A 72,089-nucleotide genomic window follows, 5' to 3' on the forward strand; every position below is an offset into this window, starting at 1 on the left:
TTGTGTCGCGAACGGTTTGGTGTGTCGCGTGTCGCTGATCTCGGGGCCGTGCGGATGTTAGGATACATGGAGCCGGAAGTCGCAGGGCGACACAGCAAACAGATATTAATTTATCGAAACTCAATATGCAAAACTCAAAATGCAAAACTCAAAACTCAATTGGCAAAAAATAAAACTCCACACTTTTATAGCTTAAATATGTCGTTATCCTCGCCAACGTTCGTCCTTAGCGGTTCCTAGGCGAAAGTCAGGCAACCCTAACCTATGGCTGCGCAAGAACGCTCCTTCAATGAAGGAGCGTCCTTGCAGCTTCTTCTCGTCGCCTGTATCCTCTGAGTCCGATGCTTGTCAGATCTGCCTAATCGCCGGGGCCGTAGACGTCGCTGCCTTGATGTCGGCCAGTCCACCTGTCCATCTTTTGATGCCGGTGTCCCGAACCCTGTCGGTGACGTGGCACAACAGCCTCTCTGGCTAGGTCTCACGCTGGGTTCCGCCGCTACGCGAAGTGCTGGCTAGACGCCCCGGGGACTATCGCACATGCTGGTCTGCCTCTGAAAAGGGATCCTTCCTTGAGTGCCCGGCACTGCCGTGAGAGGTATGCAGCAGGTGCAAGGAGCCTCGCTCGAACGTCGCCGAGGTCGACGGCCACACGCTGGATCGCCAGCGACATGGGCTTGACCAAACCTCCATGGCTCCCGTCGCCAGTGCGATGCTGATGCTCCAACGTTCTTGGCCCAGAGCCACGTCAATAATGCGAGCTCAGTGCCGCTTCTCTCCCGATCACAGCTCGGGTCAAGGGCCTCGAGGGCTCGTGCCGTTCGGACGGATCCGAGGGCACGGTCCTCTTCCTTTCTTTTTTCGCTGCATGGCTCTTACATATGACACGCACTGCCTCGACTCCGCAACGCTAAACACTTCCCTTCGATGGATCACAAGTCTGGCTACTAGCAAATAGAAGTCGGCGAGAGAGATCGCAAAAAGACCGCCTTCATCACGCTAGACGGCCTCTTTGAGTTCAAGGTTATAGCATTTGGGCTCTGCTCGGCACCTGTAACATACCAACGCGTTGATGGACCCGGCTTAAGCAGGATTGAGGTGGCAGACCTATCTTGTTTCCTTGGACGACGTCGTCGTCTTCGCCGCTAATTTCGACGATCACCTTAGGCGGCTCGCGACAGTACTAGAGGCCATCAAATCATTGCTGGGACCCTTCCCAAAGTCAATATCCGGAAATAAGCGGATCGTCGGGGCGACGGACTACCTGACCCGCTTCGCTGAAACGAAAGCTGTGCCGAAAGGTAGCGCAGCCGAAATGGCGAAATTCTTCGTCGAGAACATCCTGCTGCGACATGGCGCTCCAGGAATCATCATCCTCAACAGAGGAACTACATTTACAGCGGCGCTTACCCGAGCCATACTGCAGTATGGCCAGACAGGCCACCAACTGCCTACCGACCTCAGACGAATGATCTTGCGGAGCACTTGAATAAGACCCTCGCCGACCTGCTAGCAATGTACGTCGACGTCGAACACAAGACCTAGGATGCCGTTCTGCCATGCGTAACGTTTGCTTACAACACGGTGGTGCAAGGAACAACACAGATCCCTCCGTTCAAGCTGGTTTACGGCAAGAACCCGATGATGACTCTCGACGCCATACTGTCGCATGTCACTGACGAAGAGCTCGCCACCTATCTCCAGCACGCTGAAGAAGCTCGACCGCTCGCTCACCTGTGGATCAAGAATCAGCAGAGGACCGACAGCCGACAATGCAACCTTTGACGACGCTACGTCGAGTACTAGCCCGGCAACCGTGTTTGGGTTTGGACCCCAATACGCCGACGAGGACTTAGCGAGAAGCTTTTACGCCGATGTTTCGGACCGTAAACGATCATCCAACGCATACGCGCACTCAACTGTGAGGTCGTGCAAGACGAAATTGCGAAATCACAGGGGCACCGCTCACTACCTGAAATGGCCCACAATGTGCGAGTTAGGCCGTTCTACCAGCGCTAACGAACCTTGGGAATTTACATAGCTGAGTATCGGGCTTTATATTTTTTTTTGGGGGGGGGGGGACTTTGTTACTTACGACTTTTGTTTTTATTTTCTTACTTTTGTTTAATAGGTATCCTTTGTTTTTCGAACTCCTGTTATGGAAGTGCTTCTTGAGAGCGGGAATTGACAAGTGTACTTGTTTATCTGTTTCAGGTGACTCATTTTCACCGTCTAAAAAATATTATCGCTCAGCACGGGACGAGCCCGAAAGTATCGGAAGTTTCTCGAACGTTATCGATGGTTCTATCTGTTGCATGTTGTTACCGAAGCTTCTGTAATCTGATTGCATGTGCGACGAGAATTGTGTAGAACTTTATGGAAGACACGCGGGCGCGAGTGATTACTCTGGAACCTCCGATGGTTCATGTATAAAAGCGGACGCGTTTGACCGGCAGATCAGATTTCTAGGATCGCCGGCCGTGTTCGCCGCTATCACTGTGCTGTGAGTGTAGCCTGTTTTTGTAGGCAGACGTTCGCCCAATAAAAGTTAGTTTCCTCACTCAGGGCCGGTATTTTGTAGCGCTGCCTTTTCCGATTCTATGCTTTTTCAGGCTTTTCGCGCTTGGCCAGTGGTCAGAGCGACGGTCTGCCAACATTATCAACGGGATCAGGCGGCCGTGTGTGATGGATGATAAGAATAGCATAAAATAAGGCATAAGGCATCGCTACAAAATAGCAGCCCAGAGATCGGCCGCTGTGTGATTCACCGTCACCACTGCGTGGCAATATGCTTATTCAACTCTCTGACGAATAACTCGCAAATTCACAAGATTACTCACCCTCCACATCCTTTTCTGTACCGCGTGCGCTCAAACTGGTCCAGACTGACGGAATTGTTTTTTTTTCTTCTTTGCAATGAGTTCTTAGGTGAAAATGGCTACTGCGTCATAAGTTTTTTGTGGGAGTCCCGTTTTTGGGCTGCTTACTGTTTTATGTTGTTATACCAATAAGCCAGCGAAACCCAATTTTACGAATTTTACCTCTGAAGCAAAACTATTTGGGTCTCGAACTTGAGACTGCGGCTTGCGCTTACTTCTGTCGAGTGGCTTGCTGAAAACTTGACTTTCGCATTGTTCTGGTGAAAGCGCGCTGCTATCACATTCTCTCTATTTTCATAAGCGGATTTGAGGTGTTTTGTTCTGTCTCAGAGTGATGTTTAGAGGACAAAGGCCAGTTCGCATTGCTTAGATATATTTTTATTTATTTATTTATTTATCTATTTATTTATAGATACTCCGAGCTTTTACAAGATATTAGCAGGGTTGGAACATACAAGTCCATTCATACAAACATACAGTTCAAGGAATCATGCCGATGGTTGAATTCAACATGGCAAAAGGACAAAATGCATACTTTCAATATATATATGGACAATATATGCAAACTTTCAGAATGTGTTTTCTTTTTACGACTTGCCTTTTTGTGTTGCACTGTTTCAGGTCACCTTGAACTCGTGCTCAAGCAAAATTTTATTCAGGGTTGAAGGAAAATGCGAGATCCGGGAAAACTGCCAGCTTACCGAGAACTGCCAAGTGGTGATCTTCCAAGGAACTGACAACCCGGTCCATTCGTCCATTATGTTTATGCCTTACCTCCATAATGCAAGTATTTCTGTAATATGGGCCTCTTCTAGTACGCATGTCGTTCATATCTACCACAGATTCATTATGCATTTGAGTGCCTGCAGAGAATGCGGCTTTGTGGAAGAAGTCTTTTAAGCTTATTTTATGAGATCAGAATTTTTGTTTGCTCTGCTGAGTTTTTATTTTGCTACCAGTGGATCGCGCGGTGAAATGGTCCCCTCACAATTATGCTTCTTTTACCTTAGCAGTTGAACTAGTCTCAGAATATTGAAGTAACATTGCGAAGAAAAAGGCTATTTGCCTGAAATACAATCAAATTCGTTCCCGCTCAGTACATGAATAAACTATGCGAAAATGGGCAATATTGCGGGACCATGTTTTGTGACAACCTGAACAACATTGTTTTGCGCTGTGCAAATCTAATAAATGCTACAATTTATATTTATTCGCTTTTCAAATAAATATTTATTGAAGTTTATAGAAACTGAAAGAAATCTGCAGAATGTCGAAGACCACTTGCGTTGCAAAGCGTCGGAAACATCTTGGACGCTTTAATTTGTATACTGCAATTATTCACTGGACTAGCGTTTTCAAGTATACATTATAATGCAAAAACACGGTTGCAGTGTAGCGTGTTTCACATATATTCTTACACTAATGATGAGCACCAAGCAGAACTTCCATAGAAGCCCTGCTTAAAGATGATATACCGGTTCTGGCAAAAGCTATAGTCTCACTGTGTTGATATAATAAATATGCTAAATCAAATGATCAGTCAATCAGTAACTATTATACCTTACGCACGAGCAAACCTGATGCTAGAATGTTAGCGCACGCATTAGGTAAAAAGTTTTTTTAAATATGAAAAGATGAAGAAAAGGACGGAACAACTGGACATAATGTGCATGACTAAACACATTAAATATGTAGAAATAAACCGACAACAAAAATTTATGTTCAGTAGAAAATCGAGGAGAAAATGACGAATAATATAATGAACCATAGTACAAAAGCGCAAAGCTCACAAGAAACAATGCGTACTTTAAGCGAACTGGCCGCATAACTACATTGTATTGTGTGGACAGCTGAGCGTTGACTAAGGCAGGCAGGAACATGGAAAGGTCTAAAGGCCTGGTGATTTTGCGTGGCAATTAAAATGCGATACAACTGAATAGTTAAGGTTGGGCAAGGATAGCGCAAAGGCGATGAAAATAGAAAATTAAGGTAATCCCAGTATCATTGGCAATGAAGTGATGGCGGTGAAAATAATCCAACAGTGATAACAATATTGGCACGTGTACTTATGCAATCCGTTGCTCGGGGACTGCATTTCACCCACTAAGAACTTAAACTCATCGCTCAGCACAATTCCTGCAGAGCAGCCGACGCTCTTGACCGGCAGTTCAGATTTTCAACGGTGGTCGACTGTGCTCGCCGCTAGCCTTGAACTTTGAGTGTAACTTGCTTCTGCAAATGCGCACTAGGCAATATTACCGCCAAGTGCACACGCAGCAGTGCGCCATCCAAACACTAGGCTCCGACGACTTCCAAAAGACCATCAGGGCCATAGTGTGCGAAGAACTGCGCAAGATCTCATCACAACCTCAGGTGGCCTCGGTCTCTCACATGGTCTAGAAGCAACTACAGCGATCACTTGGAGTTCCTCAGGTGCTACCGCCATCGCCGCGACCCCAGCCAGAAACGATCACATACACCGCCATAAAGAGCGTTCATCGTCTACTGCTCGATCACGAAATTTGCGTCGCAAGAGGGATCACATGACGGTATGGAGGAAAAGCGAAAGTGATGCTGACCAACTCCAGCCAGGAGTTCAAGCACGTCAAAAAGGACACGACAATCGCATACCTCGAGGAAATTGTGGAAACCAGCAATGCGTTTCCCCTCTCCAATTCTGACACATCCACCTCGACGAGCATAGTTCCTGAAACAGCCTTCGAAATAAATCCAAGCCTCCCCGTGACGTAAGCAACAATAGCTCGAAAGTATTCTCCGACAATACAATGACTGCTTTTCCTCGTCATCAAAGACTCTGCAAATGCGCCTTGCAAAGCATCGCATAATAACCGAAGAATCTACTCGACCACTCCACCAGAGCTGTTGCCGACTGTCGTCGCGAGAATGAAAAGCTATAAGGCAGCAAGTCAACGAAATGCTGCGCGACATCATCTAGCCTTCGAAAAGCCACTGGGCGTCTCTGGCGGTATTGTTGGAAATATGGATGTAACTCTGCCCTTCTGCGTCGATTATCGCCGCTTGGACAAGATCACCAAGAAAGATGTATACCCCGTTACACGCATAGATGACCCATTAGACCGACTCTGCAGAACGGCTCTGTATGCTAAGTACTTTTCGTGAATGGACCTCGAGCCTGGTTACTCACAAATTGAAGTCGACGAAAGGGATCGAGAAAAGACCGCGTTTATCACGCCAGGCAGTATATTCAAGTTTAAGGTGATGCCATTCGGACTTTGCGCCTGCAACGTTCCATCGCGTGATGGGCACAGTCTTGGCAGGACTGAAGTGGCAGACTTGTCTTGTCTCCTTGCATGACGTTGTAGTCTCTGCCACTAATTTCGAAGATCACCTGAGGCGGCATCAGATAGTAGTGGAGGCTATCAAGTCTTCTGGACTCACCCAGAAGCCGGAAAAGTGCCTATTCGCTTGAGATAACCTTCCCATCCATTATTCGATGAACGCCTTCCCAGGAACAATAACTGCTGACGACTTCGCTGAACAGCAACGAGTGGATCCGGAGTTCGAAGCCTTGTGGAGTACTCAGATTGCAATACCGACGTTGTCCTTAGTGTTCTATTCTAAGCAGAAGACAGACGCTTCGGTGGCAGCAACGCAAAAAGCCCTTTATTCAAAGCAGCAGCGCACTTTTATAGATAACACTGCATGCCGGTCCGGCACACGTCACTCACGGTACAATCTTATCATACCGCCTGGCCGATACAGTACACGTAGGGCATTTCAGCGTGGACTGTCTTCATTTTCCTTGCGCAACGACGTCCTCGTAAAAAAGAACGCCCCAGTCCGCGCAAGCCACCTTCTCCTTGTTCCAGCAGCACTTTGGCTTCAGCAGCACGCCCTGCATGACGATCAGATTGCCGGGCACATTGGGTTATCCCGTAGGCTTGCAAGAATACAAGAGAAGTACTTCTCGCCCCTTTTGACCGCCGACGTCGCCCATTACGTCAAGACATGCTGAGACTCTCAGCTATTTAAGGCACTACTAAAAAGTCCAGCTAGTTTACTACAGCCGATCGAGCCTCCTTACCTTCCGTTTGAGAAGGTGAGGATGAATTTGTTGGGTCCCATTCCGACGTCAACCTCTGGAAACAAGTGTATCGTCGTGGCTACCGACTACCTTACCGGCTACGCCGAAACGAAATCCCTGCCCAAAGGTAGTGCACGGAATTAGCCAACTTTTTCATCGAAAACCTCCCGACGAGGCATGGTGCGCCAGGAGTTCTGATTACTGACAGAGGAACGGCTTTCACAGCTGAGCTGACTCAAGCCATACTGCAGTATAGTCAGACAAGTCACCGGATTAGCACTGCCTACCACCCGCAACCGAAGAGCCTAATGGAACATCTCAACAACACGCTCACCAACATATTAGCGATGTACGTCGACGTTGTGCACAGATCATGAAATGTCGCCCTGCCGTACGCAACCTTCGCTCACGACACGGCGCTGAACGAAAATAGCGCAGATCGCGCCGTTCAAGTTGGTTTACGGCAAAAACTCTTCGAAGACTCTCGACGCCATGCTGCCATACGTTACAGACGAAGAGAATCTCGACGTCGCCGCCTATTTCCTGCTCGCCGAAGGAGCGCGACAGATCGCCCGCCTGCAAATCAAAACCGACGCTACCATCTTGGACGACGCTACGTCGAGTACTTAGCGAGAAGCTTTCGCGACGGTACTTCGGACCCCGCAAGGTCATCCGACATATTGCCGCACTGGCGCTTCTAGTCGTGCAAGACGGCATTTCGCAATCGCAGCGGCGCCTCTTTCGGCCTGAAATAGTCCATGTTCTGCACGTTGAGCCCTTCTACCAACGCTAACTAGGGACTTCGTTTCTTTATTTCGCTTCACTGTATGTACTTTAGTTTCTTGTGCTTTGTAGCATCGGAATCATGATTTTTAAGAGGAAGGCGTTGACACGTGTGGTTATTTATCCTTTTTCTCGGGGACTGTATTTCACTCAATAACAACTCGCTAACGCTCGTTACCGCTCAGTGCAAGACACGCCTGCATGATTGGAGCTTGCTGGAATGCCATCGATGGTTCTATGCCTTGTAGGTTGTCGCCAGGGTTTTTGTAATCTGATTGTAGGAGCGAAGCGAATGGCGTGGTACTTGCTGCAAAACACGTGGGCACCGGCTGTGACTGCAAACTTCGATGACTTATGTATAAAAGCCGACGCGCTTGACCGGCAGTTCAGATTCTCGACGATCGCCAGCTGTGTTCGCGGTCATCGTTGCGGTTTGAGTGCAATTTGCCTTTGTGGGCACACGTTCGCCCAATAAAAAGATAAGTCAAACTATTGACAGTTCTGCTGCTGTGTTTCTTGACCGTCATTATTACCACGTGCCAATATTGTTACGACGCAGCCAAGAGTGGCGCCAGTCAGAAGAACACGATTTAACATGTGTAGGCGGAATCGGCCTCGACAGCCATCATATTTATTCATCGTTGTCTCGCTTGTAAATGCTGTAAATATATCTTGATTATGTGTGACTTAGGCAACGTAACAATATGTTGCAGGGTTGGTGTTAGGAAAGCAAAATGCTATGTGCCAATTTTATTCTGGACCCACTTTGCAATGTCACAGTGGTATTTAAAGCTGTCATTCCGTAGTCCACACAATTCAATTCAATTCAAAAATCAGTTTATTCAAACGACTAATAAGAAATACATGTGAACCATCTGGGCCCTTAGCCTTCTCGGCTAGACTTGGGCCCATGCAGGAAGTGCGAAAAAGAAAAAATCGTTATAGCGAGACAACTCAGTATTTTACACAGGATTCATGTAACGGCAGTTATACTGCAGTTATACACAAGGCAGGGGAAATGCTCAAGAGATTATACAATAATTCGGAGGACAACATAGAAAAAAAAATAGAGAAAAATAAAAAAATAAAATGAAGAATGCATCAAAGAAAAAAAAAACACAGACTTATAGTGGAGTCGAATATTGCTGGCTTCGGAAAAATTTTTTTATATCGGCGATTGAGAATTGACCTACTTTTAAGTTAGCAGGCAGTTGGTTCCAAATTTTAGCAGTGGCATAGGCGATAGTTCTTTTTCCGTACACATTATTAACAGCTGGAAGGTTAAAACGACAACTGAAGAAATTTCTAGTTGGACGAGATGGATATACAAAAACAGATGATGATAGTGGGATGTTATGGTTTAGTATATGTATAACCACACAAGCTAGTTTGAAATCCCGGATAGCAAAGAAAGGTGTAATGTCTAAGTGACGAAAGAGCGGAGCGGATCTATCTGTGTGTTTACTATGTGTTATTATTCGAAGTGCTCTTTTTTGCAAGATTACTATTTGATTTAAGTACGTGTTATACGTAAGTCCCCAGGACTCCACGCAGTAAGTCATATTGCTTTGAAAAAGGCAATAATACAAAATTTTTAATGTGCGAAGCGAGAAGAACTTTCTAGCTTTTATTAGGATAAAGCAAGCCCGTCTCAATTTGCTGCTTACTCGAATTATGTGAGGATTAAAATTGAAGGCTGAATCTAGAGTTATACCAAGATATACCTGTTGATCGACTCGTTCGAGGGGGTTTGCGCCTATTCGTAACTCATTTAAGCTATATGAATTTTTATATGGACTAGAGAACACAATGTATTTAGTCTTTGAGGTGTGTATTGTTAATATATTTTGTAAAAACCACTGGCGCATCTGAGAAAGATCACTATTAGCGTGCCTTTCAAGCATATTAGGGTCATGACTAGAGAAGAGAAGGGCTGTGTCATCAGCATACATAATAGTTTGGGCATAATTCAAAGCATCTGGCAGATCATTTATGTACAAGGAAAAGAGTAATGGTCCCAATACCGAGCCCTGAGGCACGCCACAAAGGATGGAATGAACGCTTGATACGGATTTGTCGATTTTAACACATTGCTTGCGACCAGAAAGATAGCTTTCGAAAAACTGCTTCGCTTGACCTCTGAATCCATACCGATGCAGTTTTGATAGTAGTATATCATGGTTCACAGTGTCAAACGCTTTTTTAATATCAACAAAAATGCCAACTACATACTCTTTGTTATTTAATGCTTTGTTAATAAATTCACTTAAACATTGTACAGCCGTGGAAGTAGATCTGTTTTTCCTAAAACCGTGCTGGTTATCTACTAGTACGTTATATTTATCTAGAAAATGGGTAAAACGTTTCATCAATAACTTCTCAAATACTGTGTTAAGGGCACTAAGTATTGATATTGGTCGGTAGTTCTGGATGTCATCCTTACTACCGGACTTGTATATTGGTGTGGCGCGCTATTTTGAATGCGTCTGGATATGTGGTCATGTAGAAGGATGCATTAAATAATTAAATAAAATAAAATTAAATTAAATAAATAACCAACGCTTATTGAAGTTAAGCATAACACATTGTTGCGTACAATTGGTGAAGAATTGTATTTTTGTATAGTCTGCAAGCAGAAGCTACATAGCGTTTAGTCCGAGCAGAAAAGTGAACGTTGCAGCAAGGAGTGCGCGAATATTTTTGAACACAATGGCCTCACACAGCGGCACAGAATCTGCAGAATAAGGAAACGTGATACTTCCTGTTTCACGAGAAAAAGTCACAGCTCTGCACTAAACAACGGTGAGCACGAGGTTAATGATATTAGACCATTCAGAAAAATAAAACTCCAACTGCACGGCACGAGTCACTAACAACGTAAATTTTCATGAGAATCGGCCTATAAGAGACGAGAAGAAATCCAAGTGGAAGAGACATTATTTAAGAAGTTAACAGGTGATTTAACAAGGGCCCCGTTGCAGTCATTGACTTTGGGACCCTCCTCCGCGTACTATCTGTTATATATTCATTGCTACTGAATTGAGAATAAACTCAAACAAACTGAACTGAATCCTAGTACTGAAGCATGACGCACGCCGCTAGCTGCCTCATACAAAGACGTTTCGCAAGTTATTCTAAGATAACATAACCTGTCAATAAGATAGCACCGTAAAAGTATGGCAGCTGGAAATTTTATAGCATAATGCGTTAACTTGAGCAGAAGCATGAACTGAGAATGTCAAAAGCTTACACTGAATCACAGTGAAAGATACCAACTTGCGTTGTTTTATGTACCGGCGGGTCTTGAAACTTGCGAGAGGTTTCGTAAACTGTGAGTGAAATGGGAAAATAAAGGAAGTGTATAATTTTCCTTTGTTCCTCTTTATTGGTAACCTTCGCGTTGATAATCCTTCCTCGGTCAGATCTTAGTCATGTATTCCAAACAGAGCCAACGTTTTCTTTCAGACGCCACACAAACTTGAGAGCTATTTAATATTCGTGAATTTTTAGAGGTATTATTACACGCGCTAATAAGGCGTCTGTTGTTATATTACAGATAAGTCATTTTTGTGAAGGCGAGAATGGAAGCCACCCGCACAACCGTTTTGCACCGAACCTGCATAACAAGATGTGCGATGGTGCTTCAACTTGGGAGGTCATCAGCAAGAATGATGACTTCAAAGAGTACGTGGAACCTTTTTTTTTTTTTGATGAACTGACAGCTTTCTGCTTGTACACCCCTTTCGCCATTTTAAGGCGATCGACGGATGTTTGCTCCCAGTGAGCTCACCCTGAAATGCATGAGTGCTAGTTGTTGAATTGGCAGAGCAGGTAACATAATTGAGTTATTTGGGCTTGAAGGCTGCTTCAGGTGATGTGATGAATGATCGAAAACTAACATCGCACTGTGGAAGAAAAATGCCAGTGGTGTATGCTTTTATAGAGTCCTGTTCGTGTTGGTATGAAATAAAAAATTAAAATGTATGAATGCCTCTGCCGAGCCATAAAGCGCCTTTTTGGAATAATTTAGATTTTTTAATGTACGGAGATTATAGTGATTTATGTCAAAGTGTAAAACAGTGTTGCACTCTGCCAGCACAAGAATACGCGAAGCAGTTCTGATTGCAAATCAACGCCTGTCTTTTATGTTTGGCGCTATGTACACTTTCGGTAAAGGCTGCGCAGCATGAAGTGTGACATAACTTTTGATTCTTTTCTAAGCTCAGGAAAAAGTTGTTGTTACGATGTATAAAGCTGCCATAAATAATTAAAACATAGTCTGACGCTTCTCGTTGCAAATTTAGGAGGCGATAGTTTCACAAGAGCTATTTATTCTAGCAGATTCTGGCGACCTTGAGCACTATCATCTACAGAATATTTTTAGTGCCATTGAACTACTACACAGCATAAAACACAATCGTTTTTTGTTGGCTGATGAGAATAATATTTACAATAAGTATAACCAATTCGCAGATGTTCATTTATAAGCACGAATTCGTTAGCCATGAATATACAGTTCTGGCTTATACCGGGTGCTCGTTTTGCAGTACATCAGTTACATATTATTTATATTATTAGTTTATGTGCCCTAATACCCATAAACAGAAACCACATGCAGCATATTTCCGACACCTTTCTAGCGACCGAACTTCGTATGTCGTTGCGTAATTTTAGCGCCATACCAATGGTAAAACGAACTTGGCCATTATGACTCCCATTGAACTGCTAACAGTTGATGTGAACAGCATGGGTTCATGTGGCTAAAACAAAAACAAGCAAAAAACCGCCACCTGCGCAGAAAAGACGACAGCCTGTGAAGATAGTTCTCATACCCTTTAAAATATTTATACTAAAGAAATTAATGGGAAAATACACAAATCACAGAAGCCTTCTTACAAAGAAATGTAATTCAATGGAAGACCGATATTTCATTTTTTAAGGAATCACTTCTTCCTCTGTAAGGTCCAAGACAGAATTTTGCTTCATTTTAAGAAAATTGGTGTCAAAAGTGAACGTGAAAATTTGGTCCTCGCTACTTAGAGCGAAATTAGAGTTTTTTCCTTTCTTTAGTGTCTTCAGTGAAAATTTGTGTGCAGCTTAACCAGTCAGGCAAGTCTCGGCGAACATATCTCGCATAACTTGAGGCAGAGCGCAAGAAAGCACGAAGACAACAGAAGGGAACGAAGGCACAGTGCTCGTATGCCCGAATAAATTGGTCTCAGTTTCAAAACAAGATACGGTTGCAATTGTGCTGAGTCATGCGGCCCAGAGCATGCCTATATGAGCTCTAACAGAGTGGATATTTGGAGCTTTCGCGTAACGCGGCCGAAGAGTGGCTGCTTTGGGCTGGTTGATGAAACATTATTTAGTCAAGAAAAACTGTTTTATTGAGCAAAATTCAGGCAGAATATGATAAGGCGACATGAGTACGTTCTGTCCTGTCGCCTTCTTCTTTCCGTTCTGCATTTTGCGCAATAAAAAATTTTTCTTTCAAAGGAGCGTAGTGCGCTTATCTTGGTGCAAGCTGTCTGGTCAGGCGGTCGCACCTCATAATGTCCTGTAGCGTTCTTAGCTGTCCATGTATAATGTAATAGTTCTGCGGAAACACGCAAGGTGGAGAGAAGTAGTAAATAAAGGGAAAATGAGACATACACCCCAATGTAGCCAAGTGCTACAAATGAAACCCATACGGGTTCCTCGAAGCACTTGGCTCGCTACTCCTTGTCTTAGTTTCTCCTTTGTAGCACTTAGCTACGTTTGGATGGATATCTCATTTTCGCTTTATTAATTACTTCTCTCCATCTTGCGGGTTTCCGCAGAACCAATACGTCAAATTTTTGTCTTTGCTTCTGAGTTCTTGATAAGTTCGGCTTCACTTGCCACCTGCTAGCCGCCTGGTTCGGACAGATAGCAAGGCGGCTGCTCGGAAAGGCGGTGGTCCCGGGTTCGAGTACCGGACTGGGGCGTATTTTTCCTCAACTGCGCTGCTTTTCTTCCGAGGAACCCGTACGGGTTTACTTTGTAGTACTTAGCTACGTTTGGGTGGCTGTCTCATTTTCCCTTTATTAATGTACATGAATAATCTGTTATAGCCACATTCATTTCTGACATTCCCCTCAAAATTTTGGAACTACTTAAACCCCCAAAACGTTTGGGTGGCTGTCTCATTTTCCCTTTATTAATGTACATGAATAATCTGTTATAGCCACATTCATTTCTGACATTCCCCTCAAAATTTTGGAACTACTTAAACCCCCAAAAATGATTCCACCAGCACACTAACACCGGAAGAAAGCAAAGACAGAGAAAACTCATTAAACTCGTATTTTAAATCAGTCTTCACTACCGATGACCAAAGTACACCAGATCTTTCGACAGCCTGCAGCAGTATAATTGAGCCAATCACAACAGATGAGGCAGGAGTACTTACTCTACTGCTAAACTTAGATCTAAAAAAGGAACTGGACCCGACAATATCCAAAATTTCATAACGCAATACGCAGAATAGGTGTCTAAATACTTGTGTCTCATCTTCAATAAATCTTTATTAACCTGCTCCCTTCCTAATGAAAAGAAAAAAGCTAATTCCTTTGTATAACTCGGGTAACAACGCTGTTACCTGTAACTACCCAGATTACCTGATACATCCATCAGATGTGGTACACCTTGGAGATTCAGGATGTCCATTAGATATCCAGATATATCCCGAAAGCGTTGCATAGATGTACTATGGATCATCGCAAATGCATCCGGAACGTGTAAGTAGTACGTTGTGGGGATGTCAGCGCTGGATATATGTAACATCTAACGGATATCCATATTAACCACACTTACGTCCATAGGACATTCATTGTCCTATTTTGGGCTGCTTCTTTTATTCGTCATGCATGCATGCACTGGGCATCTTCAATTTGTTGTCCCAGACTGCCCCAGACTGCTTGAGAGGCTACTATAGCCAGTGGTTATTTGCGTACGCAGCTTCTCAGACAGTCCTGGACTGTTTGGGACAACAAATCAAAGTATTACTCTTACTAAGCGAAGAAAAACTCCGTTGTCACGACCAGCATTTTTATTGGGAAACTTCTTATTGGTATCGACCGTTTGACAAGTGCATAATGATGTACACAATATTAGCAGTTATGTACAATGGCAGACTGCAGCTGTCACATGACAATAAAGTAAACGCTAAAAATTCAGCACAATGCCATCTCTTGGTTTCTGGAAGGCACAAGGGCACAAGGAGCACAACGAGCACGAACCAGTACAGAAATATCACACACACATAACAGCTAAGCATAAAAACACAAAAAAATAAATGGAATAACACAGTAAAAGCAACGATTGAAAAGGAACACTTCTCTCATAAAAGACGATACAAGTTCTTCTTAGGTGAGCAACAGCGCAGTGGTAGCTGCACTCTCTCCAGTAAAATAAAACACAAAGGGCCCATTATGAGACTTATTTCTCACGAAAAAAAAGCAGAATTTACACATAGAAATATCAAAGCACTATTTCACTAGCCTTATATCCAGCAAACAAAGAATAATAGAAATAACGTAGTGAAACATACAAGAGAGCAGCAGCTGAAGGCCAAGAACAGCAATATTCTAGAGGAAAATCAATCTGAAAACCACCAATACGTTATCACAATAATAAATTCTGTAATAGAAGCAGGCAACCCTCGGCAGCAGAAGAGTGCCAAATTAGCTTCTCCATAAAGGGGGAGAATTAGGAACACAGCTGCTGCATAAAAAATTGCTTTAACATATTGTTCTCAATCGACGAAGAAGTCATTTTCCTAGAATAAGTGAGCATGCAGTAAACGTAAAGAAATCGTATGCTCTATAAGTTATTCAATAGAATAACTATACCATATTTCCACGCGAGTGAGACTACAGCCAATTCGTGTGTAGATGCATGGATCATAAGGAATTTCAATGTAATGGCAGTTAGTGGTTACCTGGTACCACAGCACACTTGGCATGCACTAGTCAATCAAGTGCAGTGGCACCAGGCCACATCATGGTGCTGTGAGTGCGGAGACGCCCTCGTAGCAGTATCAATCAGCCCGTTCCTTTTAAAAAGTCTCAATGCTTTTCATGCACTCAGCCTGACACCAGGCAACAGGATTCTACATTTGTCACAATTTTGAAAACACACAGCACTCCTTTTCATGCGATCAGGTGCCACGAAAGGTCAAATCATTGATTCAGCTGATGCTGATAACAAGTTGCTACATCTATATCTCCGTAGAGTTATCATGTTGGTGTTCATACACTGGGCTCAACATGGCAGCAGTGGTTAATTGCATTAGCCCCCGCAGCTGTACTACAAAGGAAACATTTTGCAGTGTGTTGCCACTTCAAAGGGACTTTTATTGTGCTGCGCTGAGCATAGTGAGGTTTAGCCTTCTAGCCATTACTCCTAGAGGTACATGGTACGATGCTTTGTGGGCCTGGAGGGCAAATCTTATTCAGAAGATCGCTCTCTTTCTGGCTAGCTTGAGCATCCTAAACATGAAAAAGAGGGCAGAATCTTTTAACTATCCAAACAGATAGCTTACTACTTACCGCGCATTCAGATATGCATGTTTACTTGAAGCTCATGATTGATTTAGTCAGTATAACGACAGGAGTGGACGTTCCCAAGACAATCACTGCCTTTCCTTAGGCGCGTTCATGTCGGGCGTTATCTTGACCAAATCACGTGTGGGCTTCAAGCTAAGGCACATTTGTAAATGCAGGGGTAAGGTATACGAAGTAGCTTGAGACGCCTAAAGTGACCGGTTTTTAGCTTCTCTACATGCAATGATTAGGATAAAATCCCTGAGTAGATATCAACAGCTATAGCATCTCCTCTAGCATTGTAGCAGACCTAAGGCATCTGCATAAATAGTACCACTGGCAATGAAATTTGTCCTTACAAGCAGTAGAGCACAGCGAAGCTTTAGGTAATGTGCAAAAATATTGACTGTTCAAGAACACGTGACAGTATATAGCTTGTGCCTACAAACGATACAAGCACGTAATAGTGCACGCTGTACGAAGGAACTATGTAAATATACAAAAGAGCAATAAAGCGTGTAAAAGATCACTTAGCTCTACAGACAGCCCTTATTACAAAAGCCCTCTACCAGCACACAGAAAAAAGCAATGCGTAAATGGTGACTATCTTACAACATCGAGCACCACTATCGAAAACGTGTGCCGGAATCATTGAAACCATTGTGCCGTTCTGCAAAAAACCTGTGGACGGCGAGAATCACAGAACAAGAAGGACCAAGCGGGCATGAGAAGCTGCACTGAAACACGGGACAGATGGAGACAGACAGGTAGGTCGCTTGTCTATCGCCATTTGTTTCGGGTTGCAATTCAGCTGTTCAAACTTGTCTTTGCCATGCATCAATTGGCTAAGTTTATTACTATCCCGACAAGAAACAGCGGCGTCATGCCTTGAAGTGTACCGCCGAAACCATTGTGTATTTGCGTTGTGCACCAGCCTTTCCAGCCCAAGCTAAGCACTCATGAGCGGCATAAAAGAGAAGAAAAGAACTAACTGCCAAAATACCTTGAAAAGCCTGTGCCTGCTGACGACTGCACACCACGGCAGACACGGCAAGAATAAGAAATCAAGCGTCAAAGTATCAGGAGGCACCGCAACATGAAAGTGGTTCGACGTAATAGTTTTCCGGAAACCCGCAAAGTGGACAGCAGTAGCTAATGAAGAGAAAATGAGGCATCCTCCGAATTGTAGCAATTGCTAAAAAAGAAATCCATAGGGGTTTCTCGAAAGAAACGCCTCGCAGGTGAAGAAAAATTTGTCCTGGTCCGGGACTCTAAGCCAGGACCACCGCCTTTGCGGGGCAGCTGCTCTACCATCTGAGATGGCCGGGCAAAGTCGAATTTGTCAACAACTCGAAGCAAAGCCAAGAGTTGACTTTCCGCTTTGAATCCCGCACCAGGGCGAATTTTTCCTCAACTGCCAGGTTTTTCTTTCGAGGAACCCGCATGGGTTTCGTTTGTAGCAATTGCTACTGTTTGGTGGGTGTCTAATTTTCCCTTCATCAATTACTTCTCTCCACCTTGCGGGTTTCCACATAACTATTACGTCAAACTCTTACCTGTGCTTCGAACTATGCCCTCGCTGTTCCTCCTTTTATCTGTCGACACGTGTCTTGGCAACTGCCTTCTTAGTAAGTGACAAGCTTTCAACTTTATATTCAGGCTGCCCCCACCCAACATGTCCAAACTCATCCAGGTGGATTTTGAAGAAGTTCAGCAAAAACGTGAAACGATCCAGCGAATTGTTTTTGCTCTGGACGTTTCCCGTAGCATGTCGGTAAGTGCCTTCTGCTTCTCGCGCTGTTTGTTATTACTAACCTTCCGCAACGTTCCCCCACATTTGAAACTCTGGCCTGGCGTAAGCTTTTAAGCGATTACTGAGTATTCATTGCAAATTACTGAATGTCCAGCGCATTAACCAGCTGACGTAGACAAGTATTTTGTATCAGTTCCTTTTTTAAGTGCATTTAAAACAGGCTTCCTAAAGAACTTCATAAATTTCTGCACAGGGCAGTAAGCCACGATGTTGTTAACGTAGTTTGGAAACTTTATTATATTAAAGGTTATCACAGTATCATTTAGGCCGGCAAATGAGCAGTACTCAACGGGACAAGAAATGAATGAAACACTCAAGGTAAAGCTTTCCGACAGTCACCTACCGTATGTTCGCACTGCAATATTCGCGGTGAGCCATAGCCACATGATCTTCCCTTGAAATTCAAGCCAAGAGCAGCGGCGATGTTTATAGTACTGCAGAATATTGCGCTCCAACAGAAAAGAAAAATAATTGTTCGTCACCTTCCACATGCACTGCGGCTCTGACCGAAAGCTCTGAAATAATATTAAGCTCCTGAAAGGGAAGATAATGTTATCCATCCGAATGTAGCACGAATATTAAGCTCCTGGAGGATGACGGAAATGCGTGGCTGTACTGTATTGCACGGCGTAGAAGAATGTATCAACGGACGGCAGACACTATTCAAGACCCTATAAACGGAAGACGCCAAAATAAGACACCTTCCTCTACAACACATATTGCTTGGCCATTCGAATGGCCTCCCAGAATCTCTCTACAGTCTACACTATAAATAGCCTAAGTACATGCAAGAATGTTTGTCGAAAGTGATGAGGCTCAAAAGCAGGCCTTAAGGAAACTCCTAAACACAGCTGCGCAACCAGGTCCTGAACGTCAATTTGCATCTAAAAAAATTACTGTCAGCATAAATTCAAAAGCGAGCATTTCTAAATAGGCTTGACGGGATTCATGGTGTATTTTTGTGCAGCGCTCACAATCCCACGAAGGGCGAAGCAGAAACACACATGCGTTGACTCTCAGCTCACATTTATTTTCAAAAACATCGATAAAGAGAGCAGTCCGTAGTCTTTGAACACGTGACGAACCCCGGCCGAAGCGTTGCCGTCTTATTGGTGCATACTCGAATTTGGAGCCCGTCGTCAGCTCCTATGTGACTCTGCCGTGCGTGCTAGTCCGACATTCAAATTCGTTGTCCCATAGCCGAATTGACGGTTGACCGACAGCCCCTTTTCTTCTGATGTGAAGTGCTTCAATTATTTCACGCATGTTTGTTTCTGCTTCGTCCTTTGTCGAATTGGGAGCGCTGCACAAAAATGCGTCCTCATGAATGCTCACCAACTGGCTCGCTTTTCTATGCTAATGCAGTCAACCGGGTTCTTATGAGACGTTCATTTGAAGGATCAATAGCTGTTTGTGTGCAAGCGCGAGTAAGAGCGGGCGCAAGAGAGAAAATCTGGGGGCTTTTGCTCCTTGAACATATAACTCTGCCTAGGCACTACGGAGGAGGTTTCTATGTAGGCGCTTGTCCCTAGGCATGCCGGCGTTGTGGAATGGGGTCGTTTGTGTCCGCTCGGACGCTGGCTGCTGGCGCGGTAAATTAGGTGAAGCAGCGGGAGCTGACGGGTGATTTGGCGACCGTTGCGCCGGACAGACCGTCTCGCACCCGCGGCGCTGGCTCGTGTTAACTCAATCGGGGCGGATCATAGCTTTCTCGCGCCTTACGGCAATGTAACGTGTAAATAACACCACGGATGTTTCTGTGGGAACAGTAGCGACCATAGTAGAGCCCTGACCACATATATTGATAATCTAGAAGGCAGAGCGCCTTAGCAACCACGGTTGAACGCAATTGAGTAAAAGGCCGCCGGCGCGAGAAAATCGTTCCGGCGTACCTTCAGAGGCGAAGTTCTGACTGATGTTGCAGAAGTCGCGGGGTGCGGTAGTGCTGAACCTAGCGTCACAAGTTACTCAATCGTGTTTTTTACTAATTATAACAACGTGTTATTATTTCACATTATTGGCGGCACCTCCAGGACACCAAAGTGGCAACGGGGACACCATGCAAAGCTGGAACCTGGACTGGTCCGTGGGTTGGCGCTTGCCGAGGGCTGCACGTACGAAAGATCGGCTGTCCGCTGTCGCGGACAGCCAATTTTTTATGCGAACACCCCCAGGCACGCTTCGGTCTCCGCGACCCCAACCCATGGGCAGCCGTGCTTCCAGCTTTGATACCCACGCTACCCCTTGGGTGCCCTGAATATACTGCGCCGTCTGCTTTAATATAAGCTCAGGTGCTCTCCTGAGGACTCCGTTAGCCGGTTACATGTGCCCTCAATGACCAGTGCTTGTAAAAAATCCAATCTATCGTCGCGACGAAAAAAGCAACCAGCAACTTTAACAACACCAGTCAGAACCTTGCCCCTTCAGACAAAGCGATCACCAAATGGGGCGTCCGTGCCTACTGTCTCACCGCGCGTGCAGCCAGCGGCGGAGCGTAAACAAACTGAGCCACATTATAAAATCGGCTGTCCTTTGTCGCGGAAAGCCAACGTTTTATGGCAACACTCCCTGGCACGCGCAGACCTTTGCGAGCCCCAACCCATGGACCAGTCCAGGTTCTAGCTTTGATGTCCCCGTTGCCGCTTTGGTGTCCTGGAGGCGCCACCAATAATGCGAAATAATGGCACGTTGTTTGAATTAATAAAAAAACACGATTGAATAAATAGAATTGAGTCAAGCCACCAACATGCGATGCTAAGTTCAGCACTACCACGCCCCATGACTCCTGCCGGCACGCCTAGGGACAAGGGCATACAACACGCGCTAAGAAACTGCACCGTAGTGCCTAGGCAGAGTCGTATATTAAAGGACCAAAAATCTCCTCATTTCCTCTTTCGAACCAGCTCTCACTCGCGCATGGGCGCGAACGTCCGTCATCTCCGCAAATGCCACACCCCGCTGTACCTACTATAGCAATTGGAAATACGCGTCCGGGTTTCTTGCTCCCACGTTTGCCAGCGCACATGTTACATGCAGAATGTATACGCCGTATGATATTAAGCCGCCGCTTCTGCTTAAGAAAAATGGCATCAAGGCATCTAACACGCCGTAGTGATGTGAATCTACGTTAAAAGCCTATTACATTTTGCGTTTGTCGTGTACTCTATTCGAACATTGGGAATAGTGCATGATATACGTGGCCTCAGAATGCCCACTACGCCCGTATCAGAGGCAGCCCTTGGGCCCATACTATTTTCCTCAAGATCGCGAGGTGAAGGCCTGACCGATTATTTAAGCACATACTATAATAGTACAGAGCCTCTAAAAAGATGTGCCAGCGGTACTAATATTTTTCTTGCCGTGGGTGGTGGCGGGGCGAATATCCACAGCCTGTTAAAATATTTGATTGAATAGCTCGATATTATCTAATAATAAAACTGGACTAATAAAACGGGCCCCTCGGTTAACCCGCTTTCTTCTCTATATGATCTAGATAGTTTTGTTGCAAGTTCAATTGAAAATATAAATATTTACGCTTCAGAATATCCGAGAGTCGTTTCAGAGGACATCGCAGTTGAGGGTTCTGCGATTATTTCTACCATCCGTGGGGCGTTACATGCACATAAATGACGCTCAACGCTCTTTTTTTCACTCGGCACCCATCAGATTGCACCAATGCTCGCGCACGTAATGCGCATGCAGGTTTAATAGACTGTCTACCGTTTTTCAAGGACCTTCTATATTGTAGCACAATAGAAATCCTCCCACTTGAAGTGTCTCAATGTGCAGTGTTTTCTGCGGTAAGCGAGTAGAAATTTTTGCAATAGAATTTTCGAATCTGCATAGTTTCCCCTTAAAAGTGTGTGCCGATGGCGGCGATAGTAATTATTGGATGCGATGGCAATCTCATAGACCATGTGTCGATGCATTACTCCAATCACCGTGGCTCCATTCATTTTCACAAGCGGTGGAACTTTTCAACATGCGCTAACATGAAACAAGAAAGAAATACCTCTATCGTGTTAAGTTAGCAGGACCAGATGAAATTCAAGTTCAGGCAATCGATACAATATTGCATCTAAGTAAAATAACTCTTCCTGCACCACTTTTTGGTTACGTGACGGAGCACAGGTTCCATACACTTTTTCACTGTCGAGCGACGTCACATGCATGTGATTCTTGCCCCACTTTCACAGCCAAATTAAAAATAATTTTTTTGGTTTATGAGATACAAGCATGCTCGTGTCCCTCTATATAACACGCAATCTTCTCTATTCTCACTACAATCTAAACATATGTTCCGAGTGCCACTGTTTGTTTAAATGATCTCCAGAATACAGCGGCCTGGAACTGTACCAACTACCCCGTCTCCTTCTCAGGAAGAAGTCGCTGGTACGATTCCTAGAGCCCCCAGAACGCTGCATAGCTGTTAAGTCGAAATGGGGGGTCTTCATTTTCGCGATCGGACTGAGTTTCCCATCATACGTTGCGTAATGTTTAGTGAAATTGCCCAATCGACTGTTTAGGCCTTTATGAAGTTCACGCGATATTGAAACGTGTATGTGTGTTGACTCCGAAAAAACACCGTGCTATGTCAGATGTCGCACTCTGTTAAACGAGTTGTCTATGCAGGGTCTTCTAGTAAATTATCTAAAACTAGCAATGTCTATTTAGTCGATGACTTGTCCCGCTTTCTTCTTATCTTGTGCCGCTCCAGTGCCATGACCACACCACTCCACACAAGGCGCAACATTGGTAATGCCGCCTTGCTATTCTGGACAATGTCTGCACTGTATGCCTTCCATATTGCAGAGACACAATCGACTGCAAATGGTGAAGGATGCGGTTGTTGGCTTCCTCCTGAGCTTACTCGACGACTCGATCCGGCTCGCCATCGTCAAGTTCAGCAGGGTGGCAGAGGTGCAGCACCCGATGACGGCTGTCAATAAAGCAACCGTGGGAGGCTTTCGCGTTGCTGTGCATAACATGTCAACGTCTGGCGGCACCTGTATTGGTTGCGCTCTGGAGAAGGCTCTTGAGGTACGCTACAACGTGAAAAGTTTATTACCAACTCTTTAAAAAAGCATCTGTATTGTGGCGCTGTCCTGGTTGTGAAGAATCAGACCTAGGAAAGTCGCAAAACAAACTTTTTTTTCGGGTAATCTTGTGCGTACAAACGCAAGTTGAACCCCTGTGCTCACCACAAGCGTTGCGTTCATCGTCGAAATTTGATGTGCGGGTCAAACGCATCGGTAATAAATAAGTGGCTCGTGTACACCCCAGCGTATTTGCCAGGGCACTGCTAATGTTTGCTGTGCTTTGCTTTGGTATTACGTAGATAATTTTGTTGCCGCCTCTGTGCAACCTTACACTGATGCTCGGCATGTGCTTTATCATACTAGTTTTTTTCAACTTTTGGTTTCGCACGGTTGTTCCCCCCTTTCCCTTTTGTAGCAATTATCACTACACGCTTATCGAGAGGAAGGTCTGAAAAAAAAATGTGCTTTAAAAAATCTAAGCTAGTCAGATATAATTTAATAGAGGCGTTTATGGGGCGCTGTATGAACCTCTTAAATTGCCGTCCCAGATTTGAGCAGTCAGTTATATTATGTAATAGTTGCAGTAAGAAAAAGAGTGTGTCTGCTGAAAAAATGAGTTATTCAAAACACACGTGCATGGCGGCATTTGTTCAAGAAACATAAGTATTACTTTAAAAGACTTGAGTGTGAGTGCTCCGATATTCAAGAATGGGCGCACCTGTGCAGACGCTGTGTTCCTCATGTGAGAGCTTATCACCCTTGTGTAATCTCTCGCTGCTTTTATGTTCATCCACCCATTATGTTGTTTCTCATTTAAAGAAATTGTTTTTCATTCACAGAGAAAGGGGGGAAATCTGAGCTTAAATCGGTATTTGCAATATACGAGCCTTTCGGCGCGCCACACGAATACGAGAACAGAATGACTGTACATAAAAGTGGGCAGAAAGCTTTTACCTGATCTGTCAATATATTTTTATTTCTTGTACCGCCAAATGATCTAGGTCCAAGACCGATACAATATTCCGCCAAGGGTACAACATAAATATAAGTAGAACTACGTTCATACGTGTTGGGGAAAAACCGCGAAAAGAAATGTACAAACCGGGAAACGTACGATCCGAATAAAAAAAAATTGACAGACTCAACTTTTGTTGACATCTACATAATGCGAGGCCTAGCGCGGATTGTTACGGCACGACACGCCGACACGCGTCGAGCGGGTGATGCTCCGGCGGCCCGAGACGCGTTTTCTTGTTTTGTTGTTGCGCGGTATATTAAGAGGGCGAGGGGGAAGCTAAACAACATCGCGCTGGAGGATGACGCCGGATGCCGCCGACGCGAAACGTGATGCCCACATCACGTGGCCTGCAGCAGGGACCGGCGCTGCGTTCGGATTATCGCCTACTAAAAGCGTGCAGTACGCTAGCAATGACACTACGCAATATGCGCTGCAAAACAAATAGGTGAATATGCTTATCGCAATAGGTTTAGCGGCGATAGCTGTGAATTCGACGTGCGACGACAGACGCTGAGATTCGCTGGGACAGGAATAAGGAACTGTGCGTGCCGTAGTTTTCCAGTGAGACAGGCGGCTATATACCGTGCTTGATCACGTGCGCAGCCAGCGCCTTTTCTTGTTCACATGGGATCTGTAGCGGCCGGAAAACGTACGATCGCTGTCTACAGCAGGGAACGGCGGCGCGTTTCGTTTATCGCCAGTTAAAAGCTCGCGCTACGCTTACGACGGCACCTGGCACTCTGAAAGAGATAGGCGAAGATGCTTATCACAATAGAATTGGCGGTGATAGCTGTGAATGCCGCGTGCAACTATCACGGAAAAGATTTGCTGGCACAGAAATGAGAAACTGAGTACGCGCCGGCGCTTTGACGCGAGACGGGCGGGCTAGTGCTGCGGTGAAGCTGCCGCGGCGGGCCGCCTTATACTGTTCTCAACCACTTGTGCCTCGCGCATTTTCTTGTTCACACGGGATCTAGCGGCCGGAAAACGTATTATACGATCGCCGTTTGGCAACGCACTGAACCTTGGTGCTGAAAATTTGTGTTTTCCGGGAACGTATGAACCGATAAGAATTGAGCGTAACTCTGTTGGGTAATTTTTTGTGTTCTCGAGCGCGAACGTCGGCGACGGGAAAGCGTACGTAGCGGGAATGTATCAATCGAGTTCTACTGTATCATGAGTGTTATTACGAATGGTATTATTACATCCCTAGTATATTGATTCCATCTTTCTTGTGTGCAGGTGCTGCGTTCTGTTAACGAGACTCCAGAGGGCGCAGTTATAGTGCTTTTGACCGACGGCTTAGAGAATGAACACCCCTACATTGACGACGTCTTGCCGCAACTCTTAGAGGAAAAGGTCGAAGTTCTGGCTATGGCAATAGGAGACAAGGCTGAAGACAAGCTTGAGAAGACTGCTTCAGCAACAAAAGGGAAGACCTTCTTTTTTCCAGACAGCCATGAGAACATATCGAGGGCCTACATCGAAGCTACCGAAAGTCCAGAGCACGGGCACACTAGACAGCGTTTGGTCAGTACCCTGTCATCTAAGAGTAGACCATAGATATAAACTTTATTGCAGCTCCAGTTGCTTCAACGCCTTTGTGCATTGTTTTCGCCTTATCGAAATCAAACGGTACATCGAGTTTCAGAAATGTCCGTAAAAGTCCGAAGACGCCATAAAGGTTCACAGGTAAATAGAGCCGCTTTATATTTTACCTTTGACTAATATTTGCGCTGTCACCCAAAGAGGAAACTTCGCAAGTGAGAAAAAAGGTTTTGCATTGTGCTCGAGCTCCTCGGACGGAGTGTTGACAATACACAGCGATGACACAGTGTCATGACACGCTATAAGGAACCATTGCTGCGAAGCAGAAACGTCGCCCTTGCATTCACCGGGCGTCTATATACTGTTCGCATGCATAACGTCTAATTAAAGTGTATGTCCTGACAATATTTTGCTGCTGTAAGTTATTTTAAGTTTCTTAGCAAACCTTGCTCAAGTAATCTTCAATGAAGGGCAATAACCTCACGATACTGCGCACCTATTAAAAGACTTTACATACAAATCTTTAACAAAGGGCCATATTCTCACAAGCTTGTACACCTATATATTAAAATCCATATAGTAGTATTTATAAGTAACCTTTGTAAGAGGCGCAACTAACCCCCTTTACCTTAGCGGTTGCTGTAGCGGTTCTATCATCGTAGCCTCTCATATTAGCATAACGCCTGGCAATTATTCACCCGCGCATCCTTCCATGCTTGCCCATGAATTGTGGCCATTGCTCCTTCGGCCATCCGTTAAACTTGCCACAATGCACTAGCGTAGCTCATTGAGCAGTAGCTCATCGACAGAATTTAAACAACTTTCAGTTATCAATTACTCTCTTCTGATAACGTAGGCATCTACAGTACTTAGTCTAAACTTCTCTGCTGCGTTGTAGCAGCCTTTTGGTCAGGGCTTAAACACTACTATAACACAGCAGGGAAGTTACGACTAACTGCAGTAAAAGCGTATGTTATCAGAAAAAACTACTTTTTCGACACTGCGAACTGAAAGTGCTGAATTTTGGCCGATATATTTAAATATCAATTCTTGAAGCTGCTGTTGATTGAGTTACTCTAGTGAATTGTGGTGAAATGCGACGGATGGACGACGATGCAATGTCCAGAAGGAGGCGACAGAGAATACCTGCAAGACTAGATGCCTACACGACAGGTTTCAATAATAAAAAATAAAAAAGATGGCCGAAGATCTATGCCCAATATTAGGGATTCAAAAGCAAATGACCTTTTATTGCTGTGAAAGCTTCATTGCAGCGGGGTTATCGGAACTTGTGCGAAATTTATCAGCACATGTATTTAGGAACAAAATTTTATTGATTAGATTTGGTTTATTGCTTTAGAGGACATCTCGTTGCAGACAGAAAGCAGCCAGAGGCAGGGTGTCAAACCGAAAAGTCTTAGGGTTTGGTCCGGCTTCAGGCTTAAGACTTATGCATATTTTCCGTTTCTGTCCGACTTCAGCTACGGTGAAAAAATGTAATGGTTCTAACCGGTTTGGACCGGTTAGTAAAGGTTCATATTGGCTCGGACTTAAAGAGAATTAAATGGTTTAGTCTTACCAGCGAACTTACTTCAGCGAACTATAGTTCATTGTAAAATGTGTTACTTTACTGAACCTTTATTTACAAAAAATTACAGGGGCTCTTAAGACCCCTAATAAGATATGGCGAAAGTCTACTCTTCCTTCTCTTTTCATTCGCCTCTTTCTCTTTGACTCTTCCCTTTCTCTTCTTTCTTTTAATCAATACTGCTCACTACTAAGCATTTTTAGTCAATCAATTGTAATCAATTGTGGTCATTACAAGCCGTCGTTAGACATGTTAGTCATATCATAGTCATTAGTAGTCATTACAAGTCATTTAAGTAATTAAGTATTACTGGTCATTATTAGGCATTTTCATCATTTCTAATTAATTGTAGTCGTTACAACTTGTCGCTAGACATTGGTCATTTCGTAGTCATTACTAGTCATTGCAATTCATTTGAGTTATAAGTGTGCGTCATGATTAGTCATTACTACTCGCTACTAAGCATTTCTAGTTATTTGTAATCAATTCAGAATATGAGAATTCAGAATAATCGGAAGAATGATGGGTGTAACGTTAAGGGATAAGAAAAGAGCAGATTCGGTGAAGGAACAAACACGAGTTAATGACATCTTAGTTGAAATCAAGAAAAGATGGGCTTGGGCAGGACATGTAATGAGGAGGGAAGATAACCGATGGTCATTAAGGGCTACGGACTGGATTCCAAGGTAAGGGAAGCGTAGCAGGGGGTGGCAGAAAGTTAGGTGGGTGGATGAGATTCAGAAGTTTGCAGGGACAACATGGACACAGTCAGTACATGACCGAGGTAGTTGGAGAAGTATGGGAGAGGCCTTTGCCCTGCAGTGGGCGTAACCAAGCCGATGATGATGAATCAATTGTAGTCATTACAAGCCATCGGTAGACAGGTTGGTCATATCCTAGTCATGAGTAGTCATGACGTAATTTCAGTGATTATTGATCATCACTGTTCATTACTAGGCATTTTAGTCATTTCTAATCAATTGTAATCGCTACAAGTTGTCGTTAGACATATTGGTCATTTCATAGTCATCACTAGTCATTACAAGTCATTTCAGTCATTATTATTCATTACGGCTCACTAGTAAGCATTTTTAGTCATTTTAATCAATTGTTATTACAAGCATTCGTTAGACATATTGGTCATCTCCTAGTCATTAGTAGTCATTACAAGTCATTAGTAGTCATATTAGTCATTACTACTCATTATTAGTAATTTCTAATCAATTGTGGCCGTTACAAGCCGTCATTAGACATACTGGTCATTTCAGAGTCATTCGTAGTCATTATGAGTCATTAGTAGTCGTTCTTAACCTCTACCAATCTCTATTATAACGTTATCATTCACTATCACTATCAATCATTGTTCATTCTTTCATCTGTCTCTCATCTGTGTTCGTATGGCGTGATGACGCTTCAGCGGACACTAAAGCGTTCAGGTTAGCTGAAACAAACTTCTCCATGAGTCTAGAAAGGCTTTCACCTTAAAAAGAAAAAAAAATAAGATGAGAAATGCCGTGTACGCAAGCGCACGAGAAGATTTTAGAGGAACAGTATGGCCACAATGCTCCAACCAAAATTCTATTTTGATGGGTGGTTCTGCTGTCTGCTCGCTCCTATAACTTGGCGCATTCAATTTGCTCGCCACCGGAATCCTGTGCTACACGCCAGTCTTCAAGAAAGCCGTACGGGGAACCTCCAGCCTCGTAAAGGGGTAGCGCCATACGTCTACGAGATAGACGGCGTGCGCTCACTTCGTCAGTGAGGCCGTGAGAGGCACCTTGCCTTCTTTGGTGCTCAGGAATCTACCATCTCCCTTCCTTGCCAGCGAAGAGACTTGGGGCTACATTTTAAAGAACCATTGTGACTCACCAGATTTCGTTATCAAAGGGCTCCCCACCCACTGCGACATTAACATCTCCTTTGTGGCACATGCCTCAAGCACGCCTCCAAATACCAGGGATTACGAAGAAAGGCAAGGTGTCATCAACAGTTCTAAATTAGCTTATTTTATCGCTTTTATGCGAAGTTTATGCGCCGCGTACTCATTTACACGTACAGCGCGGCCACATAGGCCAACACAACGCCCACCGTTCTAACACATCTGGTCACAGCTGCGCTCCGACAATCGCATATGACCACGTGCACAATACTTGGTTAGAGTAAAAGGACATGCTCGCTACAAATCAGAAAAAGAAGTTGCAGGAGAGCTCATTTCCGGATGATTGTAGATGGTAACGTAGCTAGCATTCGAGCAATGTAACGAGACACCGTATTTCTGAAGTCGCGTTTATGTAAAATCTGTATCGGTCAAGCTGCGATTTCCGATGCTTCGGTTACAGGCGGCGCACTGCGGTATCGTCCCGCTTTGCCATGGCACTCGCTTGCCAAGGTCGCCCAAGAGAACGTATGACGGAGACTGCACGATGCGAACGCAGTGACAATGAGGGAATGACGAAGAAGGAATGACGTCGATGGAACGGACAAAGACAATGACGATGACAACGACTGGACGACAATTAGACGACAATTCCTGAATGGTGGCGATGCTATAGCGCCAACAGTGTGACAACGACGGCGACGTGAACACGATGGGATGGCGACGAGTGCCTGAATACGATGACATGATGACGACGGTATGACAACGATGTTATGACAAAAGCAATTTAATAGGCCCAGTCTCGCGACGATGGAATTACAAATATGGCATGACAATTAACGGTGGCATAATAACTGTTTAATGACAACAACATGATAAGGATATAATGACGAAGAAGGAACGACGCTGATCGATCGGAAAATGTGGTATAAATTGACGATAGCATTACGATGATGGCATGAGGTCGCTCAGGTGATGAGACTGGAAAACAAATGCGTGAAGACAACGTAATGACGAGAGTCACATGTCGAAGAATGACGACGGTGAACGAACGGGGCAGCACAACGACGGTAAGACAATGATTGCATAATGACTCTATATGAGGACGAAGGCGGGACTACGACCGCAATACAAAGCCTGTATTATGACGATGGTGTGTCGATGTTGGCATGGTGACGACAGCATCCAGAGAGTCAGATGACTAAGCTGGACTAACAACGACGGAACCCCGACGTTGGTGTGACAACGAATGCATGACTACGGTATGACGACGATGATATGACGACGACGGCCTGACATGAGTGAGATGTCGAACAGCGACGACGATGAACCACCATGACATCAAAAAGATGATGGTATTAGAATGAACACATGTTGAAAACTGTGTTGATAACGACAATGGTATGGCGAGTCTATGACGACAATGACGGAACGATGACTGCATTGCGAAGCCTGTATGACAATGCTGGCGTGACGACGACCGCATGAAGAGAGCCGGCTGACGATGTTGGACGAACAACGACGGCATCCCGACGGTGGTGTGACAACAAATACATGACTACGGTATTGCGACGATGGCCTGACGAAGGTAGCATGACGAGAGTCTAACAGGACTGTCGATGACGCAACAACCATGACGGTATCACGGCCACGTACCTAGTGGTCTAAGCTATCAGGCAACTTGGGCCACTGGGTCAGCGTAAAAGGCGCAACGATGACCGTACGATGCGGACCACAGCATAAATTGGGAATGGCTACGATGCAACGACCACGATGGCACCAAAACTATGAGCACATACCTCGTGTCAAAACTATTAGACTACTAGACCCTCTGGGTCGGCGTAGAAGGCATGACGACGACACATTGACGACAGTTTGACCACGAAGCGGGAATGACGGCGATGTAATGACCCCGACCAGGAGCACAACATACCTGGTGGCACAGGCTGGCAGACAACTTGGTTCACTGGGTCAGCCTAGAAGGCTGACTACGTAGATCTACAGATAGACAGACTGATAGATATACATATATATAGACAGAAACGATCAAAATAGCTGAAGTAGAAAAAGAATCCTAATCGCAATAAAGAGTGACCAAGTAGCCAACTATTACAATGTTGTACAACATACCAGCCATACTAATCATGTTTACCTATTGGGATCCTACTTTGCACGATGGTAGGTATTCGTGTGCCACCAAGAAAAATTCAAGTCATAGCGTAGGGCTTATTGCATCGCGTATTGTTTTTATCGCGGTCAATTAGTTGGTTCTGCGGTCAGAGGTAATTGAGTGTATGTTGGAAATTGGAATGCTAAGTGCCTATGGCCCAGGAATTTCGTAAATAACAAATTATGTTATAATGATAACTGTGATCTATAATCGGCCATATGATATACATATATATATATAAATATACATATATATATATATATATATATATATATATATATATATATATATATATGGTTCAGCTGCTGGCTAATTGTTCGGGGCAGCTATTCCTGGGTGGTGCCTTATTGCCAGGTTTGTGCTGCGGAACAGTTTCTTGTGTGTGTGTGTGTGCCCTATTCAAATGGAAGAGCAAATGCTTGAAGTACTTGTTCACTACCAGGGGCGTAGCCAGGGGGGGGGGGGGGGTCTTATGGGGATTCAGACCCTTCCCCGCCAAGAACTGTTTTCGTCCTGTCAGGCGCCACCGACCAAAGCAACCCCCGGCGGCGGAAATCATTCTGGATTTTGTCTAGAATGGTCCTTTTCCCGCTTACATATAAGCGCGAACATAGAGCAATCGGGCTGGATCCCGCGGCAACGCCCATGCACCGAGTCACATAACGCAAGGAGCACCATCCGAGCACAAAGTTCCAAGGGCGTTTTGATGGCAAGCGGGCTCTTCGCGGTATCTCGCAGAGGCCGCGGAATCTACGGAGTGCATTGATTTCAGTTCTGAAACTTTATCGGTATGAAGTTCTCATAAACTTTTCATGGGTAGGGTGCGCTCACATTTCCAAAGTCGTGCTTTCGATTTTCAATTTCGGAACCTTGTACTTTTAATGTTGTTATAATAATTTGATGCCAAAAGTGCATTGACTTTTCTAAACTCGTAAATCTGCCCATACGGCGATACAACGAGACAAGCCAAATCAAGACATTATCAGACAAGTTGACAAAGCACGCAGCGAGGTCCGATGAGATGAAGTGTTGGGGGGGTCCATTTTTGTCGGCATGTCACAGAAAATAATATCAGCATTTCTTTCTCTTGCGTCAAAGCATCCATGTCAAGACACTAAAGCCAGCAAACGTAACTATGTTCTCATTTATTTTTCTATTTTGACTTTTATTCGCGAGGACACGTTGAGCCTCTTCCATTTATTTTTCTTTGGTTCTCGCTCCCGCGGGCTGTCGGAGCCTACCAGAGCGAATGCGTTTCTCTCGTGTTGCCCCGACCCCCGCGCGCGTGCACTTCGATTCGTGTTCGTTTTCCTCTGGCCGAGTGTATTTTCGCCTGGCAGAGTTTTGGATGCTTTCTGGCTAGCAGGCGAGAAAAATAAACAATGCATGGCCGCTCGCCGCCATCACTGCACGGATTCGCACGGGCCGGCAGGTCCTACAAACCTTGAGGTTCCAAGCTATAACACGAACCCAAGAAACCTGTTGGATAGCTCGTCACGTCCAGGACAGGTATCTCGTTGTCCCTATACCGCGCAACAAGGACCCTAACCTACACTCCGGCAGGAGAAGAGCAAGGGCCTAGCCTAGTTCATGGAGAAAGCATTCAGGCTCAATTCCATGGCCCGTTTTGCGGACGCCGCCATGTATGGGACGAACAACAAGGGCGCAGTGGCAGAGGTATGCGACCACCGAGGCCACGTTACCTCCGCTGTATCGACCCTCCCCTGCACGATCACGGAAGCCGAACAGCTCGCCAACTGCGTTAGCCATCCGCAAAGGCCAACACGCAAACAAACCACTGTCGATCCTCAAGGATTCCCAGCGGGCCTGCCGGGACTCGAAGGATGCGGGGACTTGAAGGAATGCAACGCGTTCGCTTGAGCGCAACCGCTCCGGGAAATTTTGTCTCTCTAGTGTACGATACTGAGCAGTACGCGTATGGTTCTCTGTGGACCAAGCGTCTCACGTTTTCTTCGACATTCCTTCGGTAGCCACATTAGGTGCGCAAAGTACGCATTCGATTGTGGCCAACATGCTTTCCTTTGCGTTTTTTCAAGTCCGTACCACGCCTCGCAAAAGAAAAAAATATATTGTGGCGGGGCAGCAAATTGTCGCATAGTGAAAGTTCGATTTCGTTACTCCTTCTTACTTTGCGGAAGTTAATGGGCTACAGGACGCTTCAGTTTCCGGATACTTTTAATATATTATTGCGATAGCAATTATACGGACACTCCAGGCACATTCCTGCCGTCGCCGTCACCCTCATGTTCCGTGTGAAATCCACGGTGATATCACCATGACCGCGCGCCGCATGCTGCATGTGCGAGTGAAAGCGTAAGAGGGGGTGAGGTGGCATAGGTGAGCCAACGATGGTGGCTCAGTCTTGTGTGCTCAAGGGAAAAAAGGGGGAGGAAGCGCACCGCCTCCTGTCACGCGCGAAACACCAGGGGGAGTGCATCAGGGGGGAGCTGTGATCAGTGAATCTGTGGTTGCGCAAATGTTTATTTGCCTTGTTTGATGCATTACATACAGTGACTTTTTCTTAGATACGTAGATTTATTGGAGACTTACACATATATTTAGATATCTTGTTGCGAAGTTATGTGTATGCCCGTGCAGCAAACCTTGTTTCCAATGGCACTTTTTTGTCCTTTATCAAACTGTACCTTCGTATTTGTAGATTCTATTGTGCCTTCGCATTTCTTATGCACGCGGGCGAATGAAATGAACGTGAGTTTATCCACCCCGTGCCAATAATGGTTCGGTTCAATATGTGCGAGCCATGCATGTAGAAGACAGGCATCACTAATTTACAAAAGAGACACGCAGGTGAGAGGATAAAGGTTTTTTAATGCTCTCATACATTGGGTTGAACATTGTTGCGTGACATAATGGAAACTCCCAATGTTAAGCAGCGTGGTGTGGTGAGGTTTCTGACGGCTGAAGGTGCTTCCCGAAAGATGTTTCCCAAAGGTGTTTCCCGTATGGCTGCCGTGCACGTTGAACATTGCATTTTATTGGCCACTGTGAAGCGCTCGAGCAAACGGTTCAAAGAAGGACGTGAAAGTTGCAAGGACGATTCAAAACCGGGCCAAAGCCACCGTGCAATCACACCCAACACTATTTCAAAGGCTTATGAGCTGATTAGACAAGAACGGAGGATAATCCTAGATGAATTCGCAAGGCATGTGAACATCAGTCGCGGTTCGCGTAACACCAAATTTCATCAACATCACGGTTATCGGCTCTTGTGTGTGCAATGGATGCCCAAAATATTGAACCACCGCTAGAAGAACTAGAAGGTTCAGCGCTGCCTTGACTCATCTGATCCGGTATCACAATGAGGGCGATGACTTCCTGTCTGGAACAGGGACTGGGAACGAATCACGGTGCCGCTACTAGGAGCCTGAAAGGCGACGGCAAAACTTGCAGTGGAAACAATCGACTTCACCACCGCCAATGAAAGCAAAGGCTGTCATTCCCGCCGGTAACGTGTTGACTTTTCTTTTTCGATAGTCAAGAGCCATTAGTAAAGGAATTGGTTAAACCTGGAGAGACTATCGATCGCTTCCAATACTGTGAAACGCCGCATAGGCTGCATGTCGCAATCAAGAACAAACGACATGGAAAATTGAGCAATGGGGTCATGTTGCTCTACGACAATTCCCGTCACCATGTCACTGATGTGGCTAATACAAGAATGGCAAAGTTCAAGTGAGAGAAGCTGCAACATCCGCCATACAGCTCAGACTTGTTGCCTTGCGACTCAACATTTTGGAGCTTCTGAAAGAACAGCTCAAGGTAACCAGATTCGTGTCGGATGGTGGCGTAAAACAGTCAGTTACAGTCTTTTTGAAGCAGCAACCCAAGCAGTTTCATGAGACGGGAATCGCGCGACTCGTTAATCAGTGGGACAAATGTCTAAATACTCATGGAGACTACATTGCTTTCAAAATAAATTACCCCGTTTGTCATATATTCGCATTGGCTCACTTTCATTTCACTCGCCCTCGTATATTTTGCAGAACTGCCTTTTATATGTGCTGTCTGTTATGACTATAATTTCAGTGCAATTTCTCAAATTCACGACCGATGAAAGCTGCTCCTGCGCGATAAACTGTAACAATGAAAAGCGTCATTGAGACTTTTCCGTGGTCGTTGTATATGTACAAAGATGTAAACAAGGTTCTTCAATGACAAAGTTTCATTAAAGGAGTTGTGCTCAACGTGTTTATTTCATGGCCTTTACATTTTTCTTATCAGCGACACGCGCTGCTTTGCTGGTTTCAAACTGATATAGCTCTAAAGTTCGTGTGATATTTTCTTTAGTTATTAAACAGACAGAAAACATGCAAGCATTAATATCAGCCATTTCGGGCACAATTCTTGACAGATGCGAGCATGTTCTTTTATGAAAAAATACATATTTTACTTGACAGGGTGCAGCGTTCAAGAATTCGGTTGTTGCATTTTTGGCAACGGCAATGCAGTTATTATTACTGTATTTGATCCCTCGACAAATTCTATAGCGAGGAGGCCGAGCTGCAACGTGACCCCCCCCCCCCCCCCCCCTGGACGAATGTACTGGCTACGCCACTGTTCACTACCAAATTCCAATCATGTTATAAGTAGCTTACGTACCACGCTACTTATCAACTCAGAAATCGCTGTAAACCAGTAAACGAGGTCAATGTGCCGGTATCTGTTGGTTTCAGGGGCTGATCACTCCCAATGAAACTGGAGAAAGTACCACCAGTGTACGAGTGGCTGATGGCGACGAGACCATGGGCTTCTATACTGAGAAATTCAGCCCACAAGAAGGAGCGCTGAAAGCCATTCCGGAAATATCTGATCGCGCCTCGAAAAACCTGATAGGCAAACTGGCTGATGTAGCAGGACCACATTCCCTCCAATCGGCTGACAGCACGTGCTTCCAGCTCTCCGGATTCGATTCGAAGATCGGCATCCAAATGTCGTTGGCAGATTCAGTGGGAAGCGACGCAGTCAAACCGATCACAGTGAGTATAGGATCTTAACCCCAAAGGAAACATCAAAATATTCCAGATGCAGCCACAGTTTTCGAGCCTATATTGCTTATTTATTTTCACCCGGATAAAATGCCTTACTGCGCTCTGCAAAGTTGGCAGTACATATAATTGTGAGCGAACGAATGTTACAAAAATTGAGCAATTACCAGTGCTTCATTGCTTGCGAATCATTTGCTTTCCTCATTTACGGCGTAGCAAAATACGAGACTTCATTGAACGCTATTGTTAGGGTTGGCACGGAGGCCTTGTATAAAGTGTAACCTTTCAGATGCCTCTTTTCTTTTTGAACGGCCAAAGTGCGCGGAATATTCTTGCTCGTCTGATCGGAATTCCTCTACAGTGCTTGTTTCCATTCCAGGCATTGAGTGAAAGCTCCTACCACGTATGATGATAACGCACCTACAACGAGCAGAGTCGTTTAACTCCGCAGTTGTCGGACGAATTGCTGCCTTGCTGGTTTATTACTGGTGTGCTTATCGCAATATATCTTAGAGTTGCTTGGTAATTATCTACGCAATTGGGCACGCAAACTAAGGGTGCAATTCGACAGTACATAATTTATGCGGTCTCTAACAGCGAGAATAGAACAATTTGCTTCAACGAAAAGCACCATCTGGTCTTTGGTAAAGCGCTGCACCAAAAGAACAGTGCTGGCTTTTTGGTGTGTTGATCAGCCGTCAAGAGCTGTCGGCGAAGCAAAGAGCCGCGACAACAACTCCGAAGTGAAGTAAGCTGCATGAATTGAAAATAAAGTTCAGAGAACAATAGCCTTGCAAAAGAAGTATTTTTAGCAGAAAAATTATGAGCAGAAGAGGACAAACTCTATTGGTAAGTGAAGTTTCCGATACGCGACTAAGAGCCGTCTTATTCCGAGCAGAGCGCCAAGACACCGTGGGTAAGACAACTCTCGGACACTGCCTTGAATTTTCTGCGTTTTATATTCTTGAGGTCAAAGATTTTAAGAGAAATATCTGTGAACCAGTAACTACGCTGTCGGTGTGCTAGGATTAGACGTACTGAAGTCGAAAAGAGCGAACGAATCTATCGACTGAGTTTCCATCACATTGTAAATATAGCTGTGAACTCCGACATAACAGACACATATAGAATCCGGGAATTCGCAAGAACGTTACGAATTCTAGATCCGCTATGGTTCAGGCCTCGTCGCTGTTCCGCATAGTCGCACTTAAGGGTTCGCTGGTTTCGCTTTGGCCATTCAGTTTACCTGTAATCAACCTGTCACTTTCTACCAAACAGATGGGACCAGGCTTTTGACAGAGCAATTCACCAATCTAAACTCGTTTAGTCTTGCTTTGATTCCTGCCATTACACTATCTTATTTATTTGTTAAAATCTAGACAGCAAATTATATCTTTGTCTCTGTATCTGCTTGTAAGTGTTAGCATATGTTCATCGTTTGGGGCAATTGTTTCGTGTTTAATTGGGCTTTGTCATTCGCGCATTTCTCTTTTCTAATCGTATATTGGTTCCGTTTTCAATCCCGAGAAAATATTTTGTTCACCATTCTATTTTGTGTCGCTTAATCATGTTCCGACTTTTGAATGGTCGCCAAAAGGGCCTGCAGTTACATGTTGTAAAATAAATAAAAACGTAACAATAAAACACAACAGACGGTAATGACGCAACGGCAGGGCGAAGTCCTAAAAGCATTTTCTTATGCTGGAACAAAATATTCCTACGTGCGTAATCAAGAAAGCTTGTAATGCCTACCTTGACATTTTTTTATTACATGGGTATTTTTTCTTTATTTTCAGTAAGATCTTTATTATGTCTGTTTTTATTTATTGTTTTTGCGCACCCTTGCTAATATTACTTATTCCTTTCCACAGACGCGCCCCGTTGTCTGGAATTTTTTTTTTTTTTCAAAATGCTCTGTAGGGGGAACTTTAATTCAGAGCTTTCTCCATTGTGTTGATGAAAACAGGATGTTGCTGTGTTGTTTTGAACTGTCAATGAATTTGCAACCACTTGGTTTTGCAGGTTATGTCAGAAAGGGACAACTTCGTGGGAACTCTGGAGAAAACATTCATTATTGACGGTGACATTGGAAACAACACAGTGGTTACTGTGAGCTGCGCCTCCGGTCAAAGCTGTCCACTCTCGGTGCAGCTTGTTGACCCCGCCGGACAAAGGTGTCAAAACTGTCGTGAAGATAACACTGACCTCCAAAAAATGCTCACCATACCCAGCCCTGCACAGGTAAGGCTGCATCCTGAGAAACCAGGACTGGGATAATAGTGACATTAGTTTGTTTCGATTGTATTAATTTCTTACCAGCTGGCCCTCATGGCCTGCCGATCACGGCGGTAGCGTGGGCGCAGGCCCCTCTGACAATTCCTAAAGTGTGAAAAGGAAAATATCCTGAATAAAACTTACATTGTCCCGGCCCATGTTCAAATACATTTGTTTTAATGTCTGTGTAAAATGGGGCTGCAAGCTTGTTTGGCACTCCCTCGCAGAGGCGTTTTAAGGTAATTTGTCTCCCCAACCAAAGTCAAACTAATGCGCCCCTCTCGACTCTGGCACCAAATTTGTCGGTACGATGTTGAAAAATTCAAACATGACTTTCTGACACATTATTACTAATTGTAACGAAAAAAAACCTATGTTTTCGGGTATCATCTTATTAATTCGTCTACAATAAGCCACAAAACACGATTGACTAAAAAGAAGAAATGAATGTTTTAAAAGTGATAAATCGAGGGAAATAGTGCGAGGGGTGGGGCAAAGTAAGAATATCCAAAAACGAAAGGCAAGGAAAATTGGGTATAGCATGCGCCGCATTTGATCGGTGGCAGGCAACTATTTTGCATGTAACATGAAATTCATGTATGAAATCTAAAGATTTATTTTTCATTAGATATGAAAGTTGTACTTACTACTATTCGCGCAAAAAAGAACATCACGTAGGTACTATGCAGTGTATAGGAAATATACTATGTGAACTATATTCGTCGAATCAAAGACATGTACTCTACCACGTTTCTGCTATAGCGTTGTCTAAAAGTTCCCGAAAACCCGTCATCGCGAGCAAGGTGTATCGCCCTACTTTTGCCAGCAATTTCTTAGAAGTGCCACACAGCACAATTGCAAACACTGCATGCCTGTCAGAACTCATCTTTGGTGAAATGTCTCCGCGAAGTTTTTGCTGGCACATTATACTCGACCCGATCACTTGACCAAATTCACGGTGCTTCAGTCCTGCGAATTCAGTGCGCATGTGCACAAGAAGTTGTTGTAAAGGCTGAATATGTTTTAGACAAAGGCTCATAATAGAACGTACATGACGTGCACAAGAATACGCCTTTTTAAACCTCGACATCAAGATATATTTCGCCGAAGAAAGATGAACACCTGGCAGCCAGTCGTTATTATTACTGGTACAGACGATCGCAAGTCGGCCCTTTCATTAGCGTTGAGGTAATATCGTCGATAGACACGCCGGATATGTAGGTTCAGTACCTGATCAATGATTCTGTAAAGCTTTTTTTTTTGTCGGCGCCAGTTTACCAGACTTGGCGAAAACCTTTTTCGCCGCTTACAGCTGACATGAAAGATGACAGGAAGAAGTGCGGCCTCGCTGCTGCCGGGCAGTCACGTCCGTGGGAACATCGGGTCACGTGGTTTAGGTGCGTTTATTGTGCTGTTCTGACATGTGACACAGGTAAAAACATCGCACTAAACGTACTGATGCGGATGAGCCGGTTGTCCAACAGATGCGACCGCCGGGCAGCAGTAAGGACGCGTTGCTAGCATTGATTTCCCATTGTCAGTTCTTAGTACGAAGCCTTTTTTGACATGACACAAATAGCAGCAAAAACACAAAAGAAACAGCCGCGACGTGGATTCGAACCATGCACCGCAACGTGAAAATCTGACTTTATCGCGACGCCGCCGCTGAGTCTCGCGTAGGTGCTCCTCCACTTGTAATATTAACCACCGCCTGAAACGTTTCGAGATTTTACGCATTGCTGTTGTTGGTTTCGGCGTATGGAACGCCAATTCTTCCGCATTCTACATAGTTTCTGATTTTGCGTCTTATCTATATAACATTTGCTGCACAGAGCCATTTTCGTTGCAATTTCGAGCCCTGAGCCCCACTGGTTCTGATCGCCCTCGCAGTGAACTACAGCACCTAGATTCTCCCTCTTTATTGATCAGCATCCGATGACTGGACGGCATCCGAGTATATGCATCGTAGCCCCAGTTCACTCAAGGTAGTGTGAAGCGTTGCTGAATGCCGTTGCGGCAGAGCTTTGTACCTTGGCAATCTTGCGCCTCCTTAAAAAGACAAACTGGTCTGTACACACTGTTGCGATTCAGGGTCCGAGCGGCCATTAAGGTGCCGTGGCTAGTGATGTGCCAGGTGCCAGGCGATCGAGAGGTCCAGGGTGGCGTCCAATAGATGAGAAAAAGGGTTTATGTACAAATGAACGTGATGAGAGTTTACATGTACGAGCACGAGTACGAGCACCAGTACGAGCATGTACCCCCCCCCCCCCCCCCCCGCCGCCAAAGACTAAAATCCGCTTTTCAACGCTTTTTTTTCTCCTTTCCATCATTTCCGAAATTCACTGTTCTTCTCGGCTACCCATAATTATCGAACCGTTCGCGAAATCCGCCCATTACGTTGCACCCTTCTGTCGGACTCCGCCTCCAATGTTGCACGTCAGCCCGCTCCATACGAGGCAACGTCGTTGCAAACTGCGAACTTGATGTCGACGTCGTTTCCACGGAAGTCCTCAGCGTTGGCCCCTTTTATCAATTAGTGGGCCATTCGTGACGGTCCGCTTGTCAGGGTCAGGTTCAGGTAGAGTGATCTTCGCTGTACTCATTGCTTCCACGGAGGGCAGTGGGTTTTGACCGCCTCCAAGTGAGCTCCTTTGTCCGCGCGTCGCAGTCTATGTCGAATCGAGTCTAGTCCAAGCGGGCGTTCGTCTGATTTAGTCGCCAGCTCCCTGGTCCTGAAAAAACAACGATGCCAGTGTGAAGAGCCTTTCATAGCTGCGCACTCGCCTGCGCAGCCTTATTAGTCGGGGAGGGATGCCGGGCGCAGCAGTGCTAAACGCCAATCGTAACAACGCGTACGTCCATCATGTGTTCAGACAATTCAGTCTCAAAAATGTGAACAGCGGTACCGCGCTTATCAAAGCCAGTTCATTGGACACTGTATTGACACTCCTGGAAGTCGTTTTGCCGTCTCAGCATACGAAAACGCTTTGCGATGGGCAAAAAAATTGCTTTGATATAATGAGTCGGACAGACCAGCGACATCGGAACGTTGGCGCATTATCGCAATTCCAAGTTGTGGTAATGCGGCAATACTGGCCTCTCAAGACAGCGGAAAGTTGTTGGAACTTTAGGAGAGTACTCAGGAGAGCAAGCTGTGGAATGGCGTCTGTGCTTGGCAGATCAGTTCTGCGGAGGCCCTCAAAGTGGAGGGCTGTTCATGAAAAGAAGAAAGAAACGACATCCACCCCTATTGTAGCACAAAGGTACAAAGAAAACCCACACCGTTTTCTCAGAAACAAAGCTATACGGTTTAAGAAAACTTCGCCTTCCCCGACCAGGATAAAATTTGCTACAACTCGGAAGCGTTCTTTCTGAGAAACCTGTGAGGATTTATTTTGTAGCTTCCTGCTGCAAAAAGAAAGGTGCACGTCAATTTTATTTTCAGGTGTATGCTTTTGAAAGAGCAGATCAAACAATGGTTGAACGAACACAATCGGGAGGAGATGATGTAATTCAGGAACGCAAGGCCACCAAGGTTTTCTTTGAAATACACGAATACGGGTGTTGTTAATTACGTCACACCATGTCATGAGCTTCAAGTAATCGAATAAATGTACAAACCCGTCGCAAGGCAGCGGTACCTCTACAATATTTGACATTTAAAATCTGCTTCCTGATTTGGTCTCGGTCAAGCAGAAGCAGAAGCATGGTGATGTGGATGCGCACATTTGTTGCCGCTATGCACCGTGCTTTTGGCAAAACCTTTAACTGTTTACTGCCGTGCATTCCGAAATTGCTCACAAAGGCTTCGTACGATCTTGTTTGACTTAGACGTGCCTTTTTTCAAACTTTCGCTTGTGGCCCGTGTGAAACCTTTTTTCCACCATCGCCATTATTGAAGCGGAAACAAGTCACAGCGGCGTCTACTTTTTTCCGGCTCCGCGTTCAACTGCATATTGCAGTTGGCTAACCTAGCCTACGAATTGTGATAGAACTGAGTGCCGATATTTTCTCTTCTAGTCTTTTCTAAAGACTAATCTTTTCTTTCTAATCTTTTCTTAAGGCTTCAGACTTCACTTTTTGGTTTAGATCCGATGGTAGTGTTTTGCGAGTTCGGTAAATAACATTCTTCAATAGTGCTCATTCATGTTGTGATTAGGACCTTACAGCTATCGTGCATATGTAAGTAGTGTCTTAAAGTCTTTTTTTCTACCATTCCTCTAGTATGAGCATCTTGCGGAAATTCAGCACCTGTGAGGTGGAAATTTTGTGCTATTGTGCCGTCCCCGACTTCTGTTTTTCTATTGAATCCACAGGGTTCATTCGTATACTAGTATGCACATCTAAAACGCGAGGCATTCCTCTACCTAGTAGCAGCCAAGGTCAAACGCGAGGCCGTCCAAGGCCAGCGAGTTTGTCGCCGAGTTTGTCGCTCCTCAATGCGCCTGCTAGATGGCCGCTGTTGGCTCGGCCCCCTCTTCGCTCCACGCGCACGCTCTCTCTCTCACGCGCTCGCTCACGCATCGCTAGTACTTGGTTCCACCACTGGGCCCTGTGCTGGTTTGCGCGCCACAAGTAGACGGGGCTCGGTTGCGCCAGTTTTGCCGTGTTGCGCGTAGGCCTTCACTTGTAGATACAAAAATGTGCCCTCTAGAAGTATCAAGCGGAAGAGGAGCGTTAAGGCACTGGAGAGGTACGCGATGAGTACCAAATCGGCGAGGCAGGAGGAGGCCAAGCGACGGGCCGACGAGATAAGCATGGCCCAGCAGCGGTAGGCGAAGCCGAGCGCCGCCGAACGGGCTACGGAGGCCAAGCGCCGCCGATTGGAAGACCACCACTTGCGGGACGCAGATTTGTACTTTAGAAATCACTTTGCTGAAGACGAATTAGGTGCGGCGTGTCAGGTCGGAGAGCACCTCCGGTTCCCGTACGACGTCGTCAGGCGTGCCGTGGCCCGCGAAAGTGCGTGGCGGTCCTCAAGCGAGCGTGGCAGCGTGGACGTGAGTGCATCCGCGCTTTGGACAACGCGCACGCAAGCAAGGCTCCGCATTGTGTTTGATAGTCATCAAGGATGGTTCCTTCCATAATTCCTTTCTCTGTTCACAACTTACAGCGTTTGTAGCTCCGAGAAATAGAACAAAAGAAGCAATTTTATTGTGGTTTAGGTAATGATTACAATTATGGGGTTTTTGCATGCCGGAACCACGACCTAATTATAAGGCACGCCGTAGTGGTTTACTCCGGATTCACTTTGACCATCCGAGGTTCTTTAAGGTGTCCCGAATGCACGGGATCCGGGCGTTTTTGCATTTCACCCCCCCCCCTCCTCCTATCAAAATGGGGCCACCGCGGCCAAAATTTCATCCCGCGACCTCGTGTTTAGCAGTGCAACACAACATCCGCGAAGCCACCCCGGTGGGTGGTTTAGGTAATGGTGATGTGACTGAACGACTGACTGACTGACTGGCTGCATGACCAACTAAATGACTGAGTGAGTGACCCACTGAGTTACTGACCGAACGAGCGACTGTGCAACTGATATACTGACTGGTTGACGTATTTTATATTTCAAGGCGGGTACCTGGATGCTTCAAGTGAAGAGCTCAAGCACGGACCGAGTCAAAGTCAGCATCCTGGTCGTGTCCGAAGGCAGAGACCCTACAAATATGCCGGTATTGGCTTCATGTGAAGTGCCAAAGAGACCGGTTCGCGCACCTGATGAAGCAATCATAGACGTCTCTGTGTCGAAAGGCGGGAAAGCTGTCATTGGCGCGAAGGTTATAGCGGTGGTGGTCAACACGCAGGGGCATTGGTGCCTTCCACTGTTTGACAGCGGTCTAGGTAAGAGCATCGCTGAAATTATTTGTTCTCGTTAAACTTGACAAATAGCGCGGCACATATTATATAATGATACAGTATGATGCCTGTTGCACAAGAAGAGAAACACAAAAAATCACGCCGACAAGATCCAACCTGGCATTCTATTGTGAAAGCAGGATTTTTGGCTGCTTTCCCACAACCGCAGCACTAATTTCGATCTGCGCCTCTAATCGGACAAATTTTTTTTGTGCTAACAGGGATGCTCAATGCTGTGGTATTTGAACTAATGTCGCCCAGCTTCCTCGAACTGTCCGGTAGGCTGTATCACGGAGGCAACCACGGTGGCGTACGTGAAATGTTTTGCGCGCGCTGCGAAGGGTGTATGGGACCTCGGGTACAGAAATGGCGTTTCAGTTTCAGTTTCATGTATGGGCACTCTAGAAATCTTAGTTTTTAAACCTATGCTGCAGCTGTTTTTCGCTCCATATTCGTGGTGGGTAGGTTTTTTTTTTTTCACTGGAGATTTTAGTACTAGGTTGCGGAAATGACGCCCCCCCCCCCCCCCCCCCCCCCCCCTTGTACGATGGTGCCCGGGAACGTCATGCGCCGCTCAAGCCTGCTGCAATCATAAATTGCTGAGGCTCCTGAACTTGTCTCAATGGCGGACACGCTTAGCCCTAGTAAAATTGGTCAGGTACCCCTGTGTCTCACCGCCCGAGCTTCTTGGCACCTGTTTGGCATCCTCGTCATGTCGAATGCAGGAAAGCCAAAGACAATAACTGTGTCCTATTCAGATGAATCGAACAGATTAGTGCCGGCATTAGGGTCAATCCCCGGACACTGAGGTCAATTTTGTGTCCCTGCCGGTGGTTGCACCGAAGTCATAAATTGTGTATCGCGCCACCACAAGCAGCGCAGCTTTCGTCGAAAGAAAAATATTTGCTGTCTACGCTGACGTTGATAAATTTCTGTACCACAAACTTGTTTTCCTAGACATGAAAAAAGAAGAAAATGGCTACAAGTCTTCTACAATGACTAAATATGCGAAAAGCCGAAACGCAGTTTTTTATGAAGCGCGTAGAGTAGTCAGGCTCGTCTCTTCCTCTTCCCTCTTGACATTCTGCGCCATCTGGCGATGCCACCGTGAAGTTCGTGCACCCTAATTGCGGAAATACAGGGATCGAGGTCGGCGTCAGCGAGGTTAATTAAACAGCGGCACAAACCGCGGAGCACATGCTCAGTGCTACACTCACCGTAGTTGCAGCATCTCAAACTGCTGCTAAGTGTTTCGCACACAACTACTTGCTAAGCACATCGCTTTTAATTACGGCAATATAAATCCATGTCAAAAACAATTGGCGTCAATGCAAAATGCATCGCAATGAAAGGTGCCATGTGGATGTCCCCCGGCCCCGCCTCCTCCCCCTTCCCCCCCCAAAAAAGCAGAAAGACAATATGCACGCGAGTGTTTCACCACAGAGAACGAGTCAACGCGCAGAGGAACCGAATAGGGAAGTGAAACTGGAAGGACGCCACCCGCAGCGGCTCTCGTGAATGTCACATCATGGCGACTAGGTTTAAGCACATCTTTCACACCCACATCCAGTGGCGAGGAGATGCTAATGGTACCGTTACGCGTCCTTTATTGCTCCGTGGTACAGCGTCATTGATTCTGGTATTTAGCTTATAATCACCAAATTAAAAAATATAAAAATTAAATATGGGGTTTTACGTGCCAAAACCACTTTCTGATTAAGAGGCACGCCGTGGTGGAGGATTCCGGAAATTTTGACCACCTGAGGTTCTTTAACGTGCACCTAAATCTAAGTACACGGGTGTTTTTTTGCATTTCTCCCCCATCGAAAAACGGCCGCCCTGTCCGGGCTTCGATCCCGCGTTCTCGTGCTGAGCAGCCCAACACCATGGCCACTGAGTAACCACGGCGGGTAATCGCCAAATTTGGTGCAGCAGTTATCATCAAAAGTTGGCATACGAGACTAGCATAGAGAAATGAAAAATAATTTCTTTGACGTGGTATTCACATGGCTAACGTAACATGTTTTTTTTTGTTGTTTCTGAGTTGCCGCAGTCCTGCTAATTTTCGGTTATTTACTTTGTCACATCTAATCTAGATGTTTAATTTTTCAACGGTAGGCTGCCGCAGAGTATAAAATATGAAGAGAGCACAGGCGCAATTTATTTACCGCGGTTTTGCAAAAAATAATTCAAATTGCACTGAACCACATTTTTCCGGTGAAAAACGCTGCTGAGAAGGCTGTGTTTAACATGCGAGGAAATTAAAGAAGTCACACTTGGCTTCATGACAAAGCAAACCTACTACCTTGCGTGATCAGATCGCTTCACTTTTCTTGCGCTATACGTAATCTCTGAAACATTTCCACCTATCACAACCGCGATAACGTCAAAGGAAGCATGACTAACCATAGGCGTCTGCCAGTAGCTACGCGCCTGCATTTCAGCAAATTTTTCAGAAAACGGTAAAACGGCGGTTGTTAACCCTTCTAGTCCGTTCCATTGACGGTTACTTCGCAGGCCCCGGAAACATTCGTCAGACTGCCCAGTTTTTGCCGTTGAGAATGTAGCGTTCACGACGGTAGCAAGGTTTAAGACTCGTGCTGAAGCTTCTCGGAGAGTACTCCAGGAATGCACGTGGGCGACGCGATGGAATCGATGCGGCATACGAGGTGGCAGTTGCCTCGGAGCAGAACTAGCAGCCTGCAAAGGCGTCTCGAAACACGGGAGCAAGGACGAGATGAGATCGACAGATAACCGTTCCAGTCAGCTTCAACTTTATTGTCTCTTACGCTTAAGTCAGCGCATGCCCGCGATGCCTAAGGTCCCTAGATAATGTCCCTAGATAAAATCTAGGGACTTCAGCTATACCCACCCGATGCTACTTCACCTGACAACATTCATTCGAACACAATGTAATGCACAACACTGCCAGGGCTCCAGTAATCAATCAATTAATTAAATAATTAGTAATTAATTATTAATTATTTATTGTTATTATATAAAAATCAATTAATAATTTATTAATTACTGGAACCCTTTCATTAATTAAATGTAATTATTATAGGGTCATTGTACGTCCACACAATTTCTCACTTTTTTGCACTTCGTTTCTGTTCTTTCCTTTTCACAGCAGAATTGACTGTCGTAGTGTTTGCGACAAAACTTGTTAGAGGAAACGCCGGCGTTGCCACCAATTCCCCACCATGAACCCGTGGTTATACCTCGCGTATTTATGGAATCTTTGTATTTTACAGCTTCAATTTCGTTTATTTGACAATAATTAATTTTTATGGATTTCCAAGCAGTCATATAGCTTTTTGAAAACAGCAAGGCAATTAGCCTGGGCGATCACGCGTAATCACCGCGAGACGTTGCATTATTATTTGTAAAATGATTTTGAGACGATTTAAGGCCAGAGATGCGCTGTTCAGGCAAATCCACTCACCAGCCACAGCGATCATGCCAGCCAATCGCTTATGCTCGCGCCTCCCATAAACACCTCCCGACAGTAGCGCCTCTGTGCTCTCAAAGTATTTGTCGGTAAATTGATTCGGACTGTGCCTCACTCACACCTAAAGAACCCTTCGGGATTAGACGGTTATGCCAGGTTATGCCATGACGTACTAGTCTCTCTTCCCTGACTTGTCGACCCGCCGTGGTTGATTAGTGACTACCTGGTGGTGGGCTTAGTAGCACGAGGTCGCGGGATCGAATCACGGCCACGGCAGCCGCATTTCGACGGGGGGGAAATACGAAAAGACCCGTCTGTTTAGATTTAGGCGCACGCTAAAGAACCCTGGGTGGTCTAAATTTCCGGAGTCCACCACTACTGCCTGTGTCGTAATCAGATCGGGGTTTTGCCACGTAACGCCTCATAATTTAATTTTTTGCCAAACTTATCGCTTTCGCATCCACACTGTATTCCGTGACCTTGAAGTGCCTATGTATCTGACTCCTTCTGCGACGTTAATACCGAGACTTATCACGGAGGACACTACGGTGGCGCTGGCTGCATGTATACGCCATGATTGTGCCATTACCGTGGCAGTAACAAACTTCTGACGCTAAATATCCTATATACCTGGGAAGAACCCAAATTGACCTGCTGTTGTTCGGAATAGATAAGTAACCTTGTGCTACAAACGACGTCGCATAACTACAGTATACGGACTTGCTTGCGTGTAAGTGTAGGCGAATGCCGTGTGCGCGTTCACCAGCTCTTGCCCTAAATTCGCAGATCCCGACGGACGCGATATTGACGGAACCTACAGTAGATACTTCACACAGTTCACGGGTGCGGGACGGTACTCTGTCTTTGCTTACATTTACGGAGACAGCGAGACCAGGCACGCGTACCGAAGGAGAGACCCCCGTGGTTCTAGTATGACCGTTCTTAATGAACCCCTACCCGGTGAGTTGGTCATTTGTACGTTTTCGGCAGATAAGTACGTCTCTGTTGTTTGCGCTTGTTACGCTAATGACTAGTGAACTAGAGCCAGATACGTATGTCGTAAATGTGTTTAATCTTGCTTGAAAGGCATTGTTTGCACACTTCTTGCCGACTGAAAGGCGATACTCGGTGCATGCGGCGCTGCGGGCGTTTTCCGCGCCACTGGTCAGTGCTGGGCGGCTCGCTGCGCAGCCGAACGCAGCGAGGTTTACAAAAGGAAAACTCCCGCCTTTCAAGGGATACGAAAACGTGTCGACGCGGTGTCTCTAGAGTCGCACCCGGCGTCCGAAAATGTCGGCAGGTGCCTGCGGTATGAGCATTGCGTTTCAATCGCTGAGCACTGGGCTTATATGCTTAGAAACTAAGACAATTTGCGCGTGCAAACGAAGATCGTTGAACCTTTCCATGCCAATACGTAGGGAAAAGTACACGAACCACGGTACGAAGCACCTGCAACTCATTAGTCTCTAAACCGGTGCTGCTTTAAAGGTGGGACGACCGATGAGCAAGTTGTGTTGGTGTTAGTACAATTTGCCTCTTATGGTGGTTTTGAAATAAAGGAATGGTGTGTTTTACCGATAGCCATTATTATTAGCACTTGAAAGCGTTCACCAGAGGTAATAAATAGCGTTTATTGTGGCTATGCATATCGCCTTGCACAAACAACAAGGCCATCAGAAATATGCATATTTCTACGCTTTCGAAACGACCATAGAAATGATGCAGCAGCGGTGTAGCATTCTCATGTGTAAATCAGCGCCACACAGGAAAGAGACCTAGCCACTAAATTAGCGACTAAATGGTATATTCCAGATATCCTCGCTTCGTCTGACATTCAAGCATAAATAGATGAATTATATTGTTTTTATTCGTTGGTAGCTTTGAAAACTTTCCCACTGTTGCAGATGTATCAGATGGTAACTGTAATGTCCGTTTATATGCCGTATTTCTTATGCTTCTACTTTTTGCGTGTTAGCTTTCACGGAATCGCATGCGGTTTCCACGAACTGGTGCATGTGTTTAATGTAGTCTGTAACTATGTTTTCTGTATACCTGTAGATGGGGTCGAGGATTCGTCAGGCCAAGTGGTCTTTGACCTGGACCTCATGTTAGGCACTGTTTGAGGATCCAAATAAATAAAAAAGAAAGCTGACTTTCAGTAAAACGCGTAGACCGATGGTGGTGAATGACTGCGAGAGCATGCATTAGGCAACTACACCAAGGGCAAGAGTTGAAAGCTAAGAAATTTGAGCGCATAAAAAATGGCTACCTGACAGCCAATCCAAATCCATTATTATACGCCATCAATTAGCTTCAAGGGCACCTACCGCCATTTATAAGATCCTTTTAAAGTCAAAGTCACTTCAGACAACATAAATGTCATTTATAGGTAGGGTAACTCGCAGTCATGTGATAATAATCAACAGATGACCAAATGCATCTGTTACATTGAAACGTGCGAGTGGAGTTTGCATGAAGAGGAGAACGAAGCTGGGCTGGCTCGCGCCCGGTGCTGTGGACTCATATCGCTAAGCGATACCTTTGCATTTTTTATCTTGTGAGTAAACGCGTAGCTACAGTAAGGAATATGAACCTGGCAACGTTTAACGCTAGAACGTTATCTAGTGAGGCGAGTCTACCAGTGCTATTGGAGGAATTAGAGGGCAGTAAATGGGATATAATAGGGCTCAGTGAATTTAGGAGGCCAAAAGAAGCATATACAGTGCTAAAAAGCGGGCACGTCCTGTGCTACCGGGGCTTAGCGGAGAGACGAGAACTAGGAGTCGGATTCCTGATTAATAAGTACATAGCTGGTAACATACAGGAATTCTATAGCATTAACGAGAGGGTGGCAGCTCTTGTTGTGAAACTTAATAAGAGGTACAAAATGAAGGTTGTACAGGTCTGCGCCCCTACATCCAGTCATGATGACCAAGACGTCGAAAGCTTCGATGAAGATGTGGAATCGGCGATGGGTAGAGGGAAAACTAAATACACTAGACGGATGGGCGACTTCAATGCCAAGGTAGGCAAGAAGCAGGCTGGAGACAAGGCAGTGGGGGAATATGGCATAGGCACCAGGAATAGCAGGGGAGAGTTATTAGTGGAGTTTGCGGAACAGAATAATATGCGGATAATGAATACATTCTTCCGCAAGCGAGATAGCCGAAAGTGGACGTGGAGGAGCCCGAACGGCGAGACTAGAAATGAAATAGACTTCATACTCTGCGCTAACCCTGGCATCGTACAAAATGTAGACGTGCTCAGCAAGGTGCGCTGCAGTGACGATAGGGTGGTAAGAACTCGAATTAGCCTAAACCTGAGGAATGTACGGAAGCAACTGGTACATAAGAAGTCGATCCATGAGTTAGCGGTAAGAGGGAAAATAGAGGAATTCCAGATCAAGCTACTGAACAGGTATTCGGCTTTGACTCAGGAAGAGGACCTTAGTGTTGAAGCAATGAACGACAATCTTGTGGGCATCATTAAGGAGTGTGCAATAGAAGTCGGTGGTAACTCCGTTAGACAGGATCCCAGTAAGCTATCGCTGGAGACGAAAGATCTGATCAAGAAACGCCAATGTATGAAAGCCTCTAACCCTGCAGCTAGAATAGAACTGGCAGAACTTTCCAAGTTAATCAACAAGCGTAAGACAGCTGACATAAGGAAGTATAATATGGATAGAATTGAACATGCCCTCAGGAACGGAGGAAGCCTAAAAGCAGTGAAGAAGAAACTAGGAATTCGCAAGAGTCAGATGTATGCGTTAAGAGACAAAGCCGGCAATATCATTACTAATATGGATGAGATAGTTCAAGTGGCTGAGGATTTCTATAGAGATTTATACAGTACTTGTGGCACCCACGACGATAATGGAAGAGAGAATAGTCTAGAGGAATTCGAAATCCCACAGGTAACACCGGAAAAAGGTAAATAAAGCCTTGGGAGCTATGCAAAGAGGGAAGGCAGCTGGGGGGGATCAGGTAACAGCAGATTTGTTGAAGGATGGTGGGCAGATTGTTCTAGAGAAACTGGCCACCCTGTATACGCAATGCCTCATGACTTCGAGCGTCCCGGAATCTTGGAAAAACGCTAACATAATCCTAATCCATAAGAAAGGGGACGCCAATAACTTGAAAAATTATAGACCGATCAGTTTACTGTCCGTTGCCTACAATGTATTTACTAAGGTAATTGCAAATAGAATCGGGAACACCTTAGACTTCCGTCAACCAAAGGACCAGGCAGTATTCCGTAAAGGCTACTCAACAATAGACCACAATCACACTATCAATCAGGTGATACGAAAATGTGCGGAATATAACCAACCTTAATATATAGCTTTCATTGATTACGAGAAAGCGTTTGATTCAGTCGAAACCTCAGCAGTCATGGAGGCATTGCGGAATCAGGGTGTAGACGAGCCAAATGTAAAAATACTGAAAGATATCTATAGCGGCTCCACAGCCACCGTAGTCCTCCATAAAGAAAGGAACAAAATCCCAATAAAGAAAGGCGTCAGGCAGGGAGATACGATCTCTCCGATGCTATTCACGGCGTGTTTACAGGAGGTATTCAGAGACACGGATTGGGAAGAATTGGGGATAAGAGTTAATGGAGAATACCTTAGTAACTTGCGATTCGCTGATGATATTGCCTTGCTTAGTAACTCAGGGGACCAACTACAATGCATGCTCACTGACCTGGAGAGGCAAAGCCGAAGGGTGGGTCTAAAAATTAATCTGCTGAAAACTAAAGTAACGTTTAACAGTCTCGGAAGGGAACAGCAGTTTACAATAGGTAGTGAGGCACTGGAAGTGGTAAGGGAATGAATCTACTTAGGACCGGTAGTGACTGCTGATCCGGATCATGAGACTGAAATAATCCCCGCAGGGGCGCCTGCGTCAGCAGGCGCTTGGTGTGTTGCGACACCACGTACCCGAGCACACGAGGGCTGGACCCTCCCGCGCTTAACCGTGCGCGGCTTAGCCGTGTCCGGGGAAAGGGGGATTCTGGGGGTTGAGCCGATGCCGGGCGTTCGGACCGTTAAGGCCCCCCGGCGGAGGCAACACACCTCTTTGGCCTCTGCTTCACGTAGACGGCACCCCCGGGCTAAGCCACCCGGGGGAAATCGGTAGTTGCCTTTTCCTGTCTCTCACTCTCCGTCCAACCTTCGTCTTTCTCACACTTTCCATCTTTCCTGTCTTCTCCTGGCTTCTCTTTACTTCCAATTTTTCCAGGCAGCAAGGGTTAACCTTGTGTGAATTACCAACCGAGGTTATATCATATTTGGTTATAGTGGTAATGTACAGCTTGCGTTTGCAGGCTGTGTTCACAGGTCCTGCAACGTCCCCACGGTGGGTGACTGGCGTTACTGCCGAAATTACAATCTCTTATGGCTTCTTCTTTCCCCCCATTACCTGATCGCTCCCTCAAGAGGGGGCGCACCGATGATGTCTTCGAATTTTTCGCCCGTCAAAAAGAAACTTTTCCTCGTTTCCATGTAGTGCACTCCGAAACATCAGACAAACCCGTGCGAACAATCTCACCATTCCTCGTGTACAAGTCTCCTACCCAAGTTTTTGGTACAGGTTATAAAGCATCCAGGATGGCAAGCGGCGATCGCAACGAGGCCGCAACAAGGCTTGCGCCTCCGGCGGTGTTGCAATATTTGCGGATAAATCTGTAGCTTGTCAACAGATTGCCCTCCAGACGCCCCTTGAGGCCGTGTCGGTTCGGGCAATCCTTTTTAACAAACTGGTGACTGAGTGCTCCTTACACATACTGCCTATCACTTGGAAAAAACCGATTTCCATAACCTAATTAATCAGCTTCCGGACCCCTACATAATCGTGGGTGATTTTAATGCCCACAATACGATGTGGGGAGATTCGGGATGCGACGCGAGAGGTCGATTAATTGAAAATTTTCTTTTGACCTCTAGTGCGTGCCTGTATAACAAGAAGGAGCCGACGTATTACAGTGTCCAACACAACACATGTTCAGCAATAGATTTAGCAATCGGTTCCTCTTGTCTTCTGCCTCACCTAGAATGGTCCGTGATCAACAAATTGTATGAAATTGACCACTTCGCTGTAATTTTAAACCGTATAACTTTGCATGAAAACCCTCCGCATATTCCTCGATGGAAATTAGCACCGGCGGATTGGGAGCATTTTAAAGAATCATCTTATTTACCACCAGATTTTATAAATAATTTTACTATAGATGATGCCGTTGCAAGTTTTACCGGTTTTATTATTGATTACAAATCCGCAGACGAATGGTGGTTCACTAAGAAGACGTGTTCCCTGGTGGAACCAAGACTGTAGAGAGGCGCGAAAGAGACAGCGCAAGGCATGGGGCGTATTGCGCAGATCAACTACTGCAGAAAATCTAATTATCTTTAAACAAATTGAACCACTGGGGAGGCGGACACGGCGTCAGGCAAAGCGAGACAGCTGGGTGAGGTTCCTCTCCGGCATTAATTCATACACGCAGGCGAGAAAAGTAGGGAATGGCTTGAGAATGCTACAGGGGCAACAAATCCATCCGTTGCCTCTAGTGAATGACCAAGGGGATACCTTGGAAGACCAGGCAGACTCTCTTAGGGAACACTTTGAGCGTGTGTCGAGCTCAATACACTATTCTGAATCTTTCCTTAAGTATAAAGAAGTAGAAGAGCTTAAGCCAGTTGTACGTAAATGCAGACACGACGAAGCGTATAACCGGCCATTCAGTATTGCCGAGTTATGAGCTGCCTTGATTTCATGCAACAGCACCGCACCGGGACCTGACCGAGTCATGTATGACATGATCAAAAACTTGCACACTAACACACAAGTTACATTACTCGCACTCTTCAACACTATTTGGGCTGCCGGATACCTTCCACACACATGGAAAGAAGCAATTGTGGTCCCTGTTTTGAAGCAGGGGAAAGACCCATCCCTGGAGGCAAGCTATCGCCCGATAGCCCTTACAAGCTCCCTGTGCAAGCTTTTTGAAAAAAATGATTAATCGCAGACTCATACATTTCCTAGAATTCAACAATATACTTGATCCCTATCAGTGTGGGTTCAGGAAAGGCAGGTCGACAACAGATCATCTTGTGCGTATTGAAGGATATATTCGTGATGCATTTTTACATAAACAGTTTTTCTTATCAATATTCCTTGACATGGGGAAGGCGTGTGACACAACATGGCGCTGCGGGATTCTGCGAGACTTGTCGGGAATTGGCATCTGTGGAAATATGTCGAAAATAATTGAAAGCTATTTGTCGAATCGCATCTTCCGCGTGAAAATCGGCAACGTATTGTCGCGACCTTTCACGCAAGAAACAGGTGTACCCAAGGGAGGCATGCTTAGTTGTACGCTCTTTATCGTGAAGATGAACACGCTTCGTGCTTCATTACCACCTGGCATTCTTTATTCCATCTACGTAGACGACATTCAAATCGGCTTCAAATCCTGTAACCTCACAGTATGCGAAAGACAGGTGCAGCAATCCTTGAACAAGGTTTCCATGTGGGGAGACACAAATGGATTTAAAATCAACCCCCACAAAAGCTCTTCTGTTCTTTTCACTAGACAGAGAGGTCTGGTTCCAGATCCTTGTGTTCAACTGTGTGGACATCAAATACCTATCAACAAAGAACACAAATTTCTAGGTATTATACTAGACTCCAAGCTTACTTTTATGCAGCACATTAAATATCCTAAAGAAAAATGTCTAAGGACAATGAACTTACTTAAAATTCTAGCCCACTCAACATGGGGTAGCGACAGGAAGTGTCTGATGAAGGTTTATAAGACCCTAATTCGATCACGATTGGACTATGGTGCCGTCATGTATAACTCTGGCGCTCCGAGCACACTAAAGATCCTAGATCCTGTCCACCATCTAGGTATCCGCTTAGCCATAGGCGCTTTCAGAACAAGCCCGATTGAAAGCTTATACGCGGAATCAAATGAATGGTCCCTCCATCTACAGAGAACTCACATCAGCCTTACATATTTCCTGAAAATACATTGCAATCATCAACATCCATGTTTTAACACTGTTAACGATATGACATGTACTACACTTTTCCATAACCGTCCCTCTGTAAGACAGCCTTTCTCGCTTCGTGTGAGGGCGCTTAGTGATGAAATGCGTGTCCCACTCCTCGAGCTTCGCCTAATGCATCCAACCAAGCTGTTACCACCTTGGGAGTGGCAGCTGATAGAATATGACATATCCTTTTTAGAAGTAACAAAACACGCACCAGAGATAGAAATCCGAATGCATTTTCTAGAACTCCAGAACAAGCACTCCTGCGCAGAGTTCTACACAGACGCTTCGAAGTCAAATGCCGGGGTGTCTTATGCTGCCCATTCGGCCCATCCTTTTCAGAATCTGGTGTACTACATCCGGAAACCAGTATCTTCACGGCCGAGGCCTACGCAGTATTGCCTTCTGTAAATCATATAAGAAAATCAAAACTTCAAAAATAAGCGATATATACAGACTCCCTAAGCGTCGTGAAGGCCTTGATGTCACTCTATAGACACAAAAATCCAGTACTTAACGAACTGTACACCATCTTGTGTAAAGCGTAGATATCTAACCAGCATATCATTATATGCTGGGTGCCTGGCCATAGGAGCATCGAGGACAATGTTCTGGCGGACGAGATGGCCACGTCTAGAGCATCGCAAGCCGTTAACCCTACCGCTGAGGTGCCTGTCACAGATATGAGGCCTTTCTTGCGAAAGAGGCTGCGGGCCCACTGGCAACGCATGTGGGACGGGGAAACGGATAATAAGCTCCACCTAATAAATCCACAGTTAAGACTCTGGCCCTCTACAACAAAATCGCGCCGAACAGATGTCCTATTCTGTCGTCTCAGAATATGACACACATTTGGCACATATAATTTTCTACTTACTGGAAGAGAACCACCAACCTGTGGTAGATGCGCGGAGAGGTTCACCGTGCGCCACGTCCTTCTGGAGTGTCGGGAAGCCGAATCTGAGAGAATGAGACATTTTTCCCTAGCATACACGCAGCACATTCCTCTTCATCCTGTAATGTTTCTCGGCCCAGAACCGCTTTTCAATACAGACACAGTTCTAGGTTTCCTCAGAGATGTGGTCTTACATGTTATTAGTCCAATGCATTCGTAGCGCTTCCTCTCTTTAGAGGATGCCGCTGGGATAGTTGAACTATATAGCACATGCCTCCAGGCCCTTGTGTTTCAAGGGCTCCAAGGAGGCAGTAGTGCTCTAGCATATCTTATAACCTGATATATTTTTGCACATCTTATTATTTTTACTAAATGCATCTTAATGTTCATAGCACACGCCATACGTCATCGCCATAATCTTAATATTCAGATTCTACGCACTTTAGCGCGACTACTTTTAGGCCCCTTTGCAGCCACGTCACACCAATTTCATAGAACTCATAATCACACTGCGAACACACATCACCAAGGACATGGCGCTCTTTGGCCATACCTGGCCCTTGCGCCATTAAACATCAATCAATCAATCAATCAATCAATCAATCAATCAATCAATCAATCAATCAATCAATCAATCAATCAATCAATCAATCAATCAATCAATCAATCAATCAATCAACTGAAATAATCAGAAGAATAGGAATGGGCTGGGGTGCGTTTGGCAGGCATTCTCAGATCATGAACAGCAGGTTGCCATTATCCCTCAAGAGAAAAGTTGACAACAGCTGTGTCTTACCAGTAATCACGTACGGGGCAGAAACCTGGAGGCTTACGAAAAGGGTTCTACTTAAATTGAGGACGACGCAACGAGCTATGGAAAGAAGAATGATAGGTGCAACGTTAAGTGATAAGAAAAAAGCAGATTGGGTGAGGGAACAAAGGCGATTTAATGACATCTTAGTTGAAATCAAGAAAACGAAATGGGCATGGGCAGGACACGTAATGAGGAGGGAAGATAACCGATGGTTATTAAGAATTACGGAATGGATTCCAAGGGAAGGAAAGCGTAGCAGAGGGCGGCAGAAAGTTAGGTAGGCGGATGAGATTAAAAAGTTTGCAGGGACAACATGGCCACAATTAGTACATAACCGGAGTAGTTGGAGAAGTATGGGGGAGGCCTCATCCCTGCAGTGGGCATAACCAGGCTGATGATGATGATGATGATGATGATGATGATGAAGAAGTAAATGCGATACATCGTCACAACTGTGGTGAAAGGCGCGCGGTAGACCACGTACTACCTAGTGCTAGCTGAGGGACACCGTTTGCCAACGACGCAAGCACAACAGTATTAGCTTTGCCGCTGCCGTCGACTTGCGGGTGGACTTGGCACCACTAACTGAAGAAATGAACTCAAACGGAGACACCAAGCAACCGTCCGCGAGGGCCTCTCCTCACCGCCACAGGGAGCCGCGCACCATCACTGGAAAGTCCGGCAACGACGTGGATGAGTGGTCCGTATGTTGCTAGCGAGTTGTCTAGCGTTTTGTTATTCCTTGATTTTACAGCGTTAGTATGGTTTGAGAAACATCAATACACTTTGACAACCTGGGAACTATTTGTGGAAGAAGTAAGGAAATGCGTTGGAGGCCCAGCAACGAAGAAGAAACGCGCGGAGCAGACGTTGTCGCAGAGGGCCCAAGTCACTGGGGAAACTCTCAGAATGTACATTGAAGAGATACTGAAACTATGCAAGTCGGTGGATGCCCACATGGCGAAAGAAAACAGGGTGGGCCATGTTCTCAAAGGTATTGCCGAGGATTTTTGCCACTTCCTCATCGACAAGGACAGTCTGGTATCAGTAGCTGACGAGATCAATATAACCTTCGAGGCCCTTAAAACACGCTGCATCACTTCGATGTTTGGACGTCTGGCCAACGTCACGACGGTCGCCACCGTCGAGGTATCCCTTGATTCACTACCTGCTGACATTTCCTCCACCATTCGTCTTGTTGTACGCGAGGAACTACGTCGGCATGCTTCTGTTCCCCTGCAAGCTAAATACGCGCATTGTCCTATACCATCCACAACTATCCATTGCACTAGTTTCGACGAGCGCAGCCACTCCAACCGCGAGCGTCGGCTAAGGGTTTCATTACCAATGGCCTGTGACGTCGAGCCGTCTTATTCGCACCGTGACAGTTGCAGCTACAACAGTCGACCGTCTCATTTCGTTCTAGACTGCGAACTGCCTGCCGGCTACACCCGCAATACCGCGACTTTTGGTATGCCGCGTGAACGCCCCGTGTGCTACCAGTGCGGCGTTCGTGGACACATCGCCCAGTTTTGCACTACGCGAAGTCGCCCACGTACGACATTTTCCTAGCGATCTGCGACATTCCCACGGCAAAGCCAATTGCCCGATCATAGCAGCCGGCCTTCAGATTCAAGTTCCTAGCAGTCCGTGTACCGGCAGAACGTCCGTAGTGACCCTCCCGTCTCTGTGCGAAGCCTGACGCCACCTACTACGCGCAAGCGATAGTCACCAACTCCGTGGTCCCAGCGGCACCTTTCATCTCGGCCACTGGGAAACTAGCCTGTGCGACCGATGGAGGTAAGGTCACTGGACGTACCGCATTACACAGGAGCATGCCTCCACAAGTTTCAATGTTTCAAAAGAAGGTTAATGTGCTTGCTGGCGATTTTCCCACAATGGCTCTGATAGACACCAGAACAGCTGTTTCTGTTAAGAGTTTAGTTTTTAGGAAATGACTTTACCGAAAAGTTACGTTTTAAGGGGACAAGCCTACTACTTTTCGTGCAGTAAGCGGTGCGTCTTTGTGTCTAGTCGGTGTATGTACCGTGTCTGTGTGTCGCTGGGAAGGCCCTCAAGGCAGAAGTAGCAGCACTTGCTCATTCCGCTCATGACGTTACCCTTGGCATCTACTCGTTTCAAGAGTGCCGTGCGATACTGAACTGCGGAGCAGGGAAAGTCCTGTTGTCGGCTCTCGCCCAGCAGCCTCCCTGTCGAAGCGACCACCTCGATGTAATAAAAGGTTCTGCTCTGCCGCCTTGGTCCACGACCAGCATGCTAATAATGGATCGACCACCAACCCGAGTACAGGTTCATTCGACATTGTGATTGAGCCGTTGCCGTTGCGTAGTGTGAAGAAAAACATGTTTGTGCCTCACTGCCTTGTATCGCTTGCTAGCGGAAAATTATAGTTATGGGTGGTGCACTGTACAGCCGAGTCAGTTATGCTCCCGGTGTACACACGCATTGCCCTGCTTGAACAGGAGTGTGGCATGTGCATTGGAGCCCTAAGCAACTGCGCCAAATCTGATCCTGCTGTGTCTCTGTGACAGAATCGGAGTTTTTAAAAATGATTAGCAAGACTCTTCCCTCGTAGGAGCGCCGAGCTTTAGTTACATTGTTGGCCAGACACGTTAAAGTATTTGATTTAGCACAGAAGGCGCACGGAACTCAGATATTGAGCTCGCACATTCGTCGCGAGATTGACGCCGGATCTGCGCATCCTCTCCGGCAGAATCCTTACCGAGTTTTCGCGTCGGAGCGCAAAGTCATTTCATAGCAAGTCAACAAGATGCTGACCACCTGCGTTACTCGAGAATCGTTGAGTGCCTGGGCTGCGCCTGTTATATTCGTTAGGAAAAAGGCCAGGTCATGGAGGTTCTGTATCAACTGCCGACGTCTCTTCTCTATAACCAAGAAGGACGTCTACCCACTTCCTCGCACCGATTACTTTATCGACTACTTACATTCGGCGCCTTATTTTTCTTCAGTAAACTTGCGATCCAGGTACTGGCAAGTTCCTATGAATTTGACTCACAAAGAAAAGACAGCTTTTGTAACGCCAGGTGGTTCGTTCAAATTTAATATTATGCCGTTCGCTTTGTGTAATGCTCCCGCAACGTTTAAAAGATATATGGACACAATTTTGCGGGTCCTCAAATGGGAAATATGTTGATGTTATCTGGACGACGCGGTGATCTTTAGCCAAACATTCGAGAAACATAACCATCACCTTGATCTTGTTCTAACCTGTCTGGAGGAGGAGGAGGAGGAGGAGGAGGAGGAGGAGGAGGAACCTTATTATTGCAGAAACCGTTGCGCGGTTTATTCCTGAGTGGTTCCCTCTGACAGGGCTCCACTGGCGATCGCGGCTCGCCGGGCCTGGTCGAGGGTCGCCATTTGGCTTCCCAGGTCCAGTTCGGAGAGTCTCGCCTTTCAAAACCAACTCCAGGCAAATGACTAGCGCCGCCTGCAAACTAACACATACCTACACTTGTCTTCTACACGCAATCTCCCCAGGCAGTTATACGTCCCGAACATGTCCCTGGTGTAGCAACCACACAGCGACACTCACGCACATAACACACGAATGCACCGACCGTCCGGGGGACGCTATTTCGCCACGAGTCACAACACACACACTCACCTGTATGGAGAAAGCTGCACTGACACTGAACTAAGAAATCTTTCGGAGAACGCGAAACACTGGTTTTGAGACACTTTGTGGACAAAAATTGCTCTAGAACGGATCGGCAGAAAGTCGCCGCTGTCAGCAACTTCAAGAAGGCTCAATCTCTTCGGGACTTGCTAAGTTTTCTGGGCCTGTGCTCATACTTACGCCGCTTTATTCCAAATTTTGCTGATCGGGCGCAACTACTGACTGACTTGGTGCAAAAAGACGTGCCTTTCACTGGACACTGGATTAACTGACACTGGAGCAACTAAAGTTGATGCTGACATCGGCGCCGGGGCTGCGCCACTTTGATTCTTTTGCTCCTATATACAGAAAGGCATACCGATGCCAGCGGAATTGGCCGTGGGGTACTGCTCGTCCAACGTCGTAACAATGTTCAACTCGTGATTGCCTATGCAAGCCGTTCATTGAGCAAGGCAGAGCGCAACTATACAGTGACAGAACAGGAGTGCCTGGCAGTCGTTTTCGCCGTTCACAAGCTTCGCCCATGCGTATATGGCCGTCGTTTCACAGTCACCGACTACCATCATTCTCTTTGTTGATTGGTGGGCCTACGTGACTCTGGCCGACTTGCGCCATGGGCTCTGCGCTTACAAGAGATTGACTTTGTACTACGCTACAAAAGTGGTAACCGCCACACAGACGCTGACTGCATATCGCGCCTAGCTCTTCCTACGACTGAGTGCGAAGCCGACAACTTCGATCAGTATATCGACGCTATCGACGCCCCGTTCCCTGATCTCGCGACATTCCAACAAGCACGACATGACAACCGTGGCTTAGATCCCCTGTTCGCCTATGCGAAAGAGCACGTCAACCCAAGCTGTTTTGTAGTCCATGACGACATCCTCTACAAGAAAAATTATTCAGGCCAAGGAGCCCGCCCGCTTGCCGTCGTTCCACGCACTGTACGTTCCCACGTTCTTCGCTTCACGCACAACAGTGGAACCTGCGGCTTCATGGGCTTTGTCCGAATGTCTCACCGTCTCCATCAAAGGTTCTACTTTCCCAAGATGCGACACGACAAGAAAAAGAATTGACCGCTCGTCCACTACAGTGAGGAGGGGTGCAAAAGTAGTTCGGGATCCGCGGCTTCTTCGTTGTCGTAACGCCTCGGCTTCACGCTCCCTCGCGGCGAGGTAGGCACGTCAACGACGAGCCTTTTCTCGAGCGAGTTTCTGGCGGCGTTCATAAACCGCCGCTGTTTTTCAGCTGAACGCACGACGCGCCGCCCACTCCCACTGCCGTTCCTTCAACACAGCCTACTCTTCGGCCGAACGAACCAAACATGGCCTCCCCTTCTGAGGGCAGGGCCTAAACTGGCGGGAAATGGCGGGCGCCGAAGCGAGGGAACACGCGATCACACCCTTTCCGTCCCCCTCCTGAAGGAGTGGATGCCTGTGATTGGCTCCAACCACAGGCGTTGTAAGGATTGGAGTCGAGCATGAATTAGATGGCAGCTGGCCGATGCCGTCGCGCAGCTCATGCTTGCTGAGGACGTTGTTGAAGTGAGAGACTTGTTCCCATCGAGAACGAAGAATATGTGTTTATTTACAGTATCTGCATACGGACGTTGCAGTTCATCAGCCTAGTATGAATGCGAGAGAAAAGCACACTGAGGAGCCGTGCAACAGCCCCCTAAATACACTCTGTCCTTCCTAGATCTCTAAGTCAAAGAAAACGTTCGACCAGTCTCACCTTAGCCGAGCCGCCTTTGAGCGGGAGGGCATACACACACACTTCCGCACAGGTTTCACTGCCTCCACCAAGGTGAGGCGGTCTTCGCAGAACTGGGTCGTGCGTGTTGAAAGTCGCGTGCGACCGTGCCGCCAAATACATTCCCTCAGGAACTCCCCCGCTCCAGGTCGGCGGTGGCGAGTTCACTAACAAAGCCTGGTTCTTCGACCTCGTCTCGGCATTCCGGCGGCGAAGAGTTTCTGACTCGGTGTATTGTCCTCCTCACACAGTGAGTCGCCGCAGCAGTCATCGTGACGCCAAGAGGCTGCGGAACGACGCCTTGTCGCCATTTCAAAGCAAGTATCCACAGTAGACCTAGTGGCGCCGTTCGGCTGGAGACTGACCGTCGGTTCCTAGAAAACGCCAACCCCGCTGCTGCAGCTGGCTCAGAAAACTTTGCATGTCGGCACCTCTGCAGGCCGTTCCTAACAGCTGCTCCATGGCCCGGAATATCTCGACTGTCCAGCGCTGACAACGGCTGGGCAGGAAAAGAACGGATGCTGGCAAAGGGGTGATGCCTTCGCTTGCAGCGACCACTTGTGTAATGATGTCACCGCCCCAAAAGATCCAACAAGGACAAGCAGCTGCAAAAGGAACCGCACAACACGGCTCTGCGCCGAGATGACGTATCTTGGATCTCACTTTAAACCCGCTAGCCTTAAAGAAAACATAAGTGCAGAAACAAAAGATGCTGCATTTCGCAATGCCAATTCTTGAATCAATTTCGTGCTGACAAATTGAGCAATCATGGAGGGAATCCTGCTAAATGAGAGGGGATCTTCTTGGCTTAACAAAATTAACAGCAACAACCCTAAAATTTAGGCGGGACCCTAAAACGCAGAATTCAAGTTAAGCTGCACAAACCATCCGCATTGCTATGCAAGTTTTTCTTATATCAAACGGAGAAGTTGTACTCTTGGAGAGTGAGGCTCCATCGGAGCAAGCGGCCATTTTTGTGTGACATTTGATTGAGCCACGTCAGAGGACAGTGGTCGGTCTCGAAGATGAACCTCGCTCCGTACAAGTAACACGACAACTTCTGGGCTGCCCAAATCAAACAAGGGGCGCTATAACGTAAAACTATTCCAAACTTTTCTATTCCAATTCTACTATCAGCCCTCCACGATTGGTCAAAAGCTTTTCTCGACCACCCCCACTTCACCTGTCTGTCACGCGACGTTACGAAAACCGCGATACCTCCTTATCTGATATGATGTGTACACACTTATTTTGCATGATTTGACAGAAAAAAGAAAAACAGTTATTTCTGATTCGACCCCTTTTCGCCATTAGCACTCGGCTATTGGTAAAAAGTTTTCGGGCTGCACCCACTTCACCTGCCTGTTACGCGACGTCACAAAACCGCAAGAACTCACCGCGTCAAAGTGACGTGTACGCGATAAAGATGCATTAATATGCCGAAGAAAACTGAATTTTCTTCGGAATAGCCGCAGGCTGCCCCGTTCCGAAAGCAATAGAAGATGGCTGCCGCCGATCGCTCAGACGCTGGCTACTTGCGCCTGCCGGAGAGCATGGGTGTATTTGCGTATAATAAAGCTTTTTGCGTGGCCGTGTAACGTTTTCGAGCACTTTCGGCACGTTTACCCCCTCATTCTGCTAACTCTTCTTTGCTGAGGGTCCGTTTTAGCGTCATTCTTGAGCTTCCGTTGCATACCGCCGCGATTTTGGACCAGCCACCGCAAGCTAAGTAAGGGAAAGCCGACCAATCGTAGACGCCGGCATCACCCTCTTCGTCCGGTTATCGACTTTCAGTGCAGTGGCTCCGCCCCATCGAATCCTTCTCCCCTTAAGCGTTCTCGTCGCCTCTTGTCAGCCTATTAGATACGACAAGCCGCTCAGTGTAGGCAATCTTATTCGTTTTTCAAGCAAACAAAAATGACCTCCTATGAACGAGGAAAGCGTTTGATTGGTCTGTTCTGACAACCCTGCGGGTGACCGCCCGGTTTTTGCGTTGGCGGTTACGCAAATTTGACGTCACGAGATTAGAATAGAAATATATTGGAATAGTTTTACGTTATAGGGCCCAAGCACATTCCTTCTCTGAAGCTCTGTAGGCTTCCCGTCTTACAGTTAATTTACGGCTGGCATAGAGGATAGGATGTTACTGATTGTCGTCGCCAACCTGACTACGTACCACGCCCATACCTCTGTCGCTTGCGTAGCACTGTACTATGAATTCCTTCGTGTAGTCTGGCGCGCGAAGCACAGGACGAGAAACGGATAGCGTTTTCAAACTCTTTGAAAAGCGTTCTCTTTGTCCTTATCCCAGTGCACGCTATTCGGTGCTCCCTTTCGGAGGGCGTCCATTAAAGGACTTGCTATTTGTGAGTAATTCTGAATGTACCGTTGATAGTACCCCACAAGTCCCAGAAATGAACGAATGACTGTGTTCGTGCGCGGCTGTGAAAATTCTCCAATCATAGCTGTTTTCAGCTCGGCCGGCCGTCTCGTGCCCTGGCCGACATGGCCCAGATAAGTCACCTGCGAACAGCCAAATCTACACTTTTCCGCTGTCATCCTTAAGCCGGCTTCCCTCAACCGTGGGAACATCTGTTTGAGGTGCGATACGTGTTGTTCCCAGCTGTCCGAAAATATTTCTACATCATCAAGATATGGTAAGGCGAAAGCGTGCAAGTCTTTTAGGACAATATCCATTAACTTAGAGAAGCTAAACGGCGCGTTCTTTAGCCTGAAGCTAAGTGCGAGAGGGCGAAAAGTGCCTACAGATGAGATAAAAGCGGCATAGCAGCTGGCACTTTTTGAAAGGGGAACTTGCCAGTATCCCCGCACGAGATCTATAGTTAAAATGTTTTTAACAGGACTAAGTCTTTCAATTCGTTCCTCAATGTTGGGTATCGGGTACAGCTGATCCCTAGTAATGACATTTAATTCCTGTAATCAACACAAGGACGAGTGTCCTTGTTAGGGGTTTCTACAAGTATTAGAAGTGACGTATAGTCACTCTCAGTGGGCTCAATAACTCCCAACTCTAGCATGCGCTGTATCTCTGCCTCCATAATTTCTCTCTGCCGTGGAGACAGCCTGTAAGGCTTTGATCTTACGCGTTCGGTTGATCTCAGCTTATAATGGGTGCACTGAACAGTTCCGTGGGTAACGTCTCTTCGTAACCGAGGAGGCAGGTGACGCAGAGTAGGAACAGCTGGTTGCCCGAACGGCTCATACTCGTGCCAAGCACTGGTGATCCGGCTGGCCCACTGGTTGCACAGCAGGCATGGAAGGGACGATCTGGCTGGTCTTGTTCCTGTGCTCTTATTCTTCATTACAATTACCCCCGGTGCAAAATCGGAGCCATCCTGGCGACTTACGACGTGGAGACAAGCGGGTCATAGAATTGTTTCAGGCGGCGCACGTGAACAACATCCCGTCCACGGCGGCGCTTGTCGGATGTCGATGTAAGCGGCTCTATGACATAGTTGACCGGAGAGGTCCGTTCGACGATGCGGTATGGTCCATCATACTGCGAGAGAAGTTTTGTCGAAAGTCCAGGCGTGGTAAAAGGCACGGACAACAAGACAAGGGTGCCGGGAGCGAAGTTCGGATTCGTAGCGTCGCCATCACGATTGGCTTTTTGTCGTTGGTCAGCGGAGGTGAACTTTCGGACTAATTAATTGACGGCATTCCTCGGCGTATCGGGCGATGGCTGAAACGGGAGCACATTCTGACGCGTCTGGTGTATAAGGCAAAACCGTATCGATGGTATGGGAAGGATCGCGACCGTGGAGAAGAAAGTATGGAGAAAATCGTGTGGTACTTTGTGTTGCCGTATTATATGCGTACGTGACAAATGGGAGGATGATGTCCCAGTTTGTATGCTCCGATGAAACGTACATGGCGAGCATATCACAAAGGGTGCGGTTGAAACGCTCTGTAAGTCCGTTAGTTTGAGGATGGTACGCCGCGGTGGTCCGGTGAACTATGCGGCATGGAGGAAGCATAGCTTCAACCACCTGCGACAGAAACACACGGCCTCTATCACTCAGCAGCTCCCGAGGTGGGCCATGACGAAGAATGAAACGATGGAGCAGAAAGGTTGCAACGTCACTGGCGGTCGCTGCAGGCAGAGCAGCGGTTTCCGCATAGCGTGTAAGGTGATCAACCGCGACAATAATCCATCGTTTTCCAGCGGGTGTTATACCCTAGTTACACGGGCAGCTCAACCGCGGTTAAACTTAACCGTGGTTAAGTCGCTCAACCGTGGTTAACGCGAACAGTAGTCCGCCAGAGTTACACGGGCTATCCCGATCACGGTTACTGATCTGATGACGCGTCACGTGACCTCTTGCGTACAGGCTTCATCTGAATAATTTTTTCTTCGACATTTGATTACAGTGGTATAAAGATGTTATTTTTCAGCAAAACAATTGTCATATTTGAGAGTTTTAACGTGTAAGACTGTGTTTTGCACGTGCAGGTTATTTATTTTAGATATTCCTGCTCTCCGTTGTGAGCATGCCTGGTGGTCATACAACTATATAAAAAGTTAGAATTAAGAGTCACAAATGGGTAAATATAAAATAAAATTAAGTCCACTGAAATAAAAGGTAAAAAAATTCCTAATGAGCAATGAATGTTTCAAGTAACAAACATTGGTTACTTAATTAAAGGGAGTACAACTTTACGCGAATGCACTTCGGAACTATACGCTTGCATTTACAAAAAGAGAAAAGAACAAAAAAGGAAGAAAAGGCAGTGATTTCAGGTGTTAATGTATGTATACTGCGATTTCACATTGCCCAAATTATCACAAAAAAGTACATGTTAAAAATACTGAAGTCATACGTTTAAAAGCAGCGCCATAAAACTGGACAAGAAAGTGAGACGCACACAAACACACAGCGTTTGTGCGCTTGTGCGTGTCTCACTTATCCAGTTTGATTGCGCTGTTCTTAAATTTTGAAATCTGTGCGTAGCCGTCATCTCTGTGTAGAGGCGCGCGTTTGGACTACTTGAGCGCAGAGCGGCCACATTATCTTCCCAAGTGCGTACCAGTGCCTCAGTTGTAGCGCCAGGCCAAATGATGCGCTTTTTGGAAGATATCTGGGAAGCGCCAGCGCTGCACTCGGGAGAAGTACAGTCCGCCATTTTGCCCGTTTCCGAAACGTCGGTTACGCTAAACCGAGCTTGCCAAGCTCGATTGGCGGTCAACCGCGGTTAGCGGCCTAACGGCAGTTTCGCCTACCGTGTAACCGCGCTAACCGCGTTTAGCGATAACCGCGGTTAACGTAACCGCGGTTAAGGTCGCCCGTGTAACAGAGGTATTAGTGGTGGCGGCCCATACAGGTCAATTCCCACACCGTTGAAGGCACGAGCAGGGCGCGGAAGCGGCTGTAAAAAACCCGTGGGCCGGATCAGGCGGAGATTTGCGGCGTTGGCATTGTGGGCACGAGCGGACAAACTTTTGGACAAAAGCAAACATTCCTCGCCAGTAGTAACGTTGCCGCAGGCGCTGATACGTCTTCAAAACGCCTGCGTGTGCACATTGTGGGTCAGTATGGAAAGACGCGCACATGTCGGAACGCAAAGTCCTAGGGATAACCAGGAGCACTTGCGACCATCGGGCTGGTAGTTCCGTCGATACAAGAGTTTATCCCGGACAGCAAAATGGACAGCCTGGCGACGCAGGGAGCGGGAGGTGGGAGATGCAGGCGAGCCAGAAAGGAGATCCAAAAGAGAGGCCACCCAAGGACCCTTGCGCTGTTCGGATGCGAAGGTGTCGATGTCGACCGAGGAAACCGCCTTAATGGTGGAGAGGGAGGCCGTGTCGGCTGGCAGCGGAGAGCGGGACAGAGCGTCAGCGTCATTGTGCTTGCGACCTCAGCGGTATATGACGTGTATGTCGTATTCTTGAATGCGCAGAGCCCAGCGGGCAAGGCGTCCAGACGGGTCTTTTAAGAGGATAACCAACAAAGGGCGTGATGGTCAGTAACCACATTGAAAGGCCTGCCGTATAAATAGGGGCGAAACTTCCCGAGTGCCCAAACGATGGCCAGGCATTCTTTTTATGTGACGCTGTAATTGCGTTCCGCTTTGGTCACGACTGGAGTAAGCAACGACGTACCCGCAGTAGCCAGATTTGCGCTGCGCAAGGACAGCGCCAAGGCCAATACTACTGGCGTCGGTATACACATCAGTTGGGGCGGTGGGGTCTTGGTGTCGCAGTATAGGCGGAGACGTCAGGAGACGGCGTAAGGTCACGAACGCGGTGTCGCATACAGGAGACCAGGAGGATAGGTCGTTGGCGCCACTTAAGAGTTGTCTCAGAGGTGATATTATCGAGGGAAAATTGCGAACAAAGCGTCGGAAGTAAGAACAGAGGCCGATGAAGGCGCGGAGTTCTTTGAGTGTCTTAGGTTTCGGAAATTCTGCCACGGCGCGAAGTTTTGATGGGTCGGGGCAAATGCCGCCTTGTGATACGACATGACCGAGAATCATGGGCTTGCGCGCGGCGAACTGGCACTTTTTCGGTTCAGTTGCAGGTCTGCGTTGGTCAAGGACGTCAACACTTGCCTAAGGCGAAGAAGATGCGTGCTGAAATCAGGGGCGAACACAACGATGTCGTCGAGATAGCACAAACACGTGCTCCATTTTAGGCCGCGTAAGATATTGTCCATCATTCGTTCAAAGGTAGCAGGCGCATTGCATAGACCAAATGGCATCACATTACATTCGTATAAACAATCTGGCGTAATGAATGCAGTTTTAGGGCGATCAACTGCTGACATCGGGACCTGCCAGCAGCCCGAACGTAAATCCAACGAAGAGAAGAATTTAGCGCCTTGCAAGCTGTCCAGAGCGTCGTCAATGCGCGGTAGAAGGTAGACGTCTTTGCGCGTTATCTTATTGAGACGGCGATGATCGACGCAGAACCGAATGGAACCATCTTTTTTTGTGACGAGAACCACCGGCGATGCCCACGGGCTATTGGAAGGTCGAATGATGCCGCGCTGAAGCATGTCGTCCACGTGCTCACTAATCACCTGACGCTCCTTGGCGGATACGCAGTACGGGCGCTGCCGCAATGGCGCGTTGTAGCCAGTGTCGTAGTGGTGGCTGACGGTTGACGAGCGACCCAGATTAGGCTGAGCGACATCAAAAGAAGGCGGAACTGGCCAAGTAGGTGAAGAAGCTGGGAGCGCTGCTCGGAAGCGCTGATATTTCATGCGTTATTAGTTCGGTTCTACCAGGCCGATCGCTGAACTTGTCGAGATATTCCCCTAACAGCCCTCTTAACTCATCTAGATGCTCGGGTCTTAGAGAGTGCGATCTTACTGAATGTTTTACTACTTCTTCCAGGCTGATTTGAGAGTTGCAAGTCGCCTTACACTCATTAAACTCGGTACTAGTGTCATCCTGCTCCTTGGTGGTAGAGTTAACGACTCCGCTCTGCTCTACGTACGGCTTCATCAAATTGCAGTGGTACGTCCTCACATATTTCCTGTGACCGGGCATTTTCAGAGAATAATTAGTATCTGAAAGCTTGTGCAACACTTTAACGTGCCCGTCCCAGTGAACTTCAAGCTTGTTCTTTCTTGAAGGTTTGAGGATCATTACCTGGTCTCCGGCGTTAAACATACTGACACGTGTACTTATCTTTATCGGGCGACCACGTTTCGCCACCTAACAAATGTAATCGCACAGCGCGGGACGCGCCTGCATGTATCCGAAGTTTCTGGAAAGTTATCAATACTTCTACCCGGCTATCTGTTGTCGCCGAACGTTGTGTTATCTGATTTCATCGTGTAACGCGAATGGTGTAGAACTTTGTGGAAAGTACGCAGGTCCGAACGATTAGTCTGGAACATTCGACGACTGCTCTATAAAAGCCGACGCGCTTGACTGGCTGATCAGATTTTCGACGATCGCCGACCGCGTTCGCCGCTATCGTTGTGCTACAAGTGTAGCCTGTTTTTGTGGGCACAGGTTCGCCCAATAAAAGCTAGTTTTGTATTCCACCGTATTGCTGCTTTTCTTCACCGTCAATACCATGTGACATCTGGTGGAGGTGCTTTTCTTTCATGTACCGGACGCCCCCGACAAGCCGTGATCCAAGCCCGGACCGCAAAGAGAACACCAACGTAGTCCCGGAGCATCGAGCAAGCCGCCGTCTTCAACAGCTGCCCCCGGAGCACGGACTTCTACCTGAGAAGACCAAGAAGATCGTGGACAAGGCAACCCCAATGGCGCCCCCAGCGTCCCCCATCGTGCTGCAGCAGCCCAGGGAACCTCCGACGTTCCGCGGATCAACATTCGAGGACCCGGAAACCTGGCTCGAGACGTATGAGAGGGTCGCTACGTTTAACGGTTGGGACAGCGACGACAAGCTGCGGCATGTCTATTTCGCACTGGAAGACGCCGCCAGGACCTGGTTCGAGAATCGAGAAGCCACCTTAACAACGTGGGACCTGTTCCGAAGCGGCTTCTTGCAAACGTTTACAAGCGTCGTGCGAAAAGAGCGAGCCCAAGCACTACTAGAAACCAGAGTGCAGCTGCCAAACGAGACGATCGCGATCTTCACGGAGGAGATGGCCCGCCTTTTCCCGCACGTCGACCCGGAAATGTCAGAGGAGAAAAAAGTCCGCTTCCTGATGCGGGGCGTCAAACAAGAACTTTTCGCAGGACTTATTCGTACCCCGCCGAAGACCGTAGCTGAGTTTTCTGCAGAAGCATCGACGATCGAGAAAACTCTGGAGATGTGCACCCGGCAATATAACCGCCAGGGGCTCACGCCGCAGTACGCCATCCAAGGAGTGGATTCCAGCGACCTTCAGGAGACAATCAGGGCCATTGTGCGAGAAGAACTGCGCAAGGTCCTGCCTTCGTCGCAGCCTCAAGTAGCTTCGATCGCTGACATCGTGAAAGATGAGGTTCAGCGACCGCTTGGGGTTCCTGAGGTGCAACCTCA

The 72,089-nt window shown here is 46.4% G+C and overlaps 1 protein-coding gene across 1 annotated transcript; it reads left to right on the forward strand.

Moving 5' to 3' along the window:
- Positions 1–17,042: 17,042 nt before the first annotated feature.
- On the forward strand, positions 17,043–50,072 carry LOC126527804 (calcium-activated chloride channel regulator 1-like). Its single transcript, XM_055068929.1, has 9 exons — positions 17,043–17,056; positions 17,949–18,063; positions 22,915–23,142; positions 25,402–25,689; positions 36,057–36,359; positions 38,391–38,609; positions 44,216–44,483; positions 48,736–48,909; positions 50,008–50,072. Exons 1-9 carry the CDS (start codon positions 17,043–17,045, stop codon positions 50,070–50,072), a joined length of 1,674 nt encoding a protein of 557 aa, XP_054924904.1.
- Positions 50,073–72,089: the final 22,017 nt, after the last annotated feature.

The sequence above is a fragment of the Dermacentor andersoni genome, chromosome 9 (genome assembly GCF_023375885.2).
Source record: "Dermacentor andersoni chromosome 9, qqDerAnde1_hic_scaffold, whole genome shotgun sequence".
Taxonomy (NCBI): domain Eukaryota; kingdom Metazoa; phylum Arthropoda; class Arachnida; order Ixodida; family Ixodidae; genus Dermacentor; species Dermacentor andersoni.

Excerpts from the sequence above, each read along its gene's own strand:
- LOC126527804 (XM_055068929.1), top strand. Across the intron at positions 23,143-25,401 it reads CTCTGGAGAAGGCTCTTGAG|GTGCTGCGTTCTGTTAACGA; the intron begins GTACGCTACAAC and ends TCTTGTGTGCAG. Across the intron at positions 48,910-50,007 it reads TCTTAATGAACCCCTACCCG|ATGGGGTCGAGGATTCGTCA; the intron begins GTGAGTTGGTCA and ends GTATACCTGTAG.